Source organism: Phoenix dactylifera, chromosome 17 (genome assembly GCF_009389715.1).
Source record: "Phoenix dactylifera cultivar Barhee BC4 chromosome 17, palm_55x_up_171113_PBpolish2nd_filt_p, whole genome shotgun sequence".
Lineage (NCBI taxonomy): Eukaryota > Viridiplantae > Streptophyta > Magnoliopsida > Arecales > Arecaceae > Phoenix > Phoenix dactylifera.
The window spans coordinates 1,347,709-1,419,797 of NC_052408.1; the positions used below are offsets into that span (position 1 = coordinate 1,347,709).

At 42.9% G+C, this 72,089-nt stretch overlaps 1 protein-coding gene and 1 pseudogene across 1 annotated transcript; both read right to left on the reverse strand.

The window, feature by feature from the left end:
* Window positions 1-9,193: 9,193 nt before the first annotated feature.
* LOC120104328 lies at window positions 9,194-11,518 on the reverse strand. Its single transcript, XM_039115250.1, has 2 exons — window positions 10,017-11,518; window positions 9,194-9,635 (listed from the first exon to the last, which is right to left on the reverse strand). Exons 1-2 carry the CDS (start codon window positions 11,516-11,518, stop codon window positions 9,194-9,196), a joined length of 1,944 nt encoding a protein of 647 aa, XP_038971178.1.
* Window positions 11,519-32,410: 20,892 nt separating this feature from the next.
* On the reverse strand, window positions 32,411-35,907 carry LOC120104329 (annotated as a pseudogene).
* Window positions 35,908-72,089: the final 36,182 nt, after the last annotated feature.

Consider the following 72,089-nt stretch of genomic DNA (forward strand, 5'->3'; position numbering starts at 1 on the left):
CAAAACATATGGCTTCATTAAGAATGAAGAGGAACCTTGCATTTATAAATGGGCAAATGGTTCAGTTATTATATTCCTTATTTTGTATGTGGATGACATTCTTTTAATCGGAAATGACATTCATGCATTACAAGGAATAAAGGTTTGGCTATCATTCTCAATTTGCTATGAAGGATTTGGGAGAAGCATCTTACATCCTAGGGATGAAGATCTATAGAGATAGATCTAGAAGATTGCTTGGATTATCCCAATCCACATACATTGATACTATACTGAAGAGGTTCAGTATGATTAATTCCAAGAAAGGCTATCTTCCGATGGGCCGTGGAATTAACCTCTCTAAAAGGGATTGTCCGACAACCCCTCAAGAAAGAGAGAGTATGGATAGAATTTCATATGCTTCGGCAGTGGAATCTATAATGTATGCCATGACATGTACTAGACCAGACGTGGCATACTCACTAGGAGTAGTGAGCAGATACCAGTCTGATCCAGGTAGCAACCACTGGAAGGTTGTAAAAACCATCCTTAAGTATTTGAGAAATACTAAAGATCAGTGGCTTGTCTATGGTGATTCTGACTTAAAACTTGAGGGATATACTGATTCAAGTTTTCAGTCAGATCAAGATGATAGCAAGAGCGTGTCAGGATATATCTTCACTCTTAAGGGTGGGGCCATCTGCTGGAAGAGTTCCAAGCAGCATACAGTGGCAGATTCTACATGTGAAGCAGAATATATCGCAGCATCTGATGCCGCCAAGGAAGCTGTATGGTTGCGGAAGTTCATCACCGAGCTTGGAGTGACACCCTCCATTGATGGTCCAGTGCCTGTATTTTGTGACAATACTAGGGTCATAGCTCAAGCAAGGGAACCTAAAGCACATCAGCGGACCAAGCATATTCTACGTCGCTACCACCTAGTTCGAGAGATCATCGATCGAGGTGATATTGATCTTCAGAAGATTGACACAAAAAAAATCTGGCTGACCCATTTACCAAAGTCCTCGGCATCAAAGAGTTCGACGAACACAAGTCGAAGATGGGTATTAGATACTGTGCCGATTGGCATTAGGCTAAGTGGGAGTTGTTGGGATTGTATCCTAAATGTCAATCGTCAGCATATTGATGATTGAATTTTGTAAATGAATTGACAAATTAATAAAGTGTTATTTGGCATTATTCATCATTTCATCTTCAAATGAACTCTTATATGATGAAGTCCTTAGGACTTATGTTATGATAAAAGAGGATTTATCTTTGAGTCCTTAAACTTGTTCGCGACCAAATGATATGTTGTTACTAGGACGACAGCATTATCGAGATTAGGTCGTTGTGTGACATATACGTTGGTTGTCCTCTTAACCAAGGAGTGTGGAGACACTGGTATGCCACACAGGTGAAGTGTAGGAGTACATTTCACTGAACATGACCAATTCCGGAACGCTCTACTTTCGAGAGATGTTCCGAGTGGATATGGGTATAAGTTTGGCCCTCTGACCTGAGACCGCAACCTGTGACTAGCAAGCAACTCACTGTACTTTGGTACCGGACTACCTGAATTTCTAATTCAGTGACGGAAGGTCACTGGGTGCAGTCAAGTACTTGCATAGTCAGTTGTGAGTTAAGATAGAATTGACCCCTCCTGAAAACAGGAGATAATGTCTTGTGATTAATTTAGCAAAACCTTGGTCAGGATAATCCCAGTGAGGAGTCACGGGATATCTAAAGTTAATCACATAATGGATGTACTAATTATAGGGTTGACAGTGAGCTCTATGTCATCCTGCCATTAGGAGTCAAAGGGATTGAATTATACAGTAACCATAGTTCAGAATTCCAGAATATTTGCTTCGCATATATTCGGCCTATCCGGACATTGGGTACCATTGCTAGATGGTCACATCAATTAGTGTAGAAAATTGTTCCTATACTACCGGCTTAGGTTCGAACCTATGAGGTCACACGCATAGAAGATTCCTAATTGATCAAGAAAGCTGATGAATGATTAAGAATCATTCAGGGATAATTTGGTCAATTTGATTGGAAATTATCTTATAAAATAATTAAAGTAATTATTGAAGGATTAATTAGTAATTAAATTACTAATAAACTCAATTTGATTGAGTAATTGTGCTAAGGATGAGCCAAATTGAATTGGATTCAAGTTTGGGCTCAATCAGGATTTTGACCTGATTGGATTAGGTTAGAACCAAAAAGGACTTAAGCTGATCAAATTAATTTTAAATTAATTTGTTCTTAATTGGGGATTGACCTAATTGGATTAGGTCCAACACAAAGTAATTAATTCAATTTGATTGAGTTTGCATGAGCCAAAATTGAATTGGATTCAATTTGAGCTCAATCAGGGTCTGACCTGATTAGATTGGGTTCAACCAAATTGCTTTGTTATTCGGGTTTGACCAAATTTGATTAGGTGCAACCCAAAGAGATTAGGCTCAGATGATGTGGCAATTATTGGTGACATGGAATTGGATTTCATGAATTTTAAATAAACCAAAATTATTGCATGGCACATGGACCCATTGCTTGACACATGGCAACATTGTTTGTTATTTGAATTTAAATTCAAATATTAAGCAATGTGTTAACTGATTTTAATCACTCAAACCATCAGCCAAGGTGGCGTATGAGTTTTTGAATGGATTAAATTCGAATTTCAAGAGGTGATTTCGAAATTATGAAGTGTTTTACCTTGCCGCATGGATTTAAAATTTCTTCCCTCTTGCACATGTGTTTAAAATTTGAATTTAAATCAGATTTGGTTGAGATCTGATTTGGGTTGTTCCTATTCCTTTGCATGTGCCAACTAAAAGAGGTTTTCTGAAAATAAATTTCGAATTTTGAATGAAAATTCGGAGGCCATTAAAGGGGGTCAAACATGGGCACCAAAAACACATCCATTGCAGCCTTCTTCCTCACCCGCCTCCTCTTCCTCTTATTCTCCATTTTAGATAGGGTTTTCAGGGTGAATATCTAGAAGATTCAAGATCAGATCTGAGTCCTCTACTTTTCTTACAAACCTCATCTCCATCTGCTTCAAGACGATTGATCAAGAGTTGATTGAATCCCGACGGGCAGATTTCAGCTTTCAAGTGTTCTGCAACTGCTAGCACTGTTGCGGAAGAAGATCCTTCAGGACTTCGCGTGTACTTCTCGTAGAGGCCATTCGTGTGCGTGGCTGCAAAGTCAAGAATCAGATTCACAACTTTCATCCATCATAAAAGGTATTAATCTAGCATTAATCATTTATTATGGTGTCAAGGTCTAAGTCCGATTTTCCGAGGTTTTACCCTCTTTTGGGGCTCCTCACGGAGATATCTCCAGAATCCATTCGATGGATATTCGGAGATTAATTGGAATAGAGTTCTTAAGTTTTAGATCTGATAGTTAATCATGCATAAAAGTTTTAGCATAATTGTTTAAACGATTCCGGCATAATCCTATGTGTTCTTAATATGCTGATTTCTAGATTTGATCTTGTAAGCATGCATGAATTAAATTGTTTGATTCATTTTTCTGCTGTATTTTTAAAATTTTAAAAGAACTACGTGTGGCTTGATTCCCCTTGTGAAGGGGTACACAGGCAACCCGATCAGGTTCAGCCATGGTTTTCAAAAAAAAAAAAAAATTCAGCATGCTAAACACCAAAGAACCTAGGAATAACTTTCAGAAGGATGTGACCGCGGTGAGTGGATGGTGAGGTTAAGCTTCCGAGGTTGGGAGCTCACAGATCGGGCGCCTGCTCGGGGCCCAGGTCGGCCGTCCGAGGTTAGGCACCAGGTCGGCCGCCCGAGGTCGGGCACCTCCGGTCACGTGTTGGCGATGTGTCCACGTGCATCGGGGGGGGGGGACTTGTGTTTTCCCCCAACACTACCCCCGACTTCCGAGTTCGAGCTGCTCGCGAGCTCGGACGTGGGAAGTAATTGCTTTTATTGCAGTGGGGGCTAGGGAGATTTAAATCATGCCAGTGCTCCACGCGTTTCGTGGTGTTTTTAATGAGGGGAGAGGGGTCGACGCCCTTTCATCCTTCGAGGCCTTTTTGCGTAATGGGTCCATGATGAGGCTCCGAGACCCAATGGGACGGCGCCTCGATTCTGCGTTCGAGGCCTTCGTGTAGTGGGCTCATGATGAGGCTCCGAGATCCGACGGGACGACGCCTCGATTCCGTGTTCGAGCCACCCGTCCGGCATAAATGTGCTGTTTCGGCTTTCGGAGCCGACACGTGGCGCAATCCGGACGGAAAGTGGGCTGTGGCCCGGCCGATCTGGGCCGTCGTGAGGGTCTATATAAACCCCTCAACTTAGCCCTAAAAAAGGTCTCGCTTGTTTGTTATTGCCGTCATCTTCCCTCTTCGTCTTTCTCCTGGTTGCAACTGAGTGTTCCTGGCGACGCGCAGAGGCGATTTCTGGCAGTGTAAAGACGATTTCCGGCGACCCTAGAGTAGGTCGTTCTCCCACATTGGCTCGGAAGTCCTTTTCTTTGCTTTCTTCCTCTTCCCTGTTTTTGTTTCTCGCTTTTTCCTTCATTTTCCTTTTTTCTTTTTCTGAGATGGGTCTCGGTCCTGGTGAGGTTGGGTCTACCTTGACCGAGGAGGAACTGGAGCTGGTCCATTCCCGGTTCTTCTTCCGACTCGGGTTTCATCTCGAACTCACAGGGTCGGAAGACCGGGTAATGAGACCTCCGCCAGGTCGGATCGGGGTGTACACCGATGCACTCTGGGCCGGCCTGCGGTTCCCCCTCCATGAGTTCGTAAATGACTTGCTGGTGGAGTATCGACTCGTCCCAGCACAGCTCACTCCGAACTCGTGGAGGACTATTATCGGGTTTGCGTCCCTCTGTCTCACGCACAGGATCCCGACCTTGGTGAGTGTCTTCTGCCGGTGTTTTATGTTAAAAACAAATCCGGCAGATGTAGAGTGGTTGTACTTCGCCTGGAGGAGCGGTATGTCGCTCTTCTGAGGTACCCCTTCTTCTATTCATGAGTGGAAGGGGAGATTTTTCTTTCTTGTGTCCGAGCTCTCGTGGGGGTTCGACCCGAGGTGGGGGCGTCCCGGGCTGAAGGCCATAAACAGGCTCACCAATCTCACGACAAACGAGCAGAGGGTCTTCGATGCTCTGCGTGGTCTCGGGAAGGATATCGTCGTGATCGACCTCCTGACCGAGGATGCTCTGGTGAACGTCGGCCTGAGCTCGGCGTGCCCTGAGGGTAAGGGCAGTTGTACTGCTCCTTTAGTTTTTGTCTTATCTGTTCCTTTTTCCTTGTTCTTTTGATGTTGGTTCGATACTTAGAAAAATTTCTTCCTTTCTTTGTTTCAGATATTCCCCACATGCCGACTAGCAATACTTCACTTTTTGCTCGGCTGAAGAGGCGGTCAGCCGAGGCTGGCGGGGCTGTTCCCAAGCCCCGCAACAAGGCCAAGTCGGTCGCCACTCCCACCCCTGCCGAGGTGAGGGGCTCCGGAGCTTCGGGATCTGCCCGGGGAGGAGTTCCGGCTGCCGAGCGTGCGAGCTCGGGCTCCGGGGGGGCGTCTGGTTCGGCGTCCCCGGCCTGTCCCGCCCCCATCTCCCAACAGGCGGGCCGGCCAATTATCCGCCTGCGACGCTCGGGGCCTGAGCCGAGCAGGGGCCCCGGGGTCCCTAGTGCACCTCACCCTGTCGCCACGAGCTCGGCCAGGCCGAGTTCCTCGAGGGCCGAAGGGAGGGAGTCGGCCGAGCCGGAGTCTCCAATACCTGAGGGGAGCTCGGCCTTCCGAGACGGCGACGTCGCGCGCGAAGTGTTCCGCCGCGCCATGCTCCCCGCCGACCGGGCTGAATTCCGGTCTCTTACGCTGGAGGAGATCGTCGACCAAACCTACTGCAACACTGCTCGGGTAAGTCGCCCTCTCATCTTGTCCTTAGTCATTAGTATTTTCTTCATTTTTACTTATAGTTGCTTTCCCTCCAGCATATCCACGAGGTCGACATCCTGGTATTCATCGCCTCGGAATGCCAGAATGAGTCCCGGCAACTCTACAGGCAACTGGAGCCGGCCAAAAAGAGGATCACCGAGTTGGAGGCCGCGCTGGCAGAAGCCGAGGCATGGAGGGAGGCTACCGAGGCCGGGCGGCGAGCAATGGTGGATGAGCTCGAGGAGGAGCGGGCCGCGCAAACGCTGGCGAGGTCGGAGTTGCGCGCCTTCGAGGCGGACCTTGCCGAGGCTCGCGCCGAAGCTGCCGGCCACAAATATGAGGGCGGCGTGCTCCGCCTGAAGATTGAACAACTCGAGGCCCGAGATCGGAGGGCACTCGAGCAGGCCGAGAATGTCATGGAGCTCTTCAAGGGGTCGGAGGAGTTCCGCGACATGTTGGAGGAGGAAACTATGGACGGGTTCCTCCGGAGCTTCGAAAACTTTCGAAGGCAAATGGCTCGGTACTGCCCCCAGTACAATCTGTCAGGGATCCGGCCAAGGTCGGGATTCGGCGATGAGTTCGATCTGCCCTCCGGATTCGAGGATGAGGAGGAGGCCGCCGAAGCCGAGGTCGGGGGAGAGGTCGCCGAGCCCGAGGCCGCCGAGGTCGAAGCTGATGCCGCCGAGCAGGCGACCTTGGAGGTTCCTCCAGAGGAGGTCCATGAGGACGCACTGGAGGTCACTGGCGAGCCCTCAGCCGAGGTCACCGCGGGGGCCCCGGGCCGACGCCCGCCGAAGACCCTCGGGTCATCATTGTAGATGATCCCAAGGTCGACACTGGAGGAGCCGCCGCCTCTTAGGACATAGCTTTTCTTTCTTCTTTCTTTTTGTAAACCGGTTCGGCCTTTAAATGTGACCGGACCATAATCTTGTATTCGGCCTTTAGGCCTTTATTAATGAAGGAACTCTTTTTTGCAACCTTGCATTTGTCTTTCCTTTCCTTTTTCTTTTTGTTGTAAACGAGGTCGGCCTCTAAACTTGTTGTACGGCCGACCTTCAATTTTGTACTTCAGCCTTCGGGCTTTTTACTAATGAAAGAATTTTCTTTTGCAACTTCGTGCCTACTTTTCTCTCTCTTCCGTGTAGTAAGTAGGTTTTTACCTTAGTCGTCAGAACTAAGTTATTCCCGACGAATCCTCCTAAGTCCTCGAGCTCGGCCGACAGACTTAGGCTCCGATCACGCTCGCCGGGTTATTAGGCTTTGCCTTAGCAAAGATTTTAGGCTTCAAGCTCAGACTTTTAGGAAAATTTGCTATGTTTTTGAGCTCGGACTTTGAGGGGGTCTCGCTAGGCCCCTTAGCTTACCTCCAAGGAGAGATCTGCTAGGCCCTTGGGCTCGGCTTTCGGATCGCCGAAGCATTTAGCTCGGCTTTCAAAGGAGTTTCGTTAAACATTTAGATTTTCTTTGGAAAATTTAGCCAAGTCCTTGGGCTCGGCTTTTGGGCCGAGCTCACCAAGGCTTTGAGGTCGGGGTCCGAAGGGACTCTATGCCAACATTGGGCATTTAGATTTATCCTTCGGAAACTTTTGCCGAGTCTTGGAGCTCGGCTTTTAGGACAAGCTTGTTAAAGCTTTGAGGCCGGGCTCCAAAGAGGTCCCGTGAAGCCAAAGTTGAATTTTCATGCTTTCTGGTCTCGAGCTTGGTCGAGGTTTTGCCGATCATTATGTAGTATAGATAAATAGAGATAGCGATCTAGGTACTGAGTTGAATCGTACCTCCTACTCCATTGGAGTCGATCATCTCGGTTTGAAGGAAGTGACTCCATTCTGCGGTCGGCCTCTAGGGATGTTCCCTGGCCAGTTGTCTGCTTCCGTGAATGGTGTGACCCATTATGGGGGTGGCGCCTTGGCGAGATCCTCGTGTGGCAGTATTTCTTGCACTGGTCGAGCAAAGGAGAATGGCGCCTTCCCTTCGAGGTAATGTCTACCTCGGGCTTGTCCGCAAGTCAGAGGGTTTGTGAAGATATGACCTTATTATTGGAGTCCTCGGGCGGCCACACAGATACTACTTTGCTGTAGCTGTCGGGCGCCGTAGGGGACAGCGTAGATACTTCCCCATATTTCTTTTCGAGGCCGAGGGAGTGAGACTCTACGGTCGGCATACGGGGCATCTCGACCTTAGTTGAGGGATTGAGCTTGAGGTCGGGGGAGCTCGGGCTTGCTGCCGACTCAGTTGCACTTCCCGTGGTCAAGGGAGTTTGAGGTTTTATGGTCGACTCACGAGGTATCCCGACCTTAGTCGAGGGATCGAGCGCGAGGTCGAGGGAGCTTGAGCTCGCTATCGACCTGGTGTCGCTTTCCGAGGTCGAGAAAGTTTGAGACTCTACGGTTGACTCACGGGGCATCCCGACCTTAGTCGAGAGATCGTACGCAAGGTCGAGGGGTCTGGGAATGCACTGTCGACCTGCGACGCTTTCCGAGGTCGAGGGAGTTTGGGACTCTACGGTCGACTCATGGGGCATCTCGACCTTAGTCGAGGGATCGTACGCAAGGTCGAGGGTTCTGAAAACGCACTGTCGACCTGCGATGCTTTCCGAGGTCGAGGGAGTTTGGAACTCTACGGTCGACTCACGGGGCATCTCGATCTTGATCGAGGGATCGTACGCAAGGTCGAGGGGTCTGGGAACGCACTGTCGACCTGCGACGCTTTTCGAGATCGAGGGAGTTTGGAACTCTACGGTCGACTCACGGGGCATCTCGAACTTAGTCGAGGTATTTGAGGGAGATCGAGACCAAGCTCAATATCAGCGCGGCGAGGTGCTTCAGGCTTGACTGGAACATCTGAGCCTGGTAGGTCGTCCGAGCTTGGTCGGGCATCCGAACTTCGTCGGGCATCCGAGCTTCGTCGGGCATCCGAGCTTGGTCGGATAGCCTGAGGATTACAAATATCCCGATGATAAGAGAAGCATAACATGATCGAATGACTGTAGATTATTATGAGGAGACGGGGTTCATGCCCCCGATTACTGAGGACCTCTCAGGGCCCTATTGGTAGTACATCCGAAGGTTTTCAGAATTCCAACTCCGCGGGATGAGTGTCCCTTCGAGAGACTCCAGCTTGAATGCTCCGGGCCGTTGCACACGGGCAATCCGGTATGGTCCTTCCCAATTCGGGGCGAGCTTTTCTTGCTCGGTGGGTTGAGAAGCTTCAGCTCTCCTGAGAACGAGATCTCCCGCCTTGAAGAGCTTGGCTTTTACTCTGGAGTTGTAGTACTATGCTGTTTTTTATTGATATCTCATCATCCGGACCTGGGCTGCCTCCCTCGTTTCTTCTATGAGATCCAGGTTGCCCATAAGCTGAGATGAGTTGGAAACTGTGTCGTAGTGTTCCACCCTCGGTGAAGGGAGTCCGATTTCTAGAGGAATAACTGCCTCTGTCCCATATGCCAGGTTGAATGGGGTCTCGCCGGTAGAAAGTCGGAATGTTGTTCTGTAGGCCCAAAGGACATTGTAGAGGTCTTCGACCCATTGTTCCTTGGATCGGTCGAGTCTAGCTTTGAGCCCCTGGAGAATGGTGCGATTTGTCACCTCAGTCTCTCCATTCGTCTGTGGATAGAATACTGAGGTGAAGCGGTGGTCGATGCCGAGCTCGAAGCAGAATTCTCTAAAACGGACGTTGTCGAATTGACGGCCGTTGTCAGATAGAAGGATACGGGGGAGTCCGAATCTGCAGATTATGGACTTCTAAACAAAGTCCCGCATCTTTTGCTCGGTGATCCGGGCTACAGGTTCGGCTTCGACCCATTTGGTAAAATAGTCGATGGAGACGACCAAAAACTTTCTTTGCCCGGTGGCTAGGGGGAAAGGTCCCAGGATGTCAATCCCCCATTGGGCGAATGGCCAGGGGGCAATGATCGAGGTCAGCGGGGCTGAAGGTTGGCGCTGAATATTGGCATTCCGCTGACACCGATCGCATCTTCGGACGAAGTCTGTTGCATCCTTTTGAAGTGTGGGCCAAAAGTAGCCTTGGCGCAAGATTTTATGGGCTAGCGCTCGGCCTCCCAGATGGTTTCCGCAGATCCCTTCATGGACCTCTCGCATAGCGTACTTTGCCTCTGAGGGGCAGAGACATTTAAGGAGAGGAGAGGTGAATGACCGACGGTAGAGCTTGCCTTCATATAGTATGTACCGGGGGGCTTGACGCCTAATTCGACGAGCCTCCAGCTCGTCGTCAGGGAGGGTTCCATCCTGTAGATAGTTGACGAACCCATCCATCCAGCTTGGCTCTATGTCGATGCACATGGTCGGCTCAAGCTCTTCTGTGCTGGGTGTTTGGAGATATTCGAGCACCGTCGCCTTGGGGAGCTCATTCATGCGAGAGGTCGCCAGCTTTGAGAATTCGTCAGCCCTGAGGTTCTCCGTTCTGGGGATATGCTGAATGTTGAAGGAGCCCAGGGCGGATATGAGTTCCCGCACCTTTTGAAGATATTTCTGCATTGAGGGTTCCTTTGCTTCAAAATCTTCCAGGACCTGGCTTACGACCAGTTGGGAGTCACTGAAGACCCTCAGGTCTTCCGCCTTCAGCTCTTTCGCCAATTTGAGCCTGGCAATGAGTGCCTCGTATTCTGCCTCATTGTTCGAGGCAGGAAATTCGAGGCGTAGGGCCTGCTCAGCAACTACCCCATCCGGACTGGTGAGGATGAGTCCTGCTTCGCTACCCCCCAAGGTCGAGGAGCCGTCCACATATAGGACCCATGGCGGCCTCTCCTCCGTTGGTATGAGTGGCAGCTCGGGGTCATCCGGCAAAGTGCACTCCACGATGAAATCGGCGAGTGCTTGAGCTTTGACAGCTGGCCTGGGCCGGTATTCGAGGTCGAACTCTCCGAGCTCAACCGCCCATTTGGCAATCCTTCCGGCGCGGTCCGACCTCTGCAGTATTTGCTTCATAGGCTGGTCGGTTAGTATGGCTACAGTGTGGGCTTGAAAGTAGGGCCGGAGTCTCTGAGTTGAAATGATCAGAGCTAAAATTGTCTTCTTAAGCTTAGAATATCGGATCTCAGCATCCCTGAGGACCCGACTGGTATAGTAGACAGGCTTCTGAAGCTTATCCTCTTCCCGGACCAGGACTGTGCTCACTGCGACCGGGGAGACGGCCAAGTATAAGTAAAGAACCTCGCCTTGCTGTGGCTTGGTGAGTAGCGGAGGGGAGGCAAGAAGACACCTAAGCTCTTCAAAGGCCTGCTGGCATTCCTCCGACCATAAGAAGTTCTTTGGTCGTTTAAGGATCTTGAACAATGGAAGGCAGCGCTCTGCCGACCTGGAGACAAACCTTCCCAAAGCTGCGACCCGCCCAGTAAGCCGCTGTACTTCTTTGACTGTCTTTGGAGGTACCATCTCTTGCAGCGCTCGGATCTTCTTGGGATTAGCTTCGACTCCGCACTGGGTTACTATGAAGCCCAGGAATTTGCCCAAGGCGACTCCGAACGCGCACTTTGCAGGGTTGAGCTTCATTTGGTACTTTCTGAGCTTGGAGAATATTTTATTAAGGTCAGCCACATGGCACTCTGCCGTTCGGCTTTTCACCAACATGTCATCCACGTAGACCTCCATATTTCGGCCTATCTGATCTTTGAAGATTTGGCTGACCAGCCTTTGGTATGTAGCTCCCGCATTCTTCAACCCAAATGGCATCACCTTGTAGCAGTAGGTGCCCTTGTCGGTGATGAAGGCCGTCTTCTCCTCATCTTTTGGCGCCATTCGGATTTGATTATATCCCGAGAAGGCGTCTATAAAAGTTAGCAGCTGATGTCCCGAGGCAGAGTCGACGAGTTGGTCGATGCTGGGGAGGAAAAACCTATCCTTCGGGCAGGCCTTGTTCAGGTCGGTGTAGTCCACGCACGTACGCCATTTTTCGTTGGCTTTCTTTACAAGGACCACATTGGCGAGCCAATCCGGGTAGGAGACCTTCCGGATAAAGCCGACCTCGAGGAGCCTGTCCACTTCTTCGGCCGCCGCTCGCTGTCGTTCCGGGGCAGAGCTCCGCTTCTTTTGCTTCACGGGTCTGCAGGTCGGCTTCACCTGGAGTCGGTGAACCATGACCTCGGGGTCGATTTTCGGCATGTCAGCGGGCAACCAGGCGAAAACATCCATGTTAGCTCGGAGGAATTCGATCAGGCGCTCACTTTCACAGGGGCTCAGGCCGGAGCCGATCTGCATGGTTAGTTTTGAGCAATTTTCTTGTAGAGGGATTTGAGTAAGAAGCTCACCGGGCTCTACTTGCTTCTTCCAGAGGTCGTCCCGTGCATCCAAGGTTTTAATGGGCGGCGTGCGGTCCATTGCTTGAGTTGACGCCTTGGCCGATGGCTCCTGTTGACTTAGTACTTCGGTCGTCTGCTTTGTTTTGTGGGTTGCCATGTAGCATCGCTTAGCTATCAGTTGGTTCCCGCGGACCTCGCCTACTCCTTGGTTGGTGGGGAAGCGCACGAGCAGGTGGTAAGTCGAGACCACGGCTCGGAGGGCATTTAGCCCTGGTCGTCTGAGGATGGCGTTGTAGGCCGAAAGCAGACGGACCACGAGAAAGTCTGTCCTCACAGTACTTTCTCGGGGGGCGAGGCCTACCGTGACAAGGAAGCTGACCTCGCCCTCGACCGGGACCGAGTCCCCGGTGAATCCGACTAACGAGGTATTCATTTTCCGAAGCTGGCTTCCTGTTGACCCCATTTTTTGGTAGGCATGGTAGTACAAAATATTTGCCGAGCTTCCATTATCAACTAGGACCCGCTTTACATCAAACTTATTTACAATCATGGAGATGACCACAGCATTATCGTGAGGAGTCTCAACTCCTTTTAAGTCCTCCTCCGAGAACGAGATAGCTTTGGAGGTGCGCGGGCGTTTCGGAAGGGTCCTTTCCTCGGTTGACTCTTCAGCCGAGCTTCCTCCGATCATGTTGATGGTGCCGGCGATGGGCCTGTTGTCATTTGGATTTTCGGACGGCACGGCATTTTCCACTGGCCTCCTTTCCTCACGTCGGTTCCTCACAAACCGATTGAGTACTCCGCGGCCGATGAGCGCCTCAATCTCGTCTCGGAGCTGGAAACAATCCTCCGTGTCATGGCCATGGTCCCGGTGGAAGCGGCAATACCTCCTGGGATTGCGCGGGATCCCTATGTCCCGCATCGGAGGAGGGGGTCGGAAGAAGTCCCGACCTTCAATTTCCATCAGGATCTCGGTCCGAGGCGCGTTGATGGGTGTGTAGTTCTCGTACTTCCCCGAATGCATTCGAGGTCGTGGCGGGGACCTCGGTCGAGGCGGGGACCTTGGTTGAAGCGGTCCCCACTGTCGAGGCGGACTCCTCAGTCGGAGGAGATTCTTCTCTCGGCGGGGGGACCGGCTTCTCTGGCGGCCGCGCTCCTCGTGGCGCTTCTTCTGCTTCTTTGAAGCTTGTTCGGTCGCACCCCCTGAAGGCGATAGCCTCCTCGGCCTTTGCGTACTTTCGAGCTCGGGCCAGCATTTCGGTGAAGTCGGCGGGGAAGCTCTTCTCGATGGAGAAGAGGAATCTATAGGAGCGAGCCCCAGTTTTTAGTGCCGACATGGCTATTGACTGGTCAAGCTCGCGGACCTCCTAAGTCGCGGCGGTGAAGCGGTCAAGATACTCCCTGAGGGATTCCCCTTCCTTCTACTTGACATCTAGGAGGGAGTCCGATGTCCGCCGCTGGGACCGGCTGGCAGTAAAGTTGGTGGCAAATTGCCTGCCGAGCTGCTCGAAGGAGGATACTGTACTCGGCATTAGTCCAGAAAACCAAAGCCGAGCTGTCCTCCGGAGGGTGGCTGGGAAAGCTTTGCAAAGCACAGCCTCCGAGGACCCTTGCAGTGCCATGAGAGCTCGGTAACTCTCCAAATGGTCGAGGGGGTCCGTAGTTCCGTTGTAGGGCTCCACTTGGGGCATCTTGAACCTTGGTGGGATTGGCTCGTCCTCGATCTGGCGGAAAAAGGAGGACTGGGTGGTAAACTCAAAGTCACCCTCATGCCTCGCCTTCCTGCTATGAAGCGCCTCAATCTGGCGCTCCAGGTTCTCGACTTTTCTGTCGAGCTCCCCAACCTGGGGGATTGTCACGGTAGTCTGCTCCGGCTCGTGACGGTCCGGGGCTGACTCAGCCTCTGAGGGCTGCAGTCTTCTGTCTATATCTCCTCCCGGTAGTTCTCTCCGGGGAGACGCTTGCTCTTCATTGTTGGCCCTCTAGGGCCTGGGGAGGCGGCATGGGTGGCACCTCCGCCTGCTGCAGGCTTTGGACGGCAGCGGCCAGGGTTTGGACTTGTTGGACTAGAATATTGAACTGTTCCGAGTGGACTTGCGAAATCGGATCAGCCGGAGGTGGTGAGTTTTGGACAGAGTGTCCAGGACTTGGTGGGAGACGCCGGGAGGTATTGGAAGCTCCTTTACTTCTCAACTTTATAGCCACGACTCGGGCTCTTCCTCTTGCGCCAACTGTTGCTGGAAATTAGACCCGGGGGCGGCCGTCGGCTGAGGAGGCGGAGCTCCGGCGAGGGTCTGCGGGCGGCGTTCCGTCGGCGGGCGGCGTCTCCCTGGAGGCCTGCAAAAAAGCCGGTGGCCGGGTTTTCCGGCGCCGGCCCTCCGATGCTTAAGTCAGAGGGGGCTAATGTGTGGAGAGGGAGAGGAGAGATGTCTCTCTCTTTTGAGTTTTTAGAGTCCAACCCCCTTTTAGTGGGAAAATTCTCCTTTTATAGGGGGTGGCTGGATTACCTGCAATGTGACTAGGCGAGGTTACCGTATGATTGAGTGTATTGTCCGAATTAATGCTCGATCGCGTGAATTAATGCTTCGCCGTAAGAGATCAGGTCGGGGCCAGAGAGTTTTCATGGTTGATCGGACGCGGCCGAGCAGACTTGGCATGGAGGGCCTGAGGTCTGTAGATGACAGAAGTGGTGAGCATTGATGGTTGAGTAAGCCGAAGGTTTGCAGAGCCCATGCGCATTAATTGTTGAGTAAGCCGGCGATCCGCAGAGCCCATGCGCATTAATTGTTGGCGGCAGTGATAGGGGATGGCCTCGGGTCGAGCCGTAGAAGGATGTGACCGCGGTGAGTGGATGGTGAGGTTAAGCTTCTGAGGTCGGGAGCTTATAGATCGGGCGCCTGCTCGGGGCCTAGGTCGGCCATCCGAGGTCGGGTGCCAGGTCGACCGTCCGAGGTCGGGCGCCAGGTCGGCCGCCCGAGGTCGGGCTCCTCCGGTCACGTGTTGGCGATGTGTCCACGCGCATCGGGGGGGGACTTGTGTTTTCCCCCAACACGTACAAAAAAGGTATTCTTGTTTCCTATTATTATTTTATACCTTTATTATTGTAATATACTATAAATATAATATAATATTATATTATATCATAATACATTAATATGTTATGTTAAATAATTTAATATTATGTTATATTATGAAAATTAATTTACGCTAATAATTATAATATTTTATACCTTTATTATTGTATTATACTATAAATATAATAGTATATTACATTATATCATAATACATTAATATGTTATGTTAAATAATTTAATATTATGTTATATTATGAGAAATTAATGTACGCTAATAATTATAATATTTTGTACTTTATTATTGTATTATACTATAAATATAATATTATATTATATTATATCATAATACATTGATATGTTATGTTAAATAATTTAATATTATATTAAATTATTATGCTACAGTATACAATGTTATATTATTATATTATAATAATATTATATTACATTACAATAATATTATACTATATTATATATTTATATATTAATATATGTTATATTTTATTATTCTCTGTTGTATAATACTATGCAATGTCTTTTATGGTAATTTTGTCACACAAAAGTACTTTCTCAGTTTGCTTATCAAACACATGTTAAAGTGCCACAGCACTTTAAAAATATAGTTACCAAATAGCAAACGGCTTTTTATAAAAGTTCTACTTCTAACAGCTCTATTTGCAAAAACTCTACTACCAACAGCTTTCCCAAACAAGACCTTTGTCAAGAAATGCGACCAATGTCAATGCCACACAAGCATCTAGCGACGACCGGCGGTACCATTAATACTGATCAATGTCCCTTGGCCGTTTATACAATGGAGAAACGACATCCTCGAACATTTTTTAATGGCAATTGGACAGTGTAAATTCCTGTCATGGTTGTGGATTACTTCATTAAATAGGCGGAAGTCGAGCCAGTAACTCAAATTACCGAGGTAAAAACTCAAGACGTTGTCTAAAAGGCTATGATTGGCTGGTTCAAACTTTCTCAGGTAATCATCACAAATAATGGGCATCAATTCGACAATACCTGGTTCAAAAAATTCTGTGATGAGCTTGAAATCAATCACCGGTTCACTTCAGTAGCACACCCCCAAACTAATAGAGAGTGAAGGTGACCAACCGAACAATTCTACAAGGGCTGAAAGCAAGATTGGACTGAGAAAAAGGACTATGGGCTGAAGAGCTCTATTATAGGCATATCAAAAAACATATCGAATTCCTCTCGGAGAAATGCCTTTCAACCTTGCTTTTGGAATAGAGGCGGTGATTGCACTGGAGATCAGTCTTCCATCACATTGGGTAGAAAACTTCAACGACCACACAAACTTAGATTAGACCTCACTAATCTTGATCTACTAGAAAAAACTAGAGAACAAGCTCAGATCTACATGGCGACCTATCAACAGAGAGCACCTCGACATTACAATTCAAGGGTCAAGGGTAAGCTCTTCTGACCTAGCGACCTCGTCTTAAGAAAGACCGAAGGTCCATACCGAGTGGCTGAAACAATATGACCAGAAATGTATAAGCTAAAGTATCTCGACAATACTCCAATCCCTTGAACTTTGAACTCCGAGAACTACATGTCTATTACTAGTAAGGTTCATTGTATTCCAAACACATTTCCAATAAAAATCTTTTTGATATATTTCTATCTTTCAGATTAGACTATTATGACTAGCATGTTTAACTCAGATAAAAAAAGGGACACCCTAGAAATGCTTGGGCCCCGACCTAAGACCTTCAAGGTCAATGGTAGTTCGGTAATGAAATCGGCTACTCCAATGGAGACCCCTCGGATATATCCAGGACCTCCATAAGTAAGGCTGCAAATAGGTCAGGTTGACCGATAGCCTAACCCGACTGACCCGCTTAGACCAACTTGACCAATTTTGGAGGACCCATGGGGCGGGGTCGGATCTTGAAATTGGGCCCATTCTATTTTTTGGGTTGAGTCTGAGTTTACTGAATTCGGACCCAATCCGACCCATTTGAAATTTAGATAATTTTAAATTTTCAATCCTACGACCTGCTTCGACCTGACCCGATCCAAATCTGTAAAATTATTTGGACCTGCGGGCCGCGGACTGTGGAGGTGAAAACAAGTTTTGAAGCCATGGATGGGTTGACTCGAACCGGACCCGAACCAGATCTCAATTTTTTGGGTTGGGTCTAGGTTATACATGAACTCGACTCGACCCGAATGACCCGTTGGGTCAAAAATTGTAGTGGACTCGACCTGGCCCAACACAATCTTCTATTAGGTTGGGTCTGGGTCCAAAATTAGGATCCAAAAAAGAAATCGGATTGGGTTGGGGTCACTCATGATCTGACCCGACCTGACCCATTTGCACCCCTATCTGTAAGCCAAGCTCACTCGGAACTTGAAGTAAATCTGAAGATAAACTCTGGAAAGTTACACGAGGAACCCATGATTGGTTGGGGATCCTCGCTGATCCTCTGTTCGAAATTAAGGCTAAGAAGAGGCATCAAAAGAAAGGAAGTTCGGTACGGTGAATCAAACTGAAACAAGAAAGTAAGTTATGCAAATACAAACCAAAGTCAGGAACTTGAAAATTTCTATTTTCATTACCTTTGGAAGTTTGTACATAGACCTTGGAATACTCGAGGAAAAATAAAATACATTGAGCTCGGTAAATTCGAGTAAAAAAAAAAAGACTTCACTCCTCGTCGTAGCCGTCCTCATCATCCTCCTCATCACTGAGGTCGATGTGAAGGCTGCTAAAGTCCATCTCTAGATAAAGTTGAAGGACTTAAAGTTGGCAATCTTCGAAGCCCTTCGCAAAAGCGCTGGTGGCATTCTCAATGGACTTCACTTTAAATTGATCCGAGGAGAGAAAGTCTTCGACTACTTTAGCAGCTTTCTCCTCGGCTCTGCTAGCCATCTCCTTGGCCTCGGTTGCTTCCTACTCAGCCGGAGCAATTTTCACAAACAACTCTGCTACTTTCTGCTCAAATTCCAAAAAGGCCTCCTTAGCCTCGACAGATGGCTATCTAAAATTATTGTGAGAGTCTGTGCGGTCGAGGCTTGAGCTTCTACCAACTTGACCATGTCCTCGGCCTTCTTTGCTCTTTCTTCAGCTAGCCGAGCCTGCTCCTCCGCCTGCTTGAGATCAGTGTTTGATTTTGCTTCAACCTTGGCAACTCTTCACTCGGCAGCTTGCCACTTCATCATGCTGCCAAAGCGATACAATTTCTCTTGCATGTAGCTAATCTTATGGGCATGTTGAAAAGAAAAATAATCAGTAGCCGAAGTAAAAGATATGGTGAAAGTTTACAAAATAGAAGCTTAACCAAACAATCGAGGTGAAATCTCTGTCGATCAGGTCGTTGACGTGGAAGGAGCGCATGATGCTCTTATTAGCACACAATTGTATAGCTCGGACCACATCCTTGGCCACCCGAGAGGTTGTCAAGGCTGAATTGGACTCATTAATAGACCAACTCAGAATGTAGACCCTAAAAGAGTGAGCCGGAGGCCCGGAGCTGAAGGGCTGTCTTCCGCTGGATCTGAGGAGCTCAAACTAGCCTATGCCAAGGTATTAGCCTCCTATGGCAACGGGAAGAAACGACAGCAGCAGATGGTTGGACGAGGACGACCCCCTCCGAAGGAGCCGACCTAATGGGTGACACAATCTCGACCTCGAGCTCCACACCCTCTATCTATGGTGCCGGCACCTCGGGAATAGAGGACTCAACTGTGGCTTCGGTAGGAGCCGAGATGGATTCTCTCCTCGACTTCTTCTTCCTCTAAGGGGTTTCACTCTCAGGCACCGCAGATGCTCTCTTGCTCTTGTTCTTTTGGATTAGCGGCAAATCGGTCTTCATAGCTGCAACAGCTGCAAGGCTGAAGATAAGGTTAGATAACAACATAATGCCGAGGAGAAAAGATAAAAATTCTGAAGAAATTTACCCTGAAGATCAGCTGGGCTCAGACCAATGTTAATAAGTGTTTCCTCATATAACAATTCTTGTAAAGGAGAAATCTTGGATTTAAGAAGAGTATCCTAGGATTCTTGATCGTCACCAGACAATCTCGGGGGTTGGTTTAAAGATGTCCAAGGTGTCCTCCATAGAGTTTCAGACCACCATTGCTGCTGAAAGGAGACAAAAAGGAATCTCCCTTTCCATCCATGAATGGAAGAGTGAGTCCCTTGTTAGGACCGTAGGTGCTGCCATCTCACTAAAACCTGCAGGTGATAGTGAAGGCTTAACCATAGTCTTTAAACCGACCATCCCAAGTGCCCCTCCGGCGTTAGATTGCGACTTGGCCCACACCGGCCTCCACCAATAATTCTCCCCAGCAAGCAAGCCCTGCTGACTTGGCCCACACCGGCCTCTGCCAAATTTCCCTCCCAGCAAGGGAGCTTCTTTTTTTTTTAATCGCTTATCCTGGAAATCGAACCCGTGCCGTTGGCTTTGATACCACTGTTAGGACCGTAGGCGTTGCCATCTCACTAGAACCCGCAGGTGATAGTGAAGGCTTAACTATGGTCTTTAAACCGACCATCCCAAGCGCCCCTCCGGCGTTCGATTGCGACTTGGCCCACACCGGCCTCCGCCGCGGGCGAGCCTTGCTGACTTGGCCCACACCGGCCTCCGCCAACATCCCTCGGATCAATTGGCGGCCTTTTTGAGAAGAGAAATACTACCAATTGCTTTCTTGAGGATGAGGATGCCTTTTCAGAGTAAATCAACCTAGAGAAAGAGAAATTGAGGCTCGAAAGTTGTAAAGAAAATAAAGAGAAAAAAAATCTACAATAACCCACAGGAGTTTGGAACTAGCTAGGTCGGGATGAGGCTATAAACCCTCATCAATTGAATGATGAAAGGGTGAAGAGGCAGCCTAAGCTCGACCCTAAGAGTTTACTCATATAGCCTAAGATGAGATGGAGGATTCGTCACCCGGTCTTCGAGACCAGCGAGCTCAAAAGCGAATTCGAGAGGGATGATGCTAAGCTTGGAGCAAGTCCACCTCCTTTTGGGTGAGGATTGACAATTCATAGTCCGAGCCAGGGCAGACTTCAGGCTTAGCCTCACTTGGAGATGAGGACAGCTGAGCTTGAGGAGAATGGTCGGATGACCAACTCCCCATTGAGACATTGACCTTAGTGTCACTCATGATATAGAAAATAGAGAAAAAAAGGAGACTAGTAATCGAAAGAAACTAGGGAGTACGTTGGAGCTGGTGGGGAAGAACTTTGCCGGAGAAGCACCCAGGAGGAAGCTCAAGCCGCTAGGGAGATTTGCGAATGAAGCGAGAAGTGCGAAATGGATGGGGTTACCCTTATATAGGACTACGAATGACCCTAATTAAAGCGATGGTTCGACTACCTGAGCTGACTCATCCACATGTTAGCTCGGGATATAACGTGAGCGATTCACCAGGATCACTACATTAATAGCGTCTCAAGAAAATTTTAGACTACTAGTGCCTCGGGATAGCCCTGATATGATGACACTTCGAGAAGATCAACTTACGCATTAAAACACCCTTCTAGATGCCTTGTCTTCGATCGAAATTACCATAGGTCTTTCATCACCCGAACTAAGATATAGTTCGGCCTCAAAAGTGGGGGGCAAGTGATTGAAAAAATGTTGGGCATCTCGACCTTAAATTAGACCAACTGCTTTGGCCTCGATATTAGCTGAGGTGAACAACTTCGATGGAAACCGAAAAGCCCCTCGGCTTATGCTAATAAAAATAGGCAGTTATTGAAACACCACAGTCAACGCACAATCGACGTAATTATCACCGCATGCTGTTCATGTGGGATGGTTTCTATGTTGTAAACATGTATGAGAATCATCATATTATTTTGATGTTTACAAAACCATGAAGGCCATAGGGAAGTACCAATGCAATTAACAAAGTTAATCAAGTAAGAGAGAAGTGATACACTTTCGATACATCTAACAAACTTGATACACTCATGGTATACTCATCTACAATGCTTAATAAAATCCTCAAGAACTCATTGAAGGATAATTCTACTAAAAGAACTTGAGAGAAAATCTAATTTTCAGTTTGATCAAACTAAGAGTGAAGTTTCTTTTGATAAGGGGCATTTTTGTAATATCTGTTAATTAAAGAATGAAACTTGAATATGCCATACTTCATCAATTTCATTGGAATATTTTTTTATTACTTCATTGTGCTAAATTAATCTTCAAGGGCAAAAAAGCAGGGTTAGAGTCGACCCTGATATATTTGGCACGTCGTGGCACGATGTGGCACAACCTTGGAACACTTGGCACAGAATTGGAGTCGACCCCAAAAGTAATGAAGTCGACCCTGGCACTCCTTGGCACACTCTGGCACAAGATGACACAACTTGGTACTGACCTTGGGTCGACCCCAAGAAACCTTGAGCCGACCCCAGGTTGAGTCGACCCCAAGATATGATGAGCCAACCCCTGTGAAAAGAGCCAGAAAAGCAACTCTCTGGAAACCCTGAGAGGATCGACCCCAGATGACCTTGAGTCGACCCCACTGAATCTTGAGTCGACCCCAGGAAGACATGAGTCGACCCCAGCCTGAAGAATCAGAAAATCGGCTCTCTAGAATTCCTGAGAGGGTCGACCCCAAAAAAGATTGAGTCGACCCCACTGAAGCTTGAGTCGACCCCAAGAGAAGCCGAGTCGACCCCAGCCTAGAATGACGGAAAGACAACTCTCTGAAAACCCTGAGAGGGTCGACCCCAGAAAAGTTTGACTCGACCCCACTGTAGCCGGAGCCGACCCCAGGCATACATGAGTCGACCCCAGTCTGAGGAACAGTAACTTGAGTCGACCCCAGATTTGCTTGGGTCGATCCCAACACGACTGACAACATAACAGCTACTTATGCAGAAGTGCATTTTGAGTCTCCAACGGCTAGAAACGGCTAGTTTCTCCATTCCAACAGCTAGAAAGTTACTATTAGAGGTTGAAAAAGTATTTAAGGGGTACAATTCGTCAGTGGAAAGCATCTTTTGCAATTAAGAAGAGCATTCAAGTAAAAAACCCTAGCCTCAAAGTGTTTGATTAATTTTGCTTCATTCCAACAACAAAAGAGAAGGTGGTTGAGCACATTCAAAGAGAAATCAAAAGCTCCACCAACCCTTGAAGAGTGAAGCAATCTCAGCGAAGAAAAGAAAAGCGGCTTCAAAGAGATAACATCTTTTCTTTTCTTCTCCTTTGTGCATATTTGATTTATATGCTCATTTAGGAGCTTTGTTTCTTGTATTCTTAACCCTATTGTAAGGTTTGTTGGTGAGCCCGTAAAACCAACGGAATAGATTGTTGGTGACTTCGAAAAACCAACATAGGTTTTTGGTAAACTCAGAAAACCAATTGTAAAGGTTTTTGGATTGTAAGCCCGGAAAACAATCCAACTGTAATCTGAGGGATTATAGTGAATTTTCAAGGGGATGCTTTGGGAGTAGACGTAGGTGCCGTGGGGTGCACCGAACCACTATACTTCTTGTGTGTTTGTATTGTCTTATTTGTGTTTTCAATTTCACATATACATTTGACACTAACTAAATCACACATACACATCCATTAAGAAGAGTTAAGATCGAAAGAACTTAGAAAACCCAATTCACCCCCCCTCTTGGGTTGTCACATTGGGCAATAGTGGTATCTGAGCAGGAGCTCTTGTATTAATTGTTGATCCAACAATCAAGAGCCAAAGATCATGACAACTCACATAGGTAGCTCTCTATCCGAGGGACAATCAACAAATAGACCATCCTTATTTAATGGCACCAACTACATATATTGGAAAGCACGAATGAGAATATTCATACAAGCACTAGACTATGATATATGGGGAATCATAGTCGAAGGACCACACACACCCACCATTAGCTTAGATGGCATGGTCATCCCTAAGCCACAAAAGAAATGGGATGATAATGATAAGAAGATGGCTCAACTAAATGCCAAAGCCATGAATGTCCTCTATTGCTCACTTGATGCAAATGAGTTTAATAGGATATCAACTTGTAATTCAGCTAAGAAAATTTGGGATAGGTTAGAAGTCACACATGAGGGAACTAATCAAGTAAAAGAGTCAAAAATAAATATGCTAGTTCATAAATATGAATTGTTTAAAATGAAGTCTACTGAGTCTATAACTGAGATGTTCACTAGGTTTACTGACATTATAAATGGTCCTAAAAGTTTAAGTAAATCATATACTAACTCTGAATTGGTGAAAAAAATTCTCAGGTCTCTTCCAAGGATGTGGGAGGCCAAGGTAACTGCTATTCAAGAGGCCAAGGACCTCAACACTCTTCAGCTCGAAGAACTTCTAGGGTCCCTCATGACCCATAAGCTAACAATGAAGCAAAATTTGGAAGAATTGGAAGAATAAGGCAAGAAAAAGAAGACAATTGCCTTAAAGTCTTCAATCCCAAAAGAAGATAGCGAGTCGGATGAGTCCGATGATGAAGAAGGGTATGATGAAGAAGAAGTAGCCATGCTTGCCAAGAAGTTCAGAAAGTTCATAAGAAACAAGAAAGGATTTCACAAAAGGAAGCCATTCTCCAAAGGAAACACGAGCAAAGAAAAGGATAAGGACAAAGAAAAAGAAAGGAAAGTACCAATCTATTATGAATGTAATAAGCCCGGGCACTTCAAAATAGATTGTCCACAATTGAAATGGATGGCAAGAAAACTCAAAAAGAAAGCTCTCATGACTGAATGGAGTGAGAGTGAGGAATCAAGTTCACAAGAGGAAAATCAGCAACATACAGCTCAAGTGTGCTACATGGCAAACGACGATCAGATAGATGTTGAACTTGATTGTGATTTTACAGTAGATGAATTACATGATGCTTTTCTAGACCTAATGGAAGAACATAAGAAACTAATTCACAAATATAAAATGTTAAAGAATGAAAATCAGATTCTTATGGTCGAAAAATCAAAACTATCTAATAACCATGAAACTGAAAATTAATTAAAGAAAATAGTGAACTAAAGAAAGAGGTTGAAAAATATAAATCCTTGGTAGACAAATTCACACTCAGCTCAACTAACTTAAACATGATTCTTGATAGCCAAAGAGCTGTTTATGATAAAGCAGGATTAGGAAATAGAGCAAATAAAAAACAAAAATATTTAAAGAATATATTTGTAAAATCAAAAAATAAAAATACTACTTGCCATTGTTGTAACAAAGTAGGACATAAAGCATACGAATGTGATTTTAGGAAACTTAACAATAACCAAAAATCAAATATGAAAGGCAAACTAAGGTAAAAAGGGTTCCAAAAAGAACCATAACAACTAACCCTAAAGGACCGAACATAGCTTGGGTACCTAAAATGCATCCTTGATTTTATTTGCAGGTATGTCTTACAACCAATGAGAAGAATCGACCATGGTATCAAGATAGTGGTTGTTCAAGACATATGACAGATGATAAGGATCAATTCATCACCATGAAATCTAAAGATGGTGGAATGGTAACCTTCGGTGACAACGCCAAAGGTCACATTATTGGAAAGGATAAAATTCGTATCACTTCATCTACATTCATAGATAATGTTTTGTTAGTTGATGGCCTAAAACATAACTTGCTAAGCATAAGTCAATTTTGTGATAAGAGTTTTGAAGTTTCTTTCAAGGCTTTAGCATGTATAATCACTAGTCCCAAAGATAATAGTATTGTGCTCATAGGACATAGACATGGGAACATTTACATAGTAGACCTTGATGATCTAGCAAAGAAAAATGGATTATGCCTAATTGTCAAAGAGGATAAGATAAACGAAACTAGTTGGCTATGGCACCGAAGACTAGGTCATGCTAGTATTGAATTAATTTCAAAATTAGTTAAAAAGGAGTTAGTGAAAGGTTTACCAAAATTAACCTATGAAAAGGATAAAATTTGTGGTGCATGTCAATTGGGTAAACAAACAAGATCATCTTTCAAATCTAAGAACATAGTCTCAACTACTAGGCCATTACAACTTATCCATATGGATTTATTTGGACCAACTAGAACTGTAAGTCTAGAAGGAAAAAAGTATGGACTAGTAATTGTAGATAATTTTTCAAGATATACATGGGTATCATTTCTTGCACACAAAAATGAAGCATTTTCAGCTTTTTTGAAATACTACAAAAGTGTTATAACTAAAACGAACACCACTCTAATTGCAATTCGTGGTGATCATGGAATTGAATTTGAAAATCAACACTGAAGAATTTTGTAATGAAAATGAAATATCTCATCAATTTTCAGCACCTAGAACGCCTCAACAAAATGGAGTTGTTGAGAGAAAAAATAGGACCTTGGTAGAAATGGCTCGCACTATGCTATGTGAGTCAAATCTTCAAAAGTACTTTTAGGCTGAAGCTGTAAACACCTCCTGCCATATTTTAAACCGTATCTTAATTCGCCTAATAATCAAGAAAACTCCCTATGAACTTTGAAAAAATAAGAAACCAATTGTTAAATATTTTCGAGTTTTTGGTTGTCAATGTTATATCTTAAATAATGGCAAGGAGAATTTAAGTAAATTTGATGCCAAGTCAGATGAAGGTATTTTCTTAGGATATTCTACATCTAGCAGGGCATACAGAGTCTTCAACAAAAGCACTATGATTGTTGAAGAATCAATAAATATTATATTTGATGAAACTAACGGTGAGTCTTCTAGGAAGAAAAATATTTTTGATGAAGATACAGGAACATTCGAGCTTGAGAAGCTAAATATTAATGATACACAGAATCATGAGCGAGAGGATACATCAAAGCAAGGTGAGGAAGAAAAGAAAGATGACCATAGTTCACCACAACATCAGGATCTACCTAAAGAATGGAGGTATGCACATGGTCACCCCAAAGACTTAATAATGGGTGATCCATCACAAGGGGTAAGAACTCGATCTTATCTAAGGAATATTAATAACTACCTTGCTTTTGTATCTCAAATAGAGCCTAAAACTTATGAAGAAGCCGAACATGAGGTAAATTGGATCAATGCCAAGCAAGATGAATTGAATCAATTTAAAAGAAATGATGTATGGACATTAATTGAAAGACCTAGAAACAAATCTATTATTGGAACCAAATGAATATTTAGAAACAAACTTGATGAAAATGGAATAGTAACTAGGAACAAGGCTAGGCCAGTAGCTAAGGGTTATAATCAGAAAGAAGGGATTGATTTTGAGGAAACCTTTGCCCCAATTGCTAGATTAGAAGCCATTAGATTACTACTTGTATTTGCTTGTTATATGGATTTTAAATTATATCAAATGGATGTAAAGAGTGTCTTTCTAAATGGTTACATAACAGAAGAAGTATATGTAGAACAACCTCCTGGATTTGAAGATCATGAATTTTCCGATCATGTATTTAAATTGCATAAGGCACTATATGGTTTGAAACAAGCTCCTAGAGCTTGGTATGATAGACTTAGTAAATTCTTGCTAGATAATGAGTTCAATAGAAAAAATATAGATAAAATACTATTTATTAAGAGAAAAGATAAAAATCTCCATATAGTGCAAATATATGTAGATGACATAATATTTAGTGCTACCAACAATTCTCTGTGCAAAGAGTTTGCTGAGTTAATGCAGGGTGAGTTCGAGATGAGCATGATAGGAGAACTCAATTTCTTCCTCGGACTCCAAATCAAGCAAACCAAGGAGGGGATCTTCGTTCACCCAACAAAATACACAAAGGAAATCCCCAAGAAATTTAGGAAAGAAGATTCCAAATGGAAACTCCGATGAACCCTACTAGTAAGTTGGATAAAGATGAAAAAGGTAAAAGCGTAGACACTAAACTTTATAGAGGTATGATTGGTTCTTTGCTTTACCTTACTGCTAGTAGGCCTGATATTATGTTTAGTGTTGGAATGTGTGCTAGATATCAATCTAATCCTAAAGAATCACATTTATCTCCAGTTAAAAGAATTCTTAGATATTTAAGGAGTACATCTAGTATAGGACTATGGTACTCTAGAGACTCTTGTTTTGAACTTAATGCATATTCAGATGCTGATTTTGCTGGATGCAAACTAGATAGAAAAAGCACTAGTGGGACATGTCAATTTTTAGGTGCCAACTTAATCTCATGGTTTAGCAAAAAGCAAAATTCAGTTGCACTATCTACGGCTGAGGCTGAATACATTGCAGCAGGAAGCTGTTGTGCACAGATATTATGGCTTAAGCAACAATTAGAGGACTATGAAATTAAGCTTGACAAGATTTCCATAAAATGTGATAACACTAGTGCAATTAATTTGACTAAGAATCCAGTTCAACACTCTAAGGCAAAGCACATTGAAATTAGGTATCACTTTATTAGAGATCATGTGCAAAATGGGAACATTAGCATTGAACATGTGTGCACGGAAAGGCAATTAGCTGACATATTTACAAAACCTCTTAGTGAAAATAGATTTTGCATGCTTAGGAGAAAATTAGGAATATGTGACCCCTTTGCTTAGAAAAGGACAATTGACTCATAATACGCTCCTCTCATGTCATAAATCCTATGAAACATTGATCAAATTATTGATCTATAGTTTCCTCACATGAATATCAATGTCCTATAATAGTTTGATAATGATCAGAGAACAAAAAGATCAAAAAAAATTAATATCTTTTTGGAGGCCTGAACTGGGGCCGACCCGAGGCTGAAGCGGGGTCGACCCCCCCTTGAGTCGACCCAAGCAAAAGCTGGGGTCGACCCGACAGCAGGACCCCTATTTTAAAAGGGGATATGAGAGCTCATTTAGGGCAATTCCACTGTTGCAAAAACCCTAAAAACCCTATTTTCTCCTCTCTACTCCCCTCCATTCACTTCCAAACAGTGGTAGATCTCTCTCCCAAGCCGTTAGATCAAGTTGTAAGGAAGGGTTAGGCCAAAATGAGACCCAAACAAGCCATGGCCAAGAGATCTAGCAAAGTGACACGCCGATCTACAGTGGAAGAGCAAAGCTAGTAGACCATCCACAGTACCTCCACGAGCCGAGCCACGAGTAGAGCCTCCCCAACCACCTTCCCCCTCTGTTTTGCTTGCTAGATATGCGGGAAGACCGGTTACTACGGTAGGCGCCTAAACTTCAACTTTTTGGATCAAGAAGGGTTTAGGCTAAGTGGATGGATTAAGCATCAAGGATGGGAGTACCTCTGCTCCCTAGATCTACCGACCTACTCGGGCTCGATCCATGAGTTTTATGCTACCCTACGGGTTGGTAGTGGAGGGCTCGTGCCCGAGATTCGAGGAGTTGAGATTCATGTCACTAAGGACAGTCTAGGACAGTTGCTCCATCTTCCTTGTGAGGGTGCCATACCGGATAGACTAGAGGATAAGATCCGAGCTTTACAGTTGATCTTGGAGAGAGATGAGATCGACTATTCTGATGATTTGGTTGTCAGTGTCTTCTCAGCTGAGCTCAGACTGCTTCATAACTTCATCGGTCGGATACTGTTTCCGAAGAGTAGAAGATTCAACCATATATCCGAGAGGAATTTGGCCATTATGGAGTATGTTATTCAGGGCATTTTCCTGAATCTCCCAACTATGATGATCAGACAGATGCATGAGGCCGTGACTAGGGCGAGGGCCTCTCTACCCTATGGTATGGTACTCACTCTGATCTTCAGACAGACTTTAGTTGGTGAGATCTCCAGAGACCTACGGCACACCGACATCTACACTGCACGAACACTTATTCGTATGGGCTACGACAAGCTGAATGGCCACTGGGTGCGCACAGGTGCAGGGGCACAGGCACCAGAGCGTGATGTACCGGAGCCCGGAGATTCCATTCCTGAGCCCGAGATCCCTGCAGAGCATTCGACGTCGCATGCAGAGGCAGGACCATCATCCTCTACACCTACTGGATACACTGAGGAGTACTGGAGTAGGATGACAGAGATTGTAGCAACTCAGGTGATGGGCCTTTCCGACAAGATGATGAGTCGGTTGGATAGTATTACGGATGAGGTCAGAGGAGTATCTGCCCAGGTGATGAGTCTCACAGACCGGTTGACCACCTTAGAGAGAGATTATCATGGTCACCTTAGAGCTCGAGCAGCTGAGTTAGAGGTCTCGGCACAGAGCTAGCCAGTCCATAGGGCTCACAGACCATCACAATCACATCAGACCAGACCTCCACTCACCACTTACACCAGGAGATCTAGAGCTAGATCACAGTCTTTAGATGCTACTAGGCCTACAGATAGCACTACAGGAGCTCACTTAGACTAGTGCCTAGAGTCATTCTAGATCTCTATGTGTTTTTGTCTTTTGTTGATTGTATCTTTTACAGCATTTTGAATGTATGGAACATTGTAATTTTGATATCTATGAAATACAATGTCTTCCTTTGATTTATAATCTTTGTCATTGGCATGCAATTCTCCTTGATATTACATATTTTTTTTGATGATGACAAAAAGGGGGAGAAATATATAAGAAAAAGGGGAGAAAGATATAAGAAAAAAGGGAAAAACATATAAGAGAAAAATATAAGAAGAGAAATCAATATTTAAAGGGGAGAACATTGAATACATGCAAATCTGAATTTTCATTAATATATAAGCTTATGGAACATAACTAAAGAAAGTTTCGTAGCCTCGATACATAACTTGAAACTCTCAATTTGGCACAAATTCTTGAAAATTTTAACTCAATGAGACATACGAGAAAAGGGGAGTAAAGTTAAAACAGACTTGACATCAATCTGATGATGATAGGAGGAGCTATTGGTTCCTTGATACATACTCCAAAAAGAAGACTATTTTGAAAATCCTGAATCAAAAGCACCTTATGATGTTAAATTAAACTTTTCTTATGCGTGGCAAATCAAGAATATGTAATGTTTTGTAATCATCAAAAAGGGGGAGATTGAGAATCATAATGTTATTTTGAAGTTTACAAAACCAAGAAGGTCATAAGGAAGTACCAATGCAATTAACAAAGTTAATCAAGTAAGAGAGAAGTGATATACTTTCGATACATCAAACAAACTTGATACACTCATGGTACACTCATCTACAATGCTTAATAAGATCCTCAAGAACCCATTCAAAGATAATTATACTAAAAGAACTTGAGAGAAAATCTAATTTTTAGTTTGATCAAACTAAGAGTGAAGTTTCTCTTGATAAGGGGCATTTCTGTAATTCTATTAATTAAAGAAATGAAACTTGAATGTGCCATACTTCATCAATTTCATTGGAATATCTTTTTATTACTTCATTGTGCTAAACTAATCTTCAAGCGCAGAAAAATAGGGTTAGAGTCGACCCCAAGTAGTTTGGAGTCGACCTTGATACATTTTGCACGTCTTTGCATGATGTGGCACAACCTTGGAACACTTGGCATAGAATTGGAGTCGACCCCAGAAGTAATGGAGTCGACCCTGGCACTCCTTGGCACACTCTGGCACAAGATGACACAACTTGGTACTGACCTTGGGTCGACCCCAAGAAATCTTGAGCTGACCCCAGGTTGAGTCGACCCCAAGATATGATGAGCCAACCCCTGTGAAAAGAGTCAGAAAAGCAACTCTATGGAAACCCTGAGAGGGTCGACCCCAGATGACCTTGAGTCGACCCCACTGAATCTTGAGTCGACCCCAGGAAGACATGAGTCGACCCCAGCCTGAAGAATCAGAAAATCGGCTCTCTAGAATTCCTGAGAGGATCGACCCCAGAAAAGCTCGAGTCGACCCCACTGAAGCTCGAGTCGACCCCAAGAGAAGCTGAGTCGACCCCAGCCCAGAATGACGGAAAGATAACTCTCTGAAAATTCTAAGAGGGTCGACCATAGAAAAGTTTGAGTCGACCCCACTGCAGCCGGAGCCGACCCCAGGAATACATGAGTCGACCCCAGTCTGAGGAACAGAAACTTGAGTCGACCCCAGATTTGCTTGGGTCGACCCCAACACGACTGACAGCATAACGGCTAGTTATGCAGAAGTGCATTTTAAATCTCCAACGGCTAGAAACGGCTAGTTTCTCCATTCCAACAGCTAGAAAGTTACTATTAGAGGTTGGAAAAGTATTTAAGGGGTACAATTCATCAGTGGAAAGCATCTTTTGCAATTAAGAAGAGCATTCAAGTAAAAAACCCTAGCCTCAAAGTGTTTGATTAATTTTGCTTCATTCCAACAACAAAAGATAAGGTGGTTGAGCACATTCAAAGAGAAATCAAGAGCTCCACCAACCCTTGAAGAGTGAAGCAATCTCAGCGAAGAAAAGAAAAGCGCCTTCAAAGAGATAACATTTTTTCTTTTCTTCTCCTTTGTGCATATTTGATTTATATGCTCATTTAGGAGCTTTGTTTCTTGTATTCTTAATCCTATTGTAAGGTTTGTTGGTGAGCTTGTAAAACCAACGGAATAGATTTTTGGTGACCCCGAAAAACCAACATAGGTTTTTGGTGAACCCGAAACACAAATTGTAAAGATTTTTGGATTGTGAGCCCGAAAAACAATCCAACTGTAATCCGAGGGATTATAGTGAATTTCCAAGGAGACGCTTGAGGAGTGGACGTAGGTGCTGTGGGGTGCACCGAACCACTATACTTTTTGTGTGTTTGTATTGCCTTGTTTGTGTTTTCAGTTTCACATATACATTTGACACTAACTAAATTACACACACACATCCATTAAGAAGAGTTAAGATCGAAAGAATTTAGAAAACCCAATTCACCCCCTCCCTCTTGGGTTGTCACATTGGGCAACAATGCAGCTAACCGTTACCTTGCAATTAATGCACATCGTGCCAAATCAGGTAACAGATCGTTATGCTACTGTATATAAAAGGGTGGCTCGGGGTTCTTAGGTAAGCTCATTCGGGAGCTCTACTCTACAAAAAAATTTTCTTCCATACTATTGCCCTACCATTTAGACTTAGACATTGGAGGGTCCCTCATCGAAAACTTTTCAGCAAGTGGACTTTTTGCAGATAATCCTCGAAGGCGACCAGATCTACCTCACCTTGGTCACCTCATTTAGTTCAGTTCTTACCGACCTCAGAGCAAGTTGAGTAGCACTCCGACCTCGGTTCAGAATTTAGCGGTAATAGATATGATAGGATATGTGCAAAAAAAAGAGAAAATAGCTCAATATAATTTTTTCTGGTACGCACATTAGAGATTTTTTATTCAACTACTCCACATGACTAATAATTATCCTATGAAAGAAAACCATAGCCCAATTCTATTTATTAAATATCATTGAAAAAATCATAATTAAAATATTAATTTTAAAAGAGAGAGAGAAAGAGAAAGATAGGGAGAGAGAGAGGAATGAGAGATTTCTTTACCATGAGGAGGGCCTTGACATGAGTCATGGGGAAAGGCGTCTTGCTATCACCGCCTTCCTTCTCCATCCTCAGCATATACTCCAAGAAATCCTTTGTCCCTCCCTCCCGACCTTCCTCCTCCGGTTTATTATCGGCTCGAAGATCCAGTCGAACCGCTCCAGCAGCACCCCCATCTGCCTCTCCGCCCCCTGCAAATCGAACCGGGCCAGAACCAAAAAAAAATCCGACACGTTAGGTCTGCCCAGCTGTAACAACCCAAGACCTCACCCAAAATGGCTAGCCGGAAGGTATTATTTGGTTTTCTTGATCGTGTATAAGTACCCAAGATCTACCCAGCGAATAACCGATGTGGGACTAAACACACGCCCGCACGGATCCTCACATACTTCCCCAGTTCAAGCCCTAACGTCCTCGTCAGGCTAAGGGTTCAAATCTATTCAAATCTAATCACAAACACCACAATTGGCCCGTGGTCATCCCCAATGAATTCGTGCTGCAGTGTCTCCTATTCCACATAGATTATGGGCCGGGTCCGCTCTGATACCATTTGTAATATCCCAGGATCGCACCTAAAATGGCTAGTCGGAAGGTATTATTTGGGTTTCTTGATCCTTTATAAGTACCCAAGATCTACCCAGCGAATTACCGATGTGGAACTAAACACACGCCTGCACGGGTCCTCACATATGATTAGATTTGAACTCTTAACCTGACGAGGATGTCAGGGCTTGAACGAGGAGAGTATGTGAGCACCCGTGCGGGCGTCTGTTTAGTCCCACATCGGTTATTCGCTGGGTAGATCTTGGGTAATTATACAGGATCAAGGAATCCAAATAATACCTTCCGGCTAGCCATTTTGGGTGAGGTCCTAGGTTGTTACAGTACAGCGGAAGCGGGTGGGCCCATAACCCATAGGTCCCAGGATCGAAACCTGGCTCTGATACCATTTGTAACAACCCAAGACCTCACCCAAAATGGCTAGCCAAAAGGTATTATTTGGGTTCCTGGATCCTGTATAAGTACCCAAGATCTACCCAGCGAATAACCGATGTGGGATTAAACACACGTCCGCATGGATCCTCACACCAGCAGCTCCGTTATCTCCGCCACCAGCCTCCGGAGCTCCTTCCCCACCCAACTCCTCTCCTCCCCTTCCACCGTCCCTCCCCACAGCATGTTGGTGATCACGTTCATCACCGTCAGAAACATCTGAGCTCCGACGTCGATCGGAGTCCCAGCGTGGGAGTGCAGGTGATGGATGGTCGACCGGACCTCCTGTCTCTAGAGGCCGTAGTGTTGCCCAAGGTGACAAGCCAAGAGGGGGGGTGAATTGGGTTGTCTAAAAATTATGTTCCCTAATTTTTACTTTGAATAGAGTGCAGCGGAATAATAAGATGTTATTTACTTAAGCTCTAGGCAATTACAAGTAAAGCAGTGGAAAATTAAGCTAGAGCAATTACACTATGGCTTTAGGGTGCAATTGATCTAAAATTAACTTATAGTTGTATGATCAATTTTAATCTATGTTTATGGTAAGAATGGAGTGGAAGCTAAGCAAATCACTTATAACTCTATAGAAAACAAAGCTAGAGATATTACACAATCAAGCATGAATGTAAGGCATGAAATAGAAGAGATAAGACATCACAAACACAAAGATGTATAGTGGTTCGGTGCACCCCAGCACCTACATCCACTCCCCAAGACCTCTTGGGAATTTCACTATAATCTCTTAGATTACAGTCGGTTGTTTTACAAGCTCACAACCCAACTTGTTGTTTTATGAGATCACAACGAACTCGGTCGGTTTTCACAGGCTCACCGACTCGAACCAACCGATTGTTTTCACGGGCTCACAATCCAACCCGGTTGGTTTTCCCCAAAGGCTCACCAACCACAACCTTACAACGTTGGTTTTTTCTTTTGGCTCACCAACAAACCTTAACCCCTTGATTCAATCCCTTGATTGAATCAAGTTACAAGATATTAGAATAAAGGTTTAAAACAAATCAAAGCTTCTTAAACAAGCAAATATAACAATATAAACAATGGAACCCGCAAGAACCCTTTTAGCCGTTGGAAGCGTGGGAGATGATGGTTCTTCCGATGTGGATCGCGTTGGCTTGGATGTGAGCTTTGAATGCCGAATGGGAGTGAGTAGTTGAGCACGAAATCAGTTGGGAAGGCTTGAATGCACTTGATTTCTCCTCTTGAAAGCTCTAACCCCCTTGAACCTCTTTTTCTTTCTTCTCTCTTGAGTGATCTTGTGTTGGGTTGGTAAGAGGTTGTTTAGAAGCACCTAAGAGGTCCCTTTTATAGCCCAAAAAGCAAATATAGCCGTTAGACACAAAAAAGAGACGTTTGAAATTCAAATCAAACCTGAAAAAGTTGTCAGTCGCGTCCCAGGCGCTCCGGGGACGTCTCCGCGCTTTACGGGGACGTCTCCGCGCTTCGGGGACGTCTCCGCGCTTTACGGGGACGTCTCCGCTTGTTTGCGCTTTTTGCATGGGGACGACTCCGCTGCTTCGGGGACGACTCCGCCGTTATATCTCCGAAAAACAAGTCTTCTGGAATTCTCTGAGAGAGTCGACTCCGCTTTTTCAGGGGACGTCTCCGCTGGTCTGCTTTTTACTTGCGGGGACGACTCCGCAGGTGCCGGGGACGTCTCGGCTTGTGCTAGTTCTTCCTGTTTGTGCCAGAGACGTCTCTGAAACTATCAGGAGACGTCTCGGCTATCCCTGAACTTTTTCTTTAGCTCAAAATATTCTTCAATAAATTCATAAAAATTATGGGAACTTGCCTAGACATTTCTTAGCAATATTCTTAATAAAACACATGAATTCCTCAATTAAATAGATAAGATATAATGGAATTTTACTCTAGTGTTTTGCATTCAACAAAACCCATTAGGGGGTCAACACGTAGACGGCATCGAGGCTGGCGGGGCCGAGCATCTCGCGGACGCAGACGCGGCGGAGCATGCGCCAGGTGGGGCCGTTGGGGTTCCATATGATGTCGGCGCCGCTGTAGGCTATGACGCGGGCGGCGGAGGGGACGTCGCGGTTGGCAAAGATGGGGTCGTGGTCCTCGAGCACCTCGCGGGCGAGGGCCTGGGAGGAGACCACGATGCCCAGCTTGGTGCCCAGCCAGATGCTGAAGAGTGGGCCGTGGGTGGCGGCGAGGCGGGCGAAGTAGGTGTGGAGCTCCGGGTCGAGAAAGGGGAGGCTGCCTACGAGGGGGAGCCCGGGTGGGCCTGGAGGGGGTTTGGAGGAGGAGCGGTGCCACCGCCGGAGGACGGCGACATAGAGGAGCACCGCCAGGAGGGCGGCGGCCAGGGAGGTGGAGAAGTCCATCATCAGTTTGGACGGTGCGTTGCAGTACTTTGGAACCCTTCTAATGTATGATAAACAAATGATCAGAATTCCTGTAATTTTCTTTGTCGTTTATAGGATTGGAGGATGTGATCGCAGAGACATGATGTGTTTGTTCGTGGTTGGGCTGCGGGATACTTGGCTGATCTTATGGCCGACCGGCATTCTCCTTGTCCGGACTTATCCTTTGATTATTTATTTATTTTTTTATTTTGTTGTTTACGGTGAAAAGTATAACAAAAAGTTACATATGACTGATCTAAGTTGGATAACCTTCTATAAGTTAGACTAGCACATGATACGAGACATTTGAATGGTAAAGTTGTAATATCTATCGAAAAGAATCATTTGGTAGTTACAATACATATGTTGGGGCTAATTTTATTTTAAGTTTTGTTAGTTAATTGAAAATAAAAAACAATAATCAAGTAGTTAGGTTAGAGTGCATTCAAGTGCATTGGGTCCAAATGATAAAGACAAGATATGTTTTGACCAGAAAAACCCGTGCTCGAAATAATAAATTTTATCGAGTACGGGCTTTTGTCGGTAAAGAGGAATCAAATGATTCAAGTGGAGTTTTTTGTAACGTATCAATAAGATAGACCCATGCTGCGAGTTGTTTCATGCCATAAATAAACACGGACACTCAAAAAATCTGTTGGGCAGGCGGATTCACATCTCTTACAACCTACACAGTCCTCGGTTCTTGGTGCGGAAGCAATTTGCTTAGCTTTACATCCGTCCCAAGGTATCATTTCCAATACATCCAAAAAAAAAATTAAGGGTAGACCTTTCAAGTTGACACAGTTGATCATAATCTATAGTGTATAAATGTTTAGAAATAAAAAATTAATTCATTTTTTAGATTTTTAAGTCCATGTAATTGATGAAAATGAACAATTTAATCATATGATGCTATGTTGTCATTTGTTTCACAGAGAAGCAATGAGAAGGGTCGAATAGCCAAAGCAGCGAATACCCACTAGGAATGGTGGAGCGAGGGGGATGCCGAAGCCAAAGATGAAAGATTTCATCGGAGCATCACCTGGGAGCTAGCTTGAACACTCGAGCACTCGGACCAAGGAGCAAGCGCAGCGAGGGGTGGAGGCTGAAGGTTGGGGACACCCTTATATAGAGGTGCAGGCATCCCCAATCAAAGTGTCGATTTGCCTACCGCAACAGATCGCACCATGTGCCAGCTCGACGTATGGCACGGGCGATCCGCCGGATCGCTGCTTTGATGATGCCTCAAGGGAAACACTACAATGATGATGTTGGGACAATCCAGATGCGGCAACGCTTTGAGAAGATAGATCGGTACATTTATTGCCCACGATGAAAGTCTCATCCTCGATCAAAGTGGCGGGCTGATTTTCATCCGAACCGGAAGGCAGTTCGGCCTTAGAAGTGGAAAACATATGTTGGAAAAAATATTGGACACCTCAACCTGGGGCCAGACCTACCTTCTCGACCCCAGATATAAGTCGAGGAGACGGCCTCGGCCCCAGCCAAGCAACCGACCAACCAAAGTAAGCGACTTCAGCCCCGACCAAAGAGTCGATCAGCTGAGGAGCCATCAGCTGAGGAGAACAATCCACACTGTGGAGTGATTGATTAAAACCCCTATTTGATTTTGATGAGCTCAAAGCGTTTGAGTATATCTTATGTTTACTAATGAATTCAATTAAGTGTTTCAGTGAAAATCGTGTCTAAGTGTTTCTAGAATTGGTTCAAGATATTTTGGATAAGGTATGAAGTCAGTTTGAACCAAAGTCTGAGACTTGAGTCGACTCCAGGATATTACGAGTCGACTCCAAGCGTATCAGAATCACTGGCACGGGCTCGAGTCGACTCCAGACCAGTACGAGTCGACTCTGACTGAGAACAGACAGACGAACAGAAAGCATCAACTCAAAACCTATCAGCGAGTCGACTCCTGAAGTGCGCGAGTCGACTCCGATGCTTACCGAGTCGACTCTGGAGTAATATGAGTCGACTCCAAGAAGCTACAGACAGAAAAGTCAGAGAGCGTTTTTTCGACCCTGAGATTCGAGTCGACTCCTGTGGAACGCGAGTCGACTCCGATGGTTGGCAGGTCGACTCCAAAGAAAGTGAGAGTCGACTCTCAGTGGAACACAAGGCAAAAGTCAGAGAACCGTTTTCGGACTCTGAGATTCGAGTCGACTCCCGCAATACGTGAGTCGACTCCAAGACAGCGCGACCCAAAAAGACAGAAGATCAATTTGTTGTCTCTGAGAGCCGAGTCGACTTCCAGACAGCTCGAGTCGACTCCAAGGCAGCGGTACACCAAAAAGGCAGAAGACTAAGTTTCGGAAACTGAGAGCCGAGTCGACTCCGGGGAAGTTCGAGTCGACTCCAAGACTGGACGAGCCAAAAGACAGAAGATCGGGAGTTCGGGCTCTGAGTGCCGAGTCGACTCCCAGGACTGTCGAGTCGACTCGAGCGGACCAAATTGAAAAGTTGATCTACGGATTTCATGGGAGGAGCCGACTCCGAAAATGCCAAGTCAGCTCCAGAAGTTGGCGAGTCGACTCCGGGTCAAGACGAGTCGACTCCCAGTCGAAGAAGCTACTTTAATTCAAATCCGGAACAGTTGCCGAGTCGACTCCAGAAAAGCATGAGTCGACTCCCGCTACAGCCGAGTCGACTCCTGATCGCGCGAGTCGACTCCGACCCCAACGGACACATTGTCAGGTTGTGCAGAGTGTGCAGAACAGGCAGAAATAGGTGTCTAACGGCTAGTTTCCGTGGGAGATGGCTTAAATAGCCACAGAGGACTGTAGCAAGGCAGAGAACTACCATTCCATTCAAAGAGATCAAGCATTTATTCTCTGCAAACTTGCTTTCAACGAAAAAGAAGGAAGAGCGCCATTAACTCAATCCAACAACCTCTTCCCAGCGTTGAAAGAAGTCTCCTCCTGCATTCAAGTCGATCAGACGTTCCAGAGGAGACTCAAAGTTCAAGAAGCCTTATTCTACTCCAACGCAAAAGTGTTTGAGGGCTCTTAACTTCTCTCTAGTTTATATTGTAGCAAATCTACTTTTTAAGAAGCTCAGTTTTTCTGTTTGTTTCTTATTCTTTCCATATTGTCTTTGCTTGATTCAATCGGGGGATTGAATCAAGGGTGTAGAGGTTGGTTGGTGAGCCGAGTGTAAAACCAACGTGTAAGGGTTCGATTGTGATCCCGGAAAAACAATCGGGGTTGGTTCTAGTCGGTGAGCCTGGAAAAACCGACCGAGTTCGTTGTGAGCTCGTAAAACAACAAGTTTGGTTGTGAGCTTGGAAAACAACCGGCTGTAATCCAAGGGGTTATAGTGAATTCCCAAGTGAGACTTGGGGAGTGGACGTAGGAGCAAGGGTTAGCTCCGAACCACTATAAACATCGTGTTTGTGATTGCTTGTCTCTCTTTCTCTCATTCTCATTTCACTCACAGCACATAGCAACTAATTAATCACCTTGCAAAAGTATTAATTAGTCATCTACAAAAGTTTTAATTGTAAAATTATTTAAAACCCAATTCACCCCCCCTCTTGGGTTGTCTATCTGGGCAACAAGTGGTATCAGAGCCTAAACTCTTCTACCCTAAGAGTAAAAGATCGAAATGACAACTCCATTTGGATCTTCCCACATTGAGGGTCAGTCCACCCAAAGACCCCCATTCTTTAGTGGATCCGATTACTCATATTGGATGGCTAGGATGAGAATATTCATCCAAGCCCAAGACTATGAGATGTGGACCATTGTATCAAATGGACCATACATCCCATCCATCTATGTAGAGGGGGTCACTGTACCCAAACTAGAAAAGGATTGGGATGAACATGACATGAGAAAGGCACAACTCAATTCTAAAGCAATGAATGTGCTTTACTGTGCATTAGATAGGAATGAATTCAATAGAGTCTCTACTTGCAATTCTGCAAAAGAGATTTGGGACAGACTTGAAGTGATCCATGAGGGCACGAATCAAGTCAAAGAATCCAAAATAAATATATTAGTTCATAAGTATGAACTATTTAAGATGGATTCTAATGAGACAATCACTAGCATGTTCACTAGGTTTACTGACATTGTCAATGGCCTAAAAAGCCTTGGCAAAAACTATACTAACAGTGATCTTGTCAGGAAAATTCTTCGCTGTCTACCAAGGTCATGGGAAGCCAAGGTGACGGCAATCCAAGAAGCTAAGGACTTGAACAAACTTCCACTTGAAGAGCTCCTTGGATCCCTAATGACTCACGAGCTAACAATGAAGCAGCACAGCGAAGAAGAGTCCTCCCATAAGAAAAAAGTAATAGCTCTTAAGTCTACATCATCTAACAAGGACTTATCTTGCAGTAGCAGCAGTGAAGAAGAGGATCATGAGGGAGATGATGATGAGGCTCTTCTTGTGCGCAAATTCAGAAAATTCATCAACCACAAGAAGTCCTATCATCAAAGGAGAGGCCCCTCAAATTTCTATCGTAAGGATAAAGGTAAGAAAAGGGAAAATGAGGGGATTGGTTGCTATGAGTGCAAAAAGCTGGGACACATCAGAGCTGAGTGTCCCTTACTAAAGAAGAGCAGCAAGTACAAGAAGAAGAAAGCCCTTGTCACCACCTTATCGGACTCCGACGCATCATCTTCATCATCGGATGAAGAATAAGAAGAAAAGGCCAATTTCTGCTTCATGGCCAATGAAAATGAGGTAACGTCCGAAACGCATCTAGATTTTACATTTGATGAATTGTATGATGCATTTAATGAATTAATGATAGAATATAAGGCTATAAACCTTAAGAACAAAGAGCTAAAGCTAGCTAATCAATCTTACTTACATAAATACGATAAATTAGTTAAGGATAAGGACTCTATCACCAAAGAAAATTTAGAACTTAAGACAAGCAATCAACTCTTAACTCAAAAGACTAATACCTTGAGTAAAGATATTGAAAAACTAACTAAGAAAATTTCAGAACTTAAAAACAATAAACAAATCTTAAACGAGAATGTCATAAAAGATTTAAACATTCTAAAAACCGAAAAACAAACTCTAACTAAAGAACTTGAAAAGTACAAACCTTTGGTTGAAAAATTTACATATAGTTTAGAAAAACTGAATATAATACTTAATAGTCAACGAGCCGTATTTAATAGAGCGGGTTTAGGATATAAATCTAAAAATAAGCAAAAACTTCTTAGTAACTTCTTTGTTAAAGCTGGAGAAAGCAAAACTAAGAAAGTAACCTGCTTTTATTGTGGAACTGTAGGACATAAAGCAAACATATGTGACTATAAGAAAGGAAAAACTAAAAGAAAAATTAAAAGGGTATGGGTTCCAAAAGGAACCAATATGACTAACCATGAAGCACCCAAGAAAACTTGGGTACCTAAGATTATATGATCTGCTTGTGTAGGAGTGTCTTGCAGCCAAGGTCAACAAAAATTGCTGGTATTTGGACAGTGGCTGCTCAGGACACATGACGGGTGACAAGGATCAATTCTTCACCCTTGAAGCTAAGAAGGGAGGTGCTGTGACTTTTGGAGACAACAACCAAGGTCACATCATTGGTATAGGTAAAGTACAAATTACCCCTTCTACTTTTATTGATAATGTTCGATATGTTGATGGTCTTAAGCATAATTTATTAAGCATTAGTCAATTATGTGATAGAGGCTATGATGTTATGTTTAAACCATCACTATGCATCGTAACAAACCCAAATGACAATAGTTTAGTTTTTAAAGGAATAAGACGTGGGAATGTGTATGTTGTAGACCTTGAGGATCTTGCCAAACACAACCCATGCTTAGTTGTTAATGAAACTAAGGACAATGATGCTAGTTAGTTATGGCACCGTAAGTTAGGTCATGCAAGCATGGACACAATATCCAAACTAGTTAAAAGAGATTCTGTGATAGGTTTGCCAAAATTAAAGTTTGAAAAGAATAAAATTTGTGAAGCATGTCAATTTGGCAAACAATCAAGGAACTCCTTTAAATCTATAAATTGTGTCTCAACTTCTAGACCTCTAGAACTACTACACATGGACCTATTCGGACCAACTAGAACCACAAGCCTAGGTGGAAATAAATATGGTCTAGTTATTGTAGATGATTATTCTAGATACACTTGGGTCATGTTCTTAACTCATAAGGATCAAGCTTTTTCAGTTTTCAAGAAATTTCATAAAGAAGTAACCAATGCTAGGGATACTTCAGTAATAGCTATTAGAAGTGACCATGGTACCGAATTTGAAAATTATTTATTTGAAGAATTTTGTAGTAAAAAGGGGATAACACACAACTTTTCTGCACCTAGGACACCACAACAAAATGGAGTTGTGGAGAGGAAAAATAGAACTCTAGAGGAAATGGCTAGAACTATGTTATGTGAAAGTAACCTCCCTAAGTACTTATGGGGAGAAGCCATTAATACTTCCTGTCATATACTAAATAGAGTTTTATTGAGACCTATTATAAAGAAAACACCTTATGAACTTTGGAAAAACAGAAAACCAAAGATAAACTATTTTCATGTCTTTGGATGTAGGTGTTTTGTTCATAATAATGGGAAAGATAATCTAGGAAAATTTGACTCAAAATCTGATGAGGCTATATTCTTGGGGTACTCTACAACTAGCAAAGCCTATAGAGTCTTTAATAAAAGAACCTTAGTTATAGAAGAATCTATACATGTTGTATTTGATGATTCTAGTGACATCTCTTCTAGCAAGAGAGTTAATTTTGATGATGATGCTGAAATTCTTGAAGAAAAGATAGATGAGATGACATTACAAGATGATAATCAAAAATTAATTGAAGGTGCATCATCAAGCCAAGAGGCTATTGTGGATCATGGGCTAACTAAAGCTTGGAGGTATGCTCACGGGCATCCTAAGGAATTAATTCTAGATGATCCATCTCAACCTATTAGGACTAGAGCATCCCTTAGGAACTTAAACAATCATCTAGCTTTCGTTTCACATTTTGAGCCCAAACACATAGAAGAAGCTGAAAAAGATGTAAATTGGATAAATGCAATGCAAGAAGAATTAAACCAATTTACTAGAAACAAAGTATGAAATCTAGTTGAAAGACCTACTGAATATTCAATTATAGGTACCAAATGGATTTATAAAAATAAACTTGATGAAAATGGTATTGTAATAAGGAATAAGGCTAGACTAGTAGCAAAGGGTTATAATCAAGAAGAAGGTATAGATTTTGATGAAACCTTTGCTCCGGTAGCTAGACTTGAAGCAATTAGACTTTTACTAGCTTTTGCATGCTCTAAGGACTTTAAATTATTTCAAATGGATGTAAAAAGTGCATTTTTAAATGGGTATATTAATGAGGAGGTATATGTAGAACAACCTCCTGGTTTTGAAAATCATCAATACCCTAATCATGTTTATAAATTGAACAAAGCACTTTATGGTTTGAAACAAGCACCTAGAGCATGGTATGAGAGACTTAGCAAATTCCTATTAGAACATGAGTTCTCTAGGGGTAATGTAGATACAACACTATTTCTGAAAAGGCAAAACAAAGATATGTTATTAGTACAGATTTATGTTGATGATATTATTTTCGGTGCTACTAACAATCGCCTCTGCGAAGAATTTGCTGATTTGATGCAGAGTGAATTTGAAATGAGCATGATGGGAGAGCTGAATTACTTCCTTGGACTTCAAATCAAACAATCTGAAGAAGGCATCTTCATCAGTCAAGCCAAATACATCAAGGAGATGCTCAAGAAGTTTGATATGGAGGGAAACAAATCAATCAGCACCCCCATGAGCTCATCATGCAAATTAGACCAAGATGAATCAGGTAAATCTGTAGATCAGAAGCTATATAGAGGTATGATAGGATCTTTGTTGTATTTAACTGCAAGTAAACCTGATATCATGTTTAGTGTTTGCATGTGTGCAAGATATCAGTCTAATCCTAAAGAATCTCATCTAATTGCAGTCAAAAGAATCTTTAAATACCTAATAGGAACCAAGAATATAGGTTTATGGTATTCTAAAGAATCTAGCCTAAAATTAATAGGATACACAGATTCAGACTTTGCTGGATGTAAACTTGATAGAAAAAGTACCAGCGGGTCTTGTCAATTTCTAGGAGAAAACCTAATCTCATGGTTTAGCAAGAAACAAAACTCGGTTGCTTTATCTACTGCTGAAGCTGAATATGTTGCATCCGGGAGTTGTTGTGCTCAAATCTTGTGGATCAAACAACAATTAGAAGATTATGGCATTAAACAAGACAAAATTCCCATTAATTGTGATAATACAAGTGCCATTAATCTAACTAAAAATCCAATTCAGCATTCAAGAACTAAACATATTGAGATAAGACATCACTTCATAAGAGATCATGTACTGAATGGTGATGTGACACTTCAATTTGTTTGTACTGATGATCAATTAGCTGACATTTTTACAAAACCCTTAAGTGAAGAGAGATTTAGTGTGCTTAGGAGGGGATTAGGAGTGATCGATCCATCCTAGTGGTAGTTTCCACTAGATTCATTGATTTTGATGATTAGATTGTGGTTAAAATAGAGTTTCTTTTCAATGATCATCAAATCAGATCTTAATTTAGTGATTTTTCCTCATTCGGCACGAACATAGCATGATTTTTAGGTGCGTGCCAAAGTTCGAGACGACTCGAGTAAGTTTCAGAGTCGGCTCATAAGGGAGAGTCGACTCGGACATTTACGGGAGTCGACTTGAGATCAATGGCCGCAGAGGGTGAGTCGACTCGCATACAGTCGGGAGTCGACTCAAGGTCAATAGGCGCATAAGGAGAGTCGACTCGCGCATACTTTGGAGTCGACTCGAGGTCGAGTCGACTCGCGACTCAGAGGAGTCGACTCGCAGTCGGGATCCGACTTTTTAACCCTAGCTCCATCGTTTTCAAAACATTTCTATTCACCGCCGCCACTGTTCACAAGCCCTAGAGCCGACTCCTAGGTCGTCTCCGGCCGTTCCCAAGCCTTTTTCCGTCCATTTTCCTCGTGTCTTTAGGTTCATTCCTCTTCCCTAGGTCAAAATGCCTCGTAAAGCCGTTGTCCGGAAGAGGCGCCAACCCGAGGCCGGTCCCGAGAGGCGATCCAAGGCTCGGCACGATCCCGCGAGGCCGCAACCTCCGACTCGTTCCCCGCCGAGGGCCGTTCCCTCGAGGCCGTGTGCCGGGAAGGCGGTCTCCACCGGGAGATACGTCGATTTCGACTATCTCTCCCGGGAGGGCTTCACTATAGGAGATAGACTTAGGGCCCAGGGTTTAGAGTATTTTTGTTCCCTAGACCTCCCCACATATCCTGGCCTGATTAGAGAGTTCTATGGTACTGTCCATAGGGGGGATGGGGGAATAGAGGGAACCGTAGCCGGTGTCCCACTGTTTATTTCCGAGGATTTCATAGCCCAAATCCTCCACCTTCCACAGTTAGGGGTGGCTCCCACACACCCCGAAGATAGGACTGAGGCCCTTACGGCCATTCTAGGGCATCCACCCCAGTCTCCTTTAGATGAGGTGTCCGCCAGCTCACTTTCAGTTGAGATGCGGCTCCTCTTGAGCATCATTTCTCGGTCTTTATTCCCAAAGACCGGACGGTTCGACTTTGTGTCTGAGAGGGACCTAGCCCTCATGTACTACTTTCTCCAGGATACCCCCATAAACTTTCCCAAGATGATATATAGATACCTATGTGAGCCACTAGATAGACCTAGGCTCACCCTCCCCTATGGCATGTTGTTCACCCTTATCTTTAGGGAGGCCGAGATCCCTATTCCTGAGGGGGAACCCTCTCGTGCATTGCGATGGATAGATCGCATGCGTCCGGGGACCCTACACAGGATGGGGTTTCGGAAGGTCGAGGGGACATGGGTTAGGAAGTCTTCTACCTCCACACGTACCACCAGACACTCTCCTAGTCCTGACCCAGACTCTGATTATCCCACTCAGCCTTTCACTCCAGTACCCTCCACCTCAGCCGGACCCTCCTCCTCAGCTCCACCACCCATGGAGGTCCGGATCGCTCCTGAGCAGCTCCTGGAGTTGCGGCAGGAGATTGTCAGAGACCTGCGGGATGATCTACTTCGGGAGCTCCGAGGTTCAGTGCCTGCTCCCACTCCTGCACCCACATTTTCTGAGTTGGTCCCTTCCTTGACTGCCGTGACTGACATGACGGCCCATGTACGGGAAGAGATCTACAATGTCCGGAGCTTGATCCAGGCTCAGTTCTCCAGCATGAGTGAGGTCACGGGTATCACTCGGAAGATGCGCGATGACATCCGGAAGGACATGAGCACCACTACTCAGGGGGCTGAGCGCTTATCGAATGTGCTCATCGACAAGCTGGACGCACTTCAGAAGTCGGTGACCGAGCTCGACACGATGCATAGCAGGGCCACCTCGGCCATCATCCGACAGCTAGAGCACGTCACCAATGCGGTCCAAGCACTCGCTGAGCGCATGCCTCGGGGAGCCACATCCTCTTCGAGGAAGCCCTAGATATCGTTTTGTATTTGGATATGTATTGTTTTCCTTTACTTATTGTATTCTCAAATGTATTTACATACAAATCAATACAATGAGTAGCCATATTTTCTGCAATTCTGTGCCATTTGATCTATGATTGATTGTGTGTTCTGATTACCTCCTTTTTGATACGATGACAAAAAGGGGGAGAAATATTTAATAGATATGTAAATGGAATCAACATAAAAGGAATCAAAATGAAAATTAAAACATAATTTGTTCTTAGTGGATTTGGTACCTCGAGGCTCATTATCTTTCTGTTGGGGCTCCTAATGGAGTAATCTCCAGAATCTATTCAAGGGATATTCGGAGATTAGCCGAATCCTACTCAAGAATAAATTGACAGATTTTCCCTCTAAAAACCAAAAATTTCAGTTCAAAAACTTCAATGCATTAAAAGGAAATTCAGAGAATCAAAACAAAGTAAAATGCGTATGTTGAGGGGGAGAATCTGAATTTTTAAGAAAGCTAAATCATTAAATATATATAAGCCAAACAATTGATTGCATGATATGAAGGCTTATATAATTCCAAATGAAAGGGGGAGCTTTAACTCCAAAATTTATTGTTTCACACCTTTCAAGATTGGATAAATCAAATAACCAGATATTTGAATTCATTTATGGATTTTATTTCCTTGTTTATTAAGCAATTCACTTTACATATACTCAAAGTTTTGTCATCATCAAAAAGGGGGAGATTGTGGAGTGATTGATTAAAACCCCTATTTGATTTTGATGAGCTCAAAGCGTTTGAGTATATCTTATGTTTACTAATGAATTCAATTAAGTGTTTCAGTGAAAATCGTGTCTAAGTGTTTCTAGAATTGGTTCAAGATATTTTGGATAAGGTATGAAGTCAGTTTGAACCAAAGTCTGAGACTTGAGTCGACTCCAGGATATTACGAGTCGACTCCAAGCGTATCAGAATCACTGGCACGGGCTCGAGTCGACTCCAGACCAGTACGAGTCGACTCCGACTGAGAACAGACAGACGAACAGAAAGCATCAACTCAAAACATGTCAGCGAGTCGACTCCTGAAGTGCGCGAGTCGACTCCGATGCTTACCGAGTCGACTCCGGAGTAATATGAGTCGACTCCAAGAAGCTACAGACAGAAAAGTCAGAGAGCGTTTTTTCGACCCTGAGATTCGAGTCGACTCCTGTGGAATGCGAGTCGACTCCGATGGTTGGCAGGTCGACTCCAAAGAAAGTGAGAGTCGACTCTCAGTGGAACACAAGGCAAAAGTCAGAGAACCGTTTTCGAACTCTGAGATTCGAGTCGACTCCCGCAATACGTGAGTCGACTCCAAGACAGCGCGACCCAAAAAGACAGAAGATCAATTTGTTGTCTCTGAGAGTCGAGTCGACTCCCAGACAGCTCGAGTCGACTCCAAGGCAGCAGTACACCAAAAAGGCAGAAGACTAAGTTTCGGAAACTGAGAGCCGAGTCGACTCCGGGAAAGTTCGAGTCGACTCCAAGACTGGACGAGCCAAAAGATAGAAGATCGGGAGTTCGGGCTCTGAGCGCCGAGTCGACTCCCAGGACTGTCGAGTCGACTCGAGCGGACCAAATTGAAAAGTTGATCTACGGATTTCATGGGAGGAGCCGACTCCGAAAATGCCAAGTCAGCTCCAGAAGTTGGCGAGTCGACTCCGGGTCAAGACGAGTCGACTCCCAGTCGAAGAAGCTACTTTAATTCAAATCCGGAACAGTTGCCGAGTCGACTCCAGAAAAGCATGAGTCGACTCCCGCTACAGCCGAGTCGACTCCTGATCGCGCGAGTCGACTCCGACCCCAACGGACACATTGTCAGGTTGTGCAGAGTGTGCAGAACGGGCAGAAATAGGTGTCTAACGGCTAGTTTCCGTGGGGGATGGCTTAAATAGCCACAGAGGACTGTAGCAAGGCAGAGAACTACCATTCCATTCAAAGAGATCAAGCATTTATTCTCTACAAACTTGCTTTCAACGAAAAAGAAGGAAGAGCGCCATTAACTCAATCCAACAACCTCTTCCCAGCATTGAAAGAAGTCTCCTCCTGCATTCAAGTCGATCAGACGTTCCAGAGGAGACTCAAAGTTCAAGAAGCCTTATTCTACTCCAACGCAAAAGTGTTTGAGGGCTCTTAACTTCTCTCTAGTTTATATTGTAGCAAATCTGCTTTTTAAGAAGCTCAGTTTTTCTGTTTGTTTCTTATTCTTTCCATATTGTCTTTGCTTGATTCAATCGGGGGATTGAATCAAGGGTGTAGAGGTTGGTTGGTGAGCCGAGTGTAAAACCAACGTGTAAGGGTTCGATTGTGATTCCGGAAAAACAATCGGGGTTGGTTCTAGTCGGTGAGCCTGGGAAAACCGACCGAGTTCGTTGTGAGCTCGTAAAACAACAAGTTTGGTTGTGAGCTTGGAAAACAACCGGCTGTAATCTAAGGGGTTATAGTGAATTCCCAAGTGAGACTTGGGGAGTGGACGTAGGAGCAAGGGTTAGCTCCGAACCACTATAAAAATCGTGTTTGTGATTGCTTGTCTCTCTTTCTCTTATTCTCATTTCACTCACAGCACATAGCAACTAATTAATCACCTTGCAAAAGTATTAATTAGTCATCTACAAAAGTTTTAATTGTAAAATTATTTAAAACCCAATTCACCCCCCCTCTTGGGTTGTCTATCTGGGCAACACCAACAACTGATAGCTCTGGTGACCCACAATAGCTGCAACACCTGGCCTGCACCTTGCCAGTGCTGCTAGCCACCATGCGGACTGACACCTACGCCTCGATCGTACTGACTGTTATCTGACCATCATTGCACATTGCGTCAGGCCAGGTAATGATAAAATAGACTCCCCTGTATAAAGGAAGCAACTTGGGAGGCCTCAAATATGCATGTGACATCACTAATAGAGCCCTCCCCTACTGAAATTATCTCTCTTCCACACTGTTGTCTCTCGATTCTGAATTAGGCATCGGAGGGTCCTCTGTCGGAAACTCTCCAGCAAACAAACTTTTTGCAGGCCACACACGGAGGAGATCCACCTTCGTACCTCAATCATTATGTTCAGCTCGCCTCCAGCCGACCTCCGAATCGTCCAAGCTACGTTCCAACCTCAACTCAGTTTCGGCGGCATCAATTCCCATCATTCAAATATAGAGAAATCATCTTATGGCCTTGCTTTGAACTTGTGCGAGCAATTTTCATGGTCGTGCATGCTAATAATTGTTGTTGTGCATTCATTCCTCCTAAGATAGATCTATTATGCATAGTTTTGTTTGCAATTAAATAGTTAATACAGTTCTGTTAAGTGACTTTGGTTTCCGCTAGATGTGATGGTTAAGACCAACACAAGAAAATATGGAGAAGAAAATGTTAGAATTAAATTTACTACTAGGAACCAAAAATTATTGGGCTTGCATCTTTATTGTTTGTCATCATGGTTAAAATCTAACTGGAATTAGGTAGATTTTAGCAGTTTCAGGGTTTATTTACCTTGTTGAATGGTTATTATTTAATGAGGATTGTTTATTTGGAATCTTTTGAAGGTAATCATTGTATTCTTCATATTATGACACCTCAAACATAGGGCATAGGTTTGAGAGCTTGTAAATGTCATTGTATTTTATAGTAGATTTTTGCTCAGATTAATCTTGTAGTTTTTTCCTCTTGGAGGGTTTTACAATAAATCTTGATGTTCTTGTGTTGCTATTTGACATGATCTTATTCTAGAATCATGTTTTGTATTGTTCCTGTTATTTCTGTGTATTCTTGGCTGTGAATATCTTCAACAGGTGGTTGTACACTACTCCATCGTTCGTAAGCTGTGAAACCTTGTTTCAGCCTTGCTTTTGAACTTATCTGAATAGTTTTCATAGTCTTCTACGCAGATAAATCCGTTGTGCAAAGCTTTATTTGCATGACATAGCTGGGAACTATATCTTCGATGTTTGCCACTGTAGTTAGAATTTAACCAGAATAAGAAAATTTTAGATGATTTAGGCTTCTCATCCTATCGGAAGGTTGCTCTATAGTAATGATCATGTATTAGCAAGCTTACATAGGTAACCTTTGTAGTCTTTCAATTCCATCTGATACCTTAAACAGGGCAAGTGTTTGAGAACCTATGATATTATGCTATTTTGCAATGGATTTCTGCTAGATTTATTCTATTATTTTTTGTTTCTCTGAGTGTTTTGCACATAAATCTTGATATTTTCATAATACCCAGGCCTTTTAAAGCCTGGAACCAAACTGGGCCAGGTTCATTTGACCGGCCCAGAAGTTTGCTTTGGCACAGTCTACTTTGGCCCAGAGAAAAGAAAAAAAAAATGAATGACACGTGCTGCGCACGTGCCATTGGGAAGAAGAAGACTCCCGATGGAGTCTTCTTCCTCCTCAAGTTGATCGGACGGAATCTGAGTCAGATTCCGATCGAGGTCGAGCTCTATAAGAGCTCCTCCACATCCTCCCCATCCTCCTCCACCAGAAGCCGGACTCGAGTGGAGCTCTTCACTGGAGATTTTGGCATCTTTCCTCTCCGAGCACTGATCGTCGTTCACACCATCGCCGCCGCCATTCACCGTCGGGAACAACGTAAGGTCCCAGCAAGCCTTCTTTCCCTTTCCTTGCCTTTCTTCCCTCGAGTCGGAACCACAGCCGGTGGCTGAGAAATTGGCCGAAAATCAACCGAGAAAGAGATCCCCTGTTTGCCATGTTTCGGTCTTCTCCTTTTGTCGCAATTCTGCCATCGCCGGCTGCCGGTTTGGCCGGATTTTGCTGCCGTCGATGACCCCTGAACATGTGGCTATTGATTGGTAGAATTGGCCATGATCTATGTCGAGTTTGATCACCCCTTGCCATTTTTGATTTTTCTTCCTTTTCTTCCTTGTGTCAGCCGACCACCATTGCCGGTGAGGCAACGGCTGACGGACAACCCGTGGCCACCGTCGCCGAGGCTAGCCACCGTGGCTGCCACCCCCTCTGATCTGAAGTGGAAAGGAAGAGACGGCTCTCCCCTATTTTAGAGAAAAAGAAGAAGAGAGGAGTCTCTCTTCTTTCTCTCTCTTCTCTCCTCTTTCTCTCTCCTCTCTCTTGGTTTTCTCTCTACAAAGTTTCTCGTTCTTTATTTATGGTTGGACATGTTGATTGATCGAGGTTGACCATGTCGTTGACAACCAAATCCAGACCCCTGATTGAACTGGACTGAGATTCTCTCTTCTCCATCTTTCTCTTTAGATTCTCACTCTACGAGACTTTCTCTCTCTACTGAACTTTCTCTCTCTTCTCTCTAGGGGTAGTTGGATCTAGTAAAAACTCTTCACGGTGATTTTGAATTGACTCAAATAAAGGGTCCTGATTTAAGGTCATTATGCGGCGTGTCAGCCCCATTATGTCCCTACCAAACAATGTTAGATTTGATCGTATCGATCTTTGTTGAACCATCTGTACCTTAGTCCGAGCATGATTTGATGAATTTCACTTTGATTAGACCGACCTGGGTATCGAGCATTCCCGCTTGGTCAACCCTGTGAGGGTGTTGGAATTTAAGGTTTTTATAATTATGATGAAATCTTAAATGAAAAATATAATTTTTGGATATTTGGCTCTGAGAAGGATTTTTGGGATTAATTAACAAATTTGTTGGATTGCGTTCAAGGTAAGTAATGTAACCTCTATTCTAGATTTATCGGCAAACTATACATGTTTTATGAATCAAATTATTCTTGATTATGAAATTGATGTAAGGTGTTATATGTCTATTTTTAGAATATTGTATGATTCTAATTGAACATATTACTTTTGATATGGATTGTGTTTGATTGATTCGATATCGTATCTTTCGGTCTGAAGCATGGAACATAATGTGAGAAAAGATAATAACTTGAAATTGATTCAAACTTGCAGTCGGGCTATGTTGAGGACCCTACCAATGGGGGCTAATACGTTGGTACCGCAAGATGATTAGTCGGTTTTATGACCCTACCATAGGAAATATGTGGTTATAGTTCGTAAATGTTGAGTTGTATTTGATAAATTGAAAAAAAAATAAGTTATAAATGATATTTGGTTTTTGACACTGCATGATTTCAGAACTGAAATATGAAACAGAGAACTAATTGAACTTCGACTTGGCTATGTTAAGGACCCCACCAATGGAGGCAAATACGTTGGCATATGATCGTCCTGAAGGACTTACCGCAAGAAAATTAGTCGGTGTTATGACCCTGCCATAAGAAACATGTGGTCATAGTCCGAGATTGATAAGATGAATTGAATATTTGAAAGAATTGGAATCCATGAAAAAAAATTTAAGAATTTAAAAAAGATTTGATTTGTATCTTAGTATTACATATATACTTATTTTCTGCATATTATTGCATGATTTATCTAGCTAGAGTGTTCATTGTTTACTGGGTTATTTAGCTCATTATACGATTTCTTATTTATTTTACATATTCAAATAACTAGCCTACCAGAGTTTTCAATATAGAAGAGCAAGTAGAAGAACTATGACACAAGTTATCTTAGATTAGAGTTCATTTAAATTGATGTATTACTTTAAACTAATGTTAGAATTGTGAGACATTATAAGTTGAGTTAGTTAATGAAATAAAAATTACATATTATTAGTTAAATTATTTTCGTACTTGATTTTGATATCATGATGAGATGTTTTGTATGCTCGTGGAAGAGTTCTCTATGAGTGTGCGACGGTTGCCGCGACTACTGGCTCGCGATCTTGGGTCAGGGGCGTGATAATTTTAGTGTTCGTGTTTTGAGTGATGTCTCTCTACATGTTGTTGCACTTTTCCTTCCTATTCAAATATATTTTGAGGTTTGAATACCTCTTACAGGTGGATGGAAATAATTCCATCAATTTCTAAATCATTATAATTTGTTTCAGCCTATTTTGTGAAGTTACATGAGCGATTTTTGAAATTGCACACACTTTTAATTTCTATCACATATCTGCATCTATTGAGAAAATTTTACTGCGCAGATTGAGAGATGGTATTGAAGGCCAACAAAAGTTAAACACGCAAAAGGAGGCATCACATTGTAACCATATTTTTGCCCTTATAAATGCTGGTAGATATTTTTTTCTAAGAAAATGACGTAGGGCTTAATGATAGTGATATAAAATTTTTCTTTTAGAAAATGATGCAAGCTTTAATAACCATGGTGAAAAGCAGTTTGTAAAAAAATTAAAAAATCATATTCTCTTGATGCAAGTCTGAATGGGCATGTCGGTTTGCAAAAAGCACTTTTTGAAAAATAAAAGCAACGCCTTATTTGGACCACTTTGAGTTCTTGGTTTAATTTACGCCACCTTGAGTAGTGCTAAAGGCTTTTGATGGATTTTTTATCACACCTCCGACCTGAGATTGCAAGCTAGGAGTCATGTCAACCGTTGTATATTTATAGAAAACTCTCTCCATAAGCATGCAAGGCATCTCAACATGGTATCATAAATATACAGCGGAATAATTTAACAAATAATATACAAACTTTATTTCATTAACTAACTTAACTTACGATGTCTCATAATTTTAACATTAGTTTAGGATAAAACATCAATTTAAATAAAATCTAATCTAAGATAACTTGTGCCACAGTTTTTCTAGTCCCTCTCCCATATTGATAAAAAATTTGGTTGGTCAGTTCTCTAAATCTTTAAAAAAAATAGAAATCGTATAATGAGCTAAACAGTCTAGTAAATAATGAACACATTAGCTAAATAAATTAGACTATCAAATAGATAATAATATGTAGAAAATAAGCATCCATGCAATACTATTATACAAATCAATTTTTTCCTAAAATATTAGATTATATTCGTGGATTCAAATTCTTTCAAATATTCATTTCATCTTATCGATTCTGAGCTATGACCACATCATCCTATGGCAGCTGGGTCATAACACCGACAATCATCTTGCGGTTTGCTGTGCATCATCTTGCAAGAAAATTCTTCAGAACCTTTGGTCTGCTGGCGGTATGTCACTAATCATCTTGGACATGACCTTCAGGACAAATCATGTGCCAATCTATTAGCCTCCATTGGCAGGGTCCTCAATATAGCCAGGTTGAAATTCAATTAGTTCTAGGTTCCAAAATCATGAGGTGTCAAAATTAATCGATCAAATCCATAATAAGATCATATATCATTATAATATTCCATAATAATATATTACATAATAATATACTATCCATCAAATTTATGCATCATGAATAATACTACTTAAAGTCATGAATATAATAATTTAATGATTGTTGATAAACTTAGAAAAAGTGATACATTACTTATACTAAATTCAATTTTTCTCAAAATCCAAATATCGTGTATAAATTAATTTCTTTCAAATCATCAAATTCAACTCAACAGCCAAGAAATATGACCACATCATCCTGTGGCAGGATCATAACACCGACTAATCTTCTTGCAGTGAGATGCATATCATCTTGCAGGCAAGTCTTTCAGAACCGCTAGTCTGCTGATAGTATGTCACTAATCATCATGGACACAACCTTCAGGACAAATGCCAACGTATTAGCTCCCATTGGTGGGGTCTTCAACATTATGCGACTGCGAGTCCAAATCTATTTCGATTCAAAACTCTTTTCTCTAAATATGTTTAGTGTCCTAAGTCGAAAGATACGATATCAAAATCTATCAAATATTTTCATATCAAAACCAATACATTCAATCAGAATCATACAATATTCTAGAAAAAGGCATATAACTCCATGCATCAAATTCATAAATCAAGAATAATTTGATTCCAAAAAAAATTTATAATTTACCGATAAATCTAGAAAAATGTTACATTACTTATCTCGAATGCAATCCAACTAACAAATATAATAAATCTCAAAAATCTTTCTCAGATCTTGGTATTTAAAATTATATTTTCAATCAAAATTTATCATGATTATTCTAAGAATAGAACTCTAATTTCAATATCCTCATAGGACTAACCAGGCGGGAGTATCTGACACTCTAGTCGATTTGATCGAAGTGAAATTCATCGAATCATGCTCAGACTAGGGCATAGATGATTCAACAAAGATCGAGGTGATCAAATCTAACAGTATTTGGCAAGGGTTAGAGTGAGACTGTTGGGATTTGTATCCTAAGTGTCAATCGTCAGCATATTGATGATTGAATTTTGTAAATGAATTGACAAATTAATAAAGTATTATTTGGCATTATTCATCATTTTATTGTATATCTTCAAATGAATTCTTATATGATGAAGTCCTTAGGACTTATTTTATGTTAAAGGAGGATTTATCTTCGAGTCCTTAAACATGTTCGCGACCAAATGATATGCTGTTACTAAGACGACAGCATTATCGAGATTAGGCCGTTGTGTGACATATACGTTAGTTGTCCTCTTAACCAAGGAGTGTGGAGACACTAATATATCATACAGGTGAAGTTTAGGAGTACATTTCACTAAACGTGACCAATTTCGGAACGCTCTACTATCGAGAGATTTTTTGAGTGGATATGAGTATAAGTATCCCTCAGACCTGAGATCACCACAGTTTTTAGCAAGCAACTCACTGTACTTTGGTACCGGACTAGCAAAATTTCTAATTCTGGGATGGAAGGTTACTGGGTGCAGTCAATTACTTGCGAAATCGGTGCGTGAGTTAAGATGGAATTGATCCCTCCTGGAAACAGAAGATAATGCTTTGTGTTCAATTTAGCAAAACCTTGGCCAGGGTAATCCTTGTGAGGAGTCACGGATTTCTAAAGTTGATCACATAGTGGATGTACTGATTACAGAGTTGACAGAACTCTGAGGTCATCCTAGCATTAGGAGTCAAAGGAATAAATTATATGGTAACCATAGTCCAGGGTTCCAGAATATTTGCTTCGCATATATTCAACCTATCCGGACGTCGGTTACCATTGCTAGATGGTCACATCGATTAGTGCAGGAAGTCATTTCTGTACTACCGGCTTAGGTTCGAACCTATGAGGTCACACGCATAGAAGTTTCCTGATTGATCAAGATGGCTGATGGATGATTGAAAATCATTTAGAGGTAATTTGGTCAATTCGATTGGCAAATTATTCTATAAAATAATTAAAGTAATTATTGGAGGATTAATTAGTAATTAGATTACTAATAAACTCAATTTGATTGAGTAATTGGACTGAGGATGAGCCAAATTGAATTGGATTCAATTTTGGGCTCAATCAGGATTTTGACCTGATTGGATTAGGTCTGAACCAAGAGGACTTAAGTTGACCAAATTGAATTAGATTCAATTTATGCTTAATTAGGGTTTGACCTAATTGGATTAGGTTCAACCCAAGAAGATTGGACTTCCCTAATTGTTAGGATTTGATTGAATTAAATGGGTTTGATCTGAATTGTTCGGATCTCGAAATCCACATTTCACATGTTCATGCATGGCGCCATGAATTAAATTTTAATATGATTAAAAATTAATTTAAATTATTTAATGGTGCCATGTGACACGTGGCAACCATCTGGAAGGGGCAACATGAGATGAGATCTCATGATAAGTGTTTGAACAAGTCAAACTTAATCCCTTCATGGCGCATAAATGAAGCATGCTTCAAATGGGTGGCGACATGAGCTAAGTTTGAATTTTGAATTCAAACATTAAGTCACATGGAAACTATGAATTAGATGGCTCATTCATCCGCCAACTAAATGGGGATATGGCGAGTGGAATTTTGAAATGTTCAATGGGAATTTTGAATTCAAATTGAATGGAATCAAATCAGCACCATCCATTTCAATCTTATCTCACCCGCATGAACCATCTATTGTTTGAATTTTGAATTCAAATAAGATAGGATCTATTTTGTTTCAACCCACCCCTTCATGCGCCAACAAGATGCTTGATCTTCCATTTGAATTTCGAATTCAAATGGTAAGATGACGTGCTATTAAAAGGATCAATTCCTTGTGTCGCCAAGAATATGAAGAATTCAGCCTTGTCCATCTCGCCGATTTCTTTCTCCTCTAAGTCCATCTCGCCATAGCTGATAGGGATTCCTGAAAAGAGCCTTTAGATCAGATCTAAGTCCTCTTTAATCCCCACAAACCATTCCTCCAAATTCTTCCAAGAAGGCAAATCAAAAGTCGATAGTGTCGGGAAGATCGGATTTCAGCCACAAGGGATCCTGCGCAAGCTAGCACTTCCGCAGGATTGGATCTCTCCAGGAGCTTCGCGTGGATTACTCGTAGAGGCCAGATGACTGTGTGGCTGCGAAGCTCGAGCATCAGATCCATACCTTCTAATTTTGTAATGGTATGAATCTAGATCCAGAGTTAAATCTTATACTAGCATTTTAGATAGGATCCAATCCCCGAGGGTTAAACCTCTTTTGGGCCTCCTCACAGAGTAATCTTTAGAGCCTATTCGATGGGCATTCGGAGATTACTTGGGTCATAGATTAGTTAAGTTTAGAACTTAATTAATAATTTCATTTCAGATCTGATATTAATCATGCAATAGTTTTTAGCATAATCGTTTAAACGATCCCGACATATTGATTATGAGTTCTTGTAGTGGTGTTTTGAGATTTGATTTCTTATGCATGCTCGAATTAAAATATTTAATTCGATTTTTCTGCAAAAGAACTACGTATGGCTTGATCCCTTTTGTGAAGGGGTATGTAGGCAACCCGAACAGGTGCGGCCATTGATTTTGTAAAAAAAAAAATTAAATTTCAGCATGCTATCACTGCTAAAACTCATAGGAATCTTTCAGGGACTGACATGCCGCTCGACAATCTTGGATCAGGAACCTTCACCAGGGTCAATTCAAAATGTTGCCCAAGGAGACAACCCAAGAGGGGGGGTGAATTGGGTTTTAAGAAATTATTGACCAATCAAAAATAAAGTGAGTGATTAACTAAATCTTTTGCATGTGGATTAGTTATATCACTAGATGCAATGAATGAAGAGAGAGAAAGAGACAAAGAACAATACAAACACAGAGAGGTTTATAGTGGTTCGGAGCCAACACTTGCTCCTACGTCCACTCTCCAAGCCGCACTTGGGAGTTCACTATAATCCCTAGGATTACAGCCGGTTGTTTTGCAAGTTCACAACCAAACTTGTTGTTTTCACGAGATCACAACGAATTCAGTCGGTTTTGATAGGCTCACCGACTAGAACCAAAATGATTGTTTTCCCGGGGTGACAATCAAACCTAGTTGGTTTTCCCCGGTTCACCAACCACAACCTTACACCGTTGGTTTTATCTTTGGCTCACCAACAAACCTTACAAACCTTGATTCAATCCCCTGATTGAATCAAGTACAAAAGAGGAGAGTTTAAAGTTCACAAGTAGAGCTTCTAAAAAGCAAATATTAAACAATATAAACAAGATTGAGTTAGAAGCCCTCAAACAGATTTGAGATGAGGAAGTGGGGCTTCTCGATTTCTGAGTCTCCTCTTGAATGAGTCGGAGGATGGAGAACAGTTGGTAGAGCTTTAAATGCAAAGGAACCCTTTTTGGTTTGAGTTTAATGCACTTCCCCCTTCTCTTGCTTGGATTAACTCTTGAGATGCTTTGGTGGTTGAAAACCTTTAATGCTCAAATGGAATAACTCTCTTGTTGTCTACTACTGTTCACTCTAGCTATTTAAGTGATTCCCTTCAAAAAATAGCCGTTAGAGAGAAGATTAGAGCCGTTCTGACCCATCTGCACATCCTGACAATGTATTCGTTGGGATCGGAGTCGACTCGCGCGATCTGGAGTCGACTCGCGCTTTACTGGAGACGACTCGACCCTGTTCCAAATTTAAATTAAAGTGCATGCCTTGTCCTGGAGTCAACTTGGACCAAGCTGGAGTCGACTTGCCAACAGCTGGAGATGACTCGGGCACTTTGGGATCGACTCGTTCTCAGAAATTCAGAGAACCCATTTTCTGATTTTCTTCCTCGAGTCGACTCGGGTTAACTTGGAGTCGACTCGGCTAACTTGAGAGGCGACTCGAGTTCTTTGGGAGACGTCTCGCTCTCAGAGACCGAAAAACTGATTCTCTGTCTTTTGAACTGATCTACCTCGGAGTTGACTCGGGCCTTGATGGATTCGACTCGACTAACTTGGGGGTCGACTCTGGAACACTTGGAGTCGACTCGTTCGCAAGGTCTTCAAAACTAATTCTCTGCCTTTTAGACTGCTTTCCTCTGGGAGTCGACTCGGACAAACTGGAAGTCGACTCGGATGATATGGGAGACGACTCGTAGTCTTCGCGAGTCGGCTCGCTGACAGGGTCTCAAAATTTGACGTTCTATCTTTTTGTCTGCTTCCCTTTGGAGTCGACTCAGGACCATTTGGAGTCGACTCGCCAAGCATTGGAGTTGTCACGACCCCCGCCCCGATCCGGCGGGCCGCCGCGATGGTCCTAGGGTAAGGGTAGGCATAAGGCCACCAGCCACCACGTAGAACCCTACTTACTTATCATAACTGTCAATAAATCCCTAAAAATTTTGGCATGATATATGCACAAAATGATCACATTTTTTCTATATTTACCTGTCAGGATATATCAATACATACAATAACTCTACCTGTCAGAGCAGTAATCACATAACAACCTTAACAGGATATCGACTATAACCATAACCTGTCACATAATGAACCTGGACAATATATATCAATACATCATTACAGGCATATAACTCATCTGTATATATAAAAAGACTGGTTTCCATTTCATCCATGGTCAACCCATATCCACAACAGGATCTATGACTGTAACTATACACTATGTACAACAGAAGGTTTATATTACACCAAAATATATAAACCTCTATTTACATTATACTATGAAGCGGTACAACCAGCAGGCAATCTCTAACCCTGCTCCTCTCTAAACGACATCTGCCCTACAACAAAAATATCAAACTGGGGAGTGAGTATATGAATACTCAGTGAGTGGAGTAGAGAGTACTATGTACATGAGACAAGATATAATCATGGCTCGAGGTGAAATCTCAAGAACATATGAGCAGTCATCAATAACAGGATACATATAACTCAACATAAAAAATATGGAGTAAATCATCACAATATCACCACAATCACAATCAACTCATCTGTAGCATATATAGAATAATCAAATAAACATGAATGATACATCATGAATATGCTCAACAGATCATAACACTGAAATGTGTAAATCAGGATGTCAATATGCGAAGTCATCACTAGACAGCTGTCGGGAGGTGGATATTCGCCCCAGGCGAACCACAACAACTCCCTACTATCACATGCATATGCAGAATAAGACACCACACTGATCATATAAATGCTGGCCAGTATCTAAAACAGAATTCCATAGAAATCCGTGACAATCACCTCATAACTAAATATTATCGGCACCTCGTGGGAATGCTACATCCGCGAAAAGCCATGCTGCACCTCGTGGGGTCTTACTATGTCCGATGGCAAGCAGAATATAAGTCGTATGACCAGCCGATCCTACGCCTAGGGCCGTGTCCCTCCTAGGAAGGGACCGGGCTCCGCCCACCCAGAAGGCTACTATGTGCACACAGGCCGATGTCTAACCCCATCGACTATAGGTGTCCTTTAGATACTGCCAAGCCATGCATAAATACCATAATACACCCTCTCAATACTCTACTAAAAAGGAGTATAATCAAGACTACCACTCACTCAACCACGACCCAATTATAAATTAACATCAGGGTTGGAAGTGAGGGGTCAAGGGAGTGCAATGCAACTCAATATACCACTAAAAAGGCTCTACAAGTCTTTGAAATAGAGGAAATGAAATTAATTTACAAAAGAAGTCATTTCACAATTGGAACCAATTTGACTACTCTTCTACCTTTTGTAATTCCTCTCAATGTTCCCTCAAATGCATGTACAAAATAATCAAGCATGGAGAAACAAGATTATAGAGGAATCTATTACCATATCAATCAATATGCACAAGTGGAATCAATTCACACTTGGCGATATTCATGAAAATGAATTAAGAATGCTCATAGTGCAAAGTACATGACTCCCACTCACCTGTCAATCCGGCACGGTCCCGATACGCCTCCGAAACTCTATGGAAGGCAGTAGGGGACTTCTTCCTCTTGATCCTTAGTTCCTTGCCCAACTGATACATGCATTTACAATACATTTAGTCTTGTATCAAGGGCCATAATCTACGTGCCAATCATAAATATAGAAAACTTTAATTGATTCAACTCCCCTTTTTTTAAAATCTTTTCCTTTTTCCCTTTTTCCTATCAATTAATCTTCCTCTTATATGTATTATGATGCAAAAGCATCACACACACACACCTTAGGCCACTGCTATAGGGTAGGGTTAAGGTGCGAGAAAGAGTCAAATTCCTCCTTCACTGAAAATTTCACTGAAGCGTGAGTCGACCTCAACCTCATGAGTCGACCCCGACCACAGAGCCGCAAACTTCACTTTTTGGACTCCCTGAGAGAATCGACCCCTACCTCATGAGTCGATCCCTCAGAGGCATGAGTCAATCCCTAATTCCATGAGTCGACCCTACCCATAGAGCAGAAAGTTCCATTTTCTGAAACTTACAGAGAGAGTCGACCCCCATCATTTTTTTTTTCATTTTCATTTTTTTTCTCACCTTCTTCATCTCGGATGAACAATAACTCGGACTGACAGTGGGTTACTTCATCCCGATTTTGATCCACTTTCCAAACTCCAAATTTTTTAAAATTTTTACCTAACATTCTACACTCATAGGAGTTTCCAGAATAGTAACATGCATTGCTATCGGAGGCCAATTGACCCCCAAAATAATTTACTGAACTCAGGACTTTGACACAGTTTTTCCGCAGTGCTGGAAAAACTTGTCGAAATCCGATTCTTCCTCTTTTAACCACCTCTAAAACTGTCATCTACCCTTTCTATAGCCTAAATTCTTTAGAATACTAGGTAGGGACGGGTATTTACCTTTTTCTTTTCGAAAAATCGAGGTCTTTGCGCAGAGGGGAAGAAGACCTACGCTTTTTTCTTCAGCTGGCAGCGCAACCGAGGCTCCCTTCCACCTCAAACTCCCTTTCCTTCTTTTTTCTTCTTTCTTCTTTCTTCTTTCTTCTTTCTTCTTTCTTCTTCTTCTTCTTTTCCTTCTTTCTTTTCCTTCTCTCTATGTCACTCCCTCTCTGTTTAAAATCCACCGCCACAGCCAACCCAAACCCCCCATATAAGTCACATCAAATACCAAAATTTCTATTTTGCCCTTGCCACTTCAACGCATCTACAATTTGCCATTATCTTTTGATTCCTTCCAATTTTACCCCTTATATCAATTTTAAGGATTATTCTATCCTTCTTTATATATAAAAAAAAATCTTGGGGTTATTACATCCTCCCCCCTTATATAAAATTCGTCCTCGAATTTAAAAGAGTAATTTACCTGATCATTCAAAGTGGTGAGTAGAACAGCAATACTACCAGAAGCTTTTCTGCTCAGTGTATCTACCTCAACATTAGCTTTTTTCGGAGGTGAGTAGAGCAGCAATACTACCAGAAGCTTTTTTGCTCGGTGTATCTACCTCAACATTAGCTTTTTTCGGAGGTCGAGTAGTGTATAGACAAGTCATAATTTCTTTTTTTTTATTCCAACCGTCTTCTCTGTCTCACATTGCGTTCCTCCTGGGTAAAAAGGTATTTTAAACTCTTATGATCAGTATACACCTTACAAGATTCATCAATCCGGGGCCGAAGATATTTATTCTTTATTGTTACCTTGTCCAATCCTCGATAACCAATACATAACCTCAACCTTCCATATTTTTTCTTTACAAACAATACTAGAGCTCCCCAAGGTGACACACTAAGTCGAATGAAGCCTTTATCAAGCAGATCTTGCAACTGTTCCTTTAATTCTTTTATTTCAGTTGGAGCCATTCTATAGGGGGTTTTTGAAGATTGGTGTGGTATTGGGAATCAAATCAATTGCAAATTCAATCTCTCTCTCTGGTGGCAAACCAGGAAGATCTTCTGGAAAAACATCAGGGTATTCATTCATTACTGGAATATCCTCCAATTTGGTCTCCTTTCAAGTATCCATTACACAGGCTAAATAAGTCTTATACTCCTTTCTTAATGCCTTCCTAGCTTTCAGGGCAGAAATTAAATATAATGATGAATTACATTACACGGGTGCATCGCTTTGAAAGAAGAACCCTGGTTCTTTAGGTATCTAGAATATCACTCTTTTACTGTAGCAGTCAATATGAGTGTGGTACTGAGACATCCAGCCTATTCCCAAAATGATGTCAAAGTCTTGCATGTCAAGTTATATAAGATTTGTCACTAACTCTTCTACCCCTATTTGAATTATGCAATTCTTGTACTAATGTCGACAATTACTGTTTTCTATAGGGATGTAGGAACATACAATGGTTCTTCTAGTTTCTCAAGTATGCAGTGTAATGATCTAGAAAAACTAACTGAAATAAAGGAATGCATAGAGCCAGAATCGAACAAAATAGAGGCATCAATCAAGCTGACTGGTAATATACCTGTCACCACCCGGTCATTGGCACTGGCATCTTGGTGGGTCAGTGCAAAACTCGAGCATTGCTTCTTGGCCTCTGGTCACCAGGTACAGGAAGTCTGAGCTCATTCCTCCTCTTGTATGGGCAATCACGTGCCAGGTGTCCAGTCCGCCCACAACTATAACATGCCCCCGCTCTCCTCATATAGGGCCCACTATGGGATCTGCTAGAGTAAGTGCGGGCCCTGGGCTTCTTTTGAATTGGAGTGCCCCTGAAATCCCATGGCCTGCTACACTAACTTCTAGCTGATCTAGATCTCATCAGGTCAGCCCTTTCTCTATCAGATCTTTTCAATTCAGCCTCCACTTTCAAAGCTCTATCCAACATATCAATATAGCTGGTAATTAACTGTGAAGATGTCCGGAACCTGATTCCATATCTAAGCCCTTATTCAAACCGGTTTGCTCTACTCATATCGTCCTCCATGAACTGGGGGCAGAATCGACCAAGCTTATCAAACCAATTGGCGTAATCCAAGACAGTCATATGCTCGGACTGAGTCAGCGATAAGAACTCATTCTGCTTTATTTGCCTGACTGAGTCCGAAAAGTACTTAGCATAAAATACCCTCTTAAAATCTCCCCAGGCCAATCCGTTGACCTCATATACTGTCTCCATAGCAGTCCAACAGAACTCAGCATTCCCCCTTAGCATAAAGATAGCTAGTCTGACTTTTACCTCCTCGGGAAATTGGAGTAACCGATACATCTTCTCCATTAACCGGATTCAGATCTCAGCTATCATGGGATCGGATCCACCATCAAATGTCGGTGGATTCAGCCTACGGAACCTCTCGTAATAGGATTCCATCGACTGTACAGGTTGGGCAGCCAACTGCATCTGCTGCTGTTGCTGAAGCAGTTGTGCCATTAACTGGTACACTCCTGCCAGGTCTGCCTGGGTTGCTATGGAGTGTGGAGTGGTTTGTGAAATTGATTGGCTGTCAAGGTCCGGGGAAGGTGCCCTTATTTCTCTTTCATCCTCCATGTTGCTTACGGCTACCTAGCAATCAAGAATTTATGATGAGTTTACATAAATTATTTTCTTAGCATAGCAAAAATAGCAAAAACCATCAGAGAGATAACATAGTTATATCATGATTAATCTGAGAATCAACAGTATTCACCTTCTCTTATTAACAAAAGTCTTCATTATTGAAAAATCTAGTCTCCCATCACAGTCAATATTTTTGACCAATTTAAATTGACTCGATCCACTATACTTTCGCTGCACAACTCTGATCAATATTCTCCGAATTTATTAATTGATTTTCTAGCAAAATACAAATCTTGATTGTAAACTGAAATGATATAAAATTTTATATCTCAAGTAGAGCCAAAAAAAGAACTCTTAAGTTTCATCCCCAAATATATTTTACTGAATTGTAACTGACTCATAAAATAACATACAGAAAAATCCTATGCTCCATAGTATAATCCTATACTTAATCCTGACTCACCCTATTGCTCTGACAGGACTCTTCTTAACCTTTGCTCTGATACCAAGCTTTGTCACGACCCCCGCCCCGATCCGGCGGGCCGCCGCGACGGTCTTAGGGTGCGGGTAGGCATAAGGCCACCAGCCACCACGTAGAACCCTACTTATCATAATCATCAATAAATTCCTGAAAATTTTGGCATGATATATGCACAAAATGATCACCTTTTTTCTATATTTACCTGTAAGGATATATCAATACATACAACAACTCTACCTGTCAGAGCAGTAATCACATAACAACCTTAACAGGATATCGACTATAATCATAACCTGTTACATAATGAACCTGGACAATATATATTAATACATCATTACAGGCATATAACTCATTTGTATATATAAAAAGACTGGTTTTCATTTCATCCATGGTCAACCCATATCCACAACATGATCTATGACTGTAACTATACACTCTGTACAACAGAAGATTTATATTACACCAAAATGTATAAACCTCTATTTACATTATACTATGGAGCGGTACAACCAGCAGGCAATCTCTAACCCTGCTCCTCTCTAAACGACATCTGCCCTGCAACAAAAATATCAAACTGAGGAATGAGTATATGAATACTCAGTGAGTGGAGTAGAGAGTACTATGCACATGAGACAAGATATAATCATGGCTCGAGGTGAAATCTCAAGAATATATGAGCAGTCATCAATAACAGGATACACATAACTCAACATAAGAAATATGGAGTAAATCATCACAGTATCACCACAATCACAATCAACTCATCTGGAGCATATATAGAATAATCAAATAAACATGAATGGGCATCATGAATATGCTCAGCAGATCATAACACTGAAATGTGTAAATTGATGAGAGCACAAAAGTGCGACCTACATGTCACTAAAATTAGTGTTATTGCTAACCGATAATGATAAATTCACTGGATTAATATTATATTTTTGTTTGGCACAGGTTATCGTTTAAATACGTATTTGGCACAGATTGGGATGATTCATGACCCCAAGCCTGATCACGCTGGAGCATAATTGAACCTAGTCAAAGCACATTTGCACCCGAGCAGCACATGTTTGCACGTCACAATCTAGAGTGCATTAGAATTCAAAATAAAGGAAGATAATTAGGCCTGTTAACGAGCCGAGCCGAGCCCAAGCTTGGGGAGGCTCGGGCTCGGCTCGTTTCACAGAACTCGGGCTCGGGCTCGGTACCGAGCTCTATATTGAGCTCGAGCTTGGGCTTGTTTGGTAAAAGAAAAGCTCGGGCTTGGGCTCGTAAAGCTCGGGCCCCATAACAAAAATCTACATTAAATACCACAAATGAGGCTCTTACATCATTAAAATGAGGCCCATTTTCTTGGTCTCACTGTTGTGGCTCGAGCTCGTTTGGGCTCGTGAGCTGCTTGGGCTCGAGCTCGAATTTAAACGAGCCTCATTTTAGGCTCGGGCTCGAGCTCATTTGACTAACGAGCCGAGCTCGAGCCGAGCTTTTAACGGGCCGAGCCCGAGCCGAGCTCGAGCAGCTCGGCTCGTTAACAGGCCTAAAGATAATGTGTGGCTAGGGAAGTATTCTGAGTATTAGCTACATACTTCATCTTCAACCGTTCAAGCTCCCAGATCAACGACCAGGCATCCCGTGCTCCCAGAATTTTTCCAACCTTAGCATCAGTCGTCAATGATGCTTGCATGCGGATTAGCACTCAACATCTCATCCCGCGTCCCCCTCCTCCGGATTCGGCGCATCCCGGCTTCTTCCGCCCATGTCCCAGCCTTCCCGTGAACACAGATCGCGTCCGTGAATGGCGTCTTCCCAACAATCTCTCAGCAGCCATCATCCCACACCCGCCCCGTCGATCCCGCGGCAGCCTCCAAATGATCCCGAGAGATTTTCCAGCCATCCACGGATCACGCCATCATCGCCTCCTCACAGCATCCCGAAATCCCAGCCTCCGACGCCGCGTCCGAGCTCCAACGATCATCGACCCCCTCCTCCGCAATCCGCCCAGTGATCCCATGCTGTGATCAAGCTGCCGTCTCGCCTCGAATCTCCAGCGCCCTCTTCCGTGATCAACATCCTCGTGATCCAAGCCGTCCGTGATCAAGGCAACGCAGCCAGCTTCCTTCCCGAATCATCATCCACGGATCCACCTCCCGAGATCCCGCGCCCGTTTCTCATCCTCTCCATGCTCTGGCGATCTATAAGAAGGAGAGAACGAGAGGAAGAAGGGAGTCCTCGGTTGGGGTGGAGGCCAAGAAACAGAAAGGGGCATGGGGTGTTCTCGGCTTGGTGAGGGGAAGCTCCGTTTTAAAAATTTTGTAGGAACAGGGGAGAGCTCTGTTTCTTTTGGGAAGAAGAAAGAAAAAAAAAATTTATATTTTATGTTGAAGTTCCACCGTGGGAGAGAGAGGGAGAAGAGAAGTGATTTATTTTTCTTCCTTTGTTTTCTTTATGTTTTATTCTGTAGAAGGAAGTATTAGGCTTCCAATCTTCATTTTACTTTTGTAATTGTTCTTTTATGCAATCCATTAATTTTTCTTTTATGCAATTCATGTTTTAGGTTAAGTTTAATTCCTGCAGTTTATTTTATGCATTCTAGAATTCTTGTTTTAGTTGCAATATATGAAAATTTCTTTCATTCAGTCTATGTTCTAGGTTTCAATCTTCCTAAGCACTGTTTTCATCCATGCCAAAGTTTTCCTTTGAATAGTTAAATATTTTATTAAATTTATAAATGCTCTTCGATTCCAAGTATCTGTCTTTTCGTTATTTTCAAATGGAAAACATTCTCTGATAGACTAGAGAATCATTCAACATCCCCAACGTAATGTTTTTCTTCTATCATTCAAAAATCGATTTCGAATCCGAGTGAACGTTTTTATTTTTAAGCAATTCCAACCGCCTCTCTGTGGATCGACCTCTTACAACCACTATTCTTCGAGTAGAACAGGTAAGAGTAAAATTAATTTAAACTTTGTTTGTCGGTTCTAACAACGATCTGTTTAGCATATTTTTAGGTAAATAGAAATCGGACAACAAAATTTTGGCGCCGTTGCCGGGGAGGCAAATCGAGAAGCAAGAACGATCACGAAGATCAAATCGAATTTTGGATGCCCGGAGTGAACGCACTCCGGTAGTAAGTTTTTTTTATTTCTATTAATTTCTCTTGTTTTGATTATTTTTTAATAATTTCGTAGTTATTAAATTCAGAAATTTGAAATTCGAAATTTAAAATTTAAAAAAAAAGTGAAAAAAATTTAAAATTCAGAAATTTAGATTCAAAATTTGAATTCTGAAATTCAAAATTTGAAAATTAAAAAAAAGTTAAAAAATTAATTAAATTAAAAAAAATTAATTATTATTTTTGCTAGTAATTAATAGGGTGCAATCTCCCGAGGTTATCATACCTTTATTGGGGCTCCTTACGGAGTAATCTCCAGAGCTTATTCAATGGGCATTCGGAGATTGACTGACGCATAAGGATTAATTTTTAGTTTACATTCAAGTTATTCCTATATAAAAATTTGAAAAAAACATAAAATTTTATTTTAAAAAAATATTTTTTTAAAAAAAAAGAGAAATTTTTTTTTGCTTGCTCATTTAATCAGTACAATCTAATGACATTCCGTAAACTTTAAAAAATCATTGAATATGTGCTGCATTTAGTATTAAGCATTTGCATAAAATAATTTAAGGGCAAAATCCATTAAAAAGATAAGGTCGGGAAGTCATTACCTGTCCTTAGCCCAAAAAATCACCACCTTGCATACATATCCTAAGCCAAATTAAATTAAAATTAATTAGACGTTGGCCTTAGGATTTTCGAGCTCAATTAGACTCTTGGAAAGAAGCGGCTGAAAGCCACTCCAGTGAGGATTTAGTAACTGGTGATGTCTAGGAAAGTTTTACAATAGTGAGAACTGTTACGGGTATTATGGTATCGGTGTATCCCTTCTAGCACCACCACACACCCCGGGACTTTTCTGGTCACTGGTTACTGGATCGCTTAACTGGTAAGCTCAAGCTTAATCTGAAAGGGAGATTAGGAGCTGTCTAATCTAGGAGAGAATTTCAGAAACTTTTTAACCTGATAAATCTCTGTGCAACTAGATTAAAAGCTACTAAAACCTCACTTAATTCTAAGACTAATAGAGTCAAATTGTTGTGTGGTGTTGGTTGTGGTCATCTGTGTCTAGCCCTTCTCTTCTCTTAGGATTTCGTTCATTTTAGGAGTCAAAACTATTGAATTATTGATAATGTACGCATGGTAGAAGGTCATTAAGGGATAAGTTAACCCCATTTGATCGTGAGATTAACAGAATTTTTCATCACAACCTGCGAACTGTAAAACAACCGTCAATCTCGACAATGGGTGAACATATTAGAACTTTGAATGAGTTGTTCGCACCTGCATCCGCTAGTCCCCCTACTTGCATAGTATTACCAATCAATAATGCAGCCCAATTCGAGATTCGGGCTGCAACAATAAACATGTTACCCAAATTTTATGGGTTTGAGAGTGAACAACCGTATATTCATCTAAACAAATTTTTGACAATCTGTCAAATATTTAGAAATCAAAACTTAGATGAAGAGGGTATTAAATTAAGGTTGTTTTCCATGACTTTAGAGGATCATGCTGCTGCATGGCTGTATTCCCTTGCTTCAAATTCCATCACATCATGGGAACAACTATCTAGGAAGTTCATGGCTAAGTTCTATCCCATGGTAAAAACTGAAAAAATTAAGGATGCCATCAGAACTTTTAGAGAAAAATATGAGGAGAAATTTTTCCAACTTTGGGAAAGATTCCATGATCTTTTGGTTAAGTGCCCGCACCATGGGCTTGATAAGGCTGATCTGGTCTACTTCTTTTATAAAGAACTACCTCCGGCACATAGAAACATGATCGAGTCCATGCACAAGGGTAGGTTCATGAACCAAACCCCAGATCAAGCCTATGAATTTCTTATTAACTTAGCCGAGAATGCCCAAAATTGGAGTAGCTATGGTGAAGAAGTAAATAGAGATGAGTTCGGGTCTAGAGAACCAAGTACCTACGGAATAAAAATAGATCCAGAACTCAAAAATATCATGTCTAATCTGGTGAATGGGATGAACAATTTAAGTAAAAAGTTCGATGCTTTCACTATTTCCACTAGTTCGAGTTCATACAAAGAGTCAAATCCCATCATGAAAGTGGAACACGAGCCACAGGGCTTATGTATCTTGTGTAACAATTCTGAGCATCTAGTAGAGTGTTGTCCTAGTTTACCCAACATTAAGGCTGAGCAGGCAAATGCTCTAAATTCATATAGTGCCTTCAAGAAGCCCACTCCCAATTCATTCAGCCCAGTCTACCACCCTGATAATAGGTTCCATCCAAATTTTTCATACAAGCAAATGAACCTATTCAGCATCAAGGTGGTCCACCAAGTTTTCAGAGAAACTTCTCCAGGATAGGTCCATCTGAGGATGATAATGTTATTTTGATGATTAACATAACCATTGAGGCCATATCAAATTAAAAATGCAAATTAACTCGATACATCATTGATAAATGGCACACCCTTGACACACTCATGATACATTAGGACTATATGGTCAAAACCACTCTCAAGAATTGATAAACGAGATAAAATTTGTAATAAAGAATGGTAGAAAGCTTAAGAATCCATTTTGGCAAAGTTTCACGTTAAAAATACCTAAAAGGGCAATTCGGTAATTTCTACTATTAAGGGTATGAAACTCTATTGTGCCTTGCATCGTAATTTGCTTGAAATATCATATTGTTGTTTCAATATGCATAACTAACCTTCAAAGTGCAGAAAAACATGGTTAGAGTCGACCCCAATTAGTTTGGAGTCGACCCCGATACATTTGGCACGCCTTTGGAACACTTGGCACAGAGTAGGAGTCGACCCTAGAAGAGATGGAGTCAATCCTGGCACGTTTTAGAAATATTCTGGCACATTCTAGCACTTATGGCATGGATGAACAGTACTTGGGTCGACCCAAGTGAAAGTTAAGTCGACCCCATCTTCAAGCCTCAAGAAAACAATTCTCTGGAATCCCTGAGAGGGTCGACCCCAATGGAACTTGAGTCGACCCCACCTTGAGTCGACCCAACCTTGAGTCGACCCAAAAAGAGTTGAGTCGACCCAAGTGAAGGAAGGCTGAAATACAAGGTTATGTGTTTTCTGAGAGGGCCGACCCAAGAAAAGCTTGAGCTGACCCAAGTCTGATGAACAGTGGTTTGGGTCGACCCCAGAAAAGTTTGGGTCGACCCAAGCACGGGCAGAAGCATAACGGCTAGTTGTGCAGAAGTGCTTTTTGGACTCCCAACGACTATAAACGGCTAGTTTCTTCAATCCAACGGTCAGGAAGGACTATTTGGAGGTTGGAGAAGTATTTAAGAGGGAGTATTCATCAGAGGAAGCAAGCTTTGGAAAACACATCAAGTGCATTCAAGAGAAAATCCTAGCAAGGCAAGCTTCATTCAATTGCTTCATTCAAAGAGCCAAAAGAAAGTGGTTGAGCAGATTCCAAGAGACATTAAGAGCTCTGTTGCCCA

Coding starts and splice junctions, on each gene's coding strand:
- LOC120104328 (XM_039115250.1), bottom strand. CDS start 11,518: ATGGAGGTCTACGTGGATGACATGTTGGTGAAAAGCCGAACGGCAGAG. Junction 9,636..10,016: donor CTCTGCCCCTCAGAGGCAAA/GTACGCTATGCG, acceptor CATAATCTGCAG/ATTCGGACTCCCCCGTATCC.